Source organism: Myotis brandtii, unplaced genomic scaffold (genome assembly GCF_000412655.1).
Source record: "Myotis brandtii unplaced genomic scaffold, ASM41265v1 scaffold1635, whole genome shotgun sequence".
Taxonomy (NCBI): domain Eukaryota; kingdom Metazoa; phylum Chordata; class Mammalia; order Chiroptera; family Vespertilionidae; genus Myotis; species Myotis brandtii.
The window spans coordinates 107841-174566 of NW_005355981.1; the positions used below are offsets into that span (position 1 = coordinate 107841).

General features: G+C 41.0%; 2 protein-coding genes across 4 annotated transcripts in view; both read left to right on the forward strand.

Annotated features, from left to right (window-relative positions):
• The first annotated feature begins 20600 nt into the window (after window positions 1-20600).
• Window positions 20601-60132, forward strand: ADGRF2 (adhesion G protein-coupled receptor F2). Its single transcript, XM_005862325.2, has 9 exons — window positions 20601-20729; window positions 35614-35714; window positions 40232-40274; window positions 41493-41644; window positions 43947-44180; window positions 45860-47221; window positions 51086-51127; window positions 55011-55070; window positions 59253-60132. The coding sequence occupies exons 2-9, from the start codon at window positions 35643-35645 to the stop codon at window positions 59406-59408; spliced, it is 2121 nt and encodes a 706-aa protein (XP_005862387.1). The 5' UTR covers window positions 20601-20729; window positions 35614-35642; the 3' UTR covers window positions 59409-60132.
• A 2542-nt stretch (window positions 60133-62674) lies between these two features.
• Window positions 62675-66726, forward strand: part of ADGRF4 (adhesion G protein-coupled receptor F4) — a 27386-nt gene continuing 23334 nt past the window's right edge. For all 3 annotated transcript variants that reach the window (XM_014536498.1, XM_005862326.2, XM_014536497.1), the window contains exon 1: window positions 62675-62873. The gene's annotated coding sequence lies outside the window, so the exon portion shown is untranslated. The remainder of the gene's footprint in view (window positions 62874-66726) is intronic.

The window sequence follows — 66726 nt, forward strand, 5'->3', positions numbered from 1 at the left end:
TAAAGGTTGTAGCTTATTTCAGTATATTCTTGTGGATGTTTTTAAATAGAAGGGGTGGAATAAAGAGCAAAGACCCAGCTGTCCTTGCCCAGTGCCATGCCCTGGGGAAGACTGTCCAGGCAGGGTGGGATTCTATTTCCATCCTCGGGCTCTGCCCTCCAGTAAATGTATTTAGTTTGTTTTGTTCCCGTTATAACCATCACTTTCTCCAGCAAAGAAACCTATGCGGAGCCTGGCATCCTGGGCAGAAAGAAGGCAGAGGAGGGCCCCGTGCCAGGGCTGTGGATGGAATGGAGCCCAGTGCCCATGGCCAGGCCAGGCCTGCTCAGTGACCTGAAGGACAGGGAGACAGGAGTGTGTCTGATCAGTTAGTCCATCTAGGAAGTAGAGGTCCCAGTTAGGGAAGGCAGGGCTAGAACCAAGAACAAAGGCCCGGAGACTGGAGAGAGCTGGCATGTTCCAGGACTGCGGGACTTGTGTGTGTGTGTTTGGGGTAGGGCTGGGGTGGGGAGGAGGTTGCGGGGGGTGACAGGACAGGAGGTCATAGGGGCCCAGGAGTTTGGGCTCCATCCTATGGGCAAAAAGAAGCCTTCGGGGCTACAGCAGAGCCATGAGGGCAGGCAAGGGTCTGTAGGGCCAGGAATCCAGCTGCCCTCCATGGACAGGAACACAGAGGTCCACAGGAAAGGGACTCCAGGGGGGAAACCAGCGAATCCCTCTTGGGAAGACTCAGGACACAACACTCTGCACAGGATGGGAGTCCCCTGGATGTAAGAGGACAGCGCTGACTGGACCAAACCCCTCACAGGCCACCTCCACCTCCCCTGGCCCTCGGGATCCGTCATTCCCCATCATGAGGGACAGGAGGACAGGAGTGACTTTTATCCACTATTTAGGAACGAAGGACTTCTGCTCCTGGCGTCCTTGGCCTTCTGCGCCTGCCCCATCTCCAGGCACTGATGAAGGCTGCCATCCTAGGGTGTGGGGACCAGGAGGAGACTTAGCCCCCAGCTTCGGGGCCATCAGGGGCCCCAGATCTCCACGGACTTGAACACAGCACAGGCCATTCAGGGCGGCCACATCCCAAAGTTGACCCAGCTCCTCCTCATTGAGCTGCCTCTGTGACCAGGACACAGTGCTGTCTTGCTCTTTCCAGAGTAGCGAGCCCCCTTCCAGAAGCTGGCGTTGTCATCTATCTGAAGTGACCACTCCAGCAGCCTCTCGTCATTGAGCTGCCTCTGTGACAAGGACACAGTGCTGTCTTCCTCTTTCCAGAGTAGTGTAGCCCCCTTCCAGAAGCGGGCGTTGTCATCTATCTGAAGTGACCACTCCAGCAGCCCCAGGCGCCACAGCCCCGGGCCCCACACAATGGACCTGAACTGACTGCAATCACTGTCCCTTGTCCAGTTGGGGGCTGGAAGGACATCAGCAAGAGCAGGGACAGCAGCCCCGTCACACACACACACACACACACACACACACACACACTCACTCACCAGCCTGCCACTACCATTTTGGCCCTTGGTAAGTATAAATTTTTATTCTTACCCATTGTTATTCTTACTGTTAAACTTCAACTGACTTAGTTCAATGAACTGATATGAATTTTTCCCCATTCCTCACCCTGACTCTGAAATGTTTCTGGAACTGTTGTGATTTACTCAAGAATTTAAATTTTCACATTATAAGGAGCATTGAGAATCTTTTACCCCCAAAAATGAACGGAAGAAATGCCCACACACTCCTTTCCTGGGGCTGCTCATGGACTCATTGAGGCCTCTGAATAGGGATCTTCATTACTGAGCAAGAATGTAGAAACAACTTTCTTACCCAAATAACGTTAAACTTCTATGAATTTTTCCCCATTTCTCACCCTGACTCTGAAATGTTTCTGGAATTGTTGTGATTTACTCAAGAATTTAAATTTTCAGATTATAAGGAGCATTGAGAATCTTTTACCCCCAAAAATGAACTGAAGAAATGCCCACATACTTTTTCCCGGGTCTGCTCATGGACTCATTGAGGCCTCTGAATAAGGACCTTTGTTACTGAGCAAGAAGGTAGAAACAACTTTCTTACCCAAATAACGTTAAACTTCACTTTTTTTCTACCATTATAAAGTAAAATTTCATGTTCTGCTTCAAATTTAGACTTAAGTTACTTCATCTGTGAGTTAAAATGACAAGTCTTGAACTGTTGACTTTGTGAAATAAAAATTTGCTACTATTAACCATTTTTGTATTTGGAAATTCAGCCTAACTTTGATCAGATTGAATCAGACAACTTTTTAAAATGATTAACTTTATCTCTTTAATGCTTCAGTCTCACACTTCTTATTATCTTTGTCCTAAGCTGTAAATCAGACATGTTGTAAGGATCTTGTATAATTTCTTGGGTTTCTTAATTAGCATTTACTAATTAAAAATACCTAAATTGTTATTGTTTTACACAACTTCCAGAAAAACATCAGCATAAAATGCATCTTACTCTTTTGGATATGTTAGTGCTACTCATTTGTTATTTTTATTTGACATTTTTTATTGGCATAGAATGTAAACACTATGGAAGGGGAGTATCAAACTTTTCATGTCTTTCTTCAAAACAAACTATTCTTTCAGAAACTGTTTGGACTGGGCCCACCTTGTCTTTCTCCTCTCAGGGGAATGGGAATTAAATTGTACCCAAATCGGTGACACAGCTAAAGGAAATTCGAAGGATTGGATTTGGAGATATTTTTAAAGAAGGTTCTGTGACACTTAGGACAAGAGCACCCAGTAGTGAAACAGAAGAGAAAAAATTGGAAAAGGTAATACCAATAAACTTTACGTAAATTAACTCCACCATCTCTCTCATTAAGCATTTTTTAAAATGTAAAAGTCACTTTGCAGCTTCTGCCACTCATTCCATAGCACTGTGCGTCTTCCTTTCAGAAGGCTGATGTCTAAACCTTTGTGTTGTAAGCAGCAGAAGTGTGAGGATTGATGTCATCACCAGTGAAGGCGATGCAGAGGTGATGGTACAACCAGCTCCAGAATTTCCTGACTAAGGGCCCAGTAGTGAAACAGAAGAGAAAAAATTGGAAAAGGTAATACCAATAAACTTTACGTAAATTAACTCCACCATCTCTCTCATTAAGCATTTTTTAAAATGTAAAAGTCCCTTTGCAGCTTCTGCCACTCATTCCGTAGCACTGTGCGTCTTCCTTTCAGAAGGTTGATGCCTAAACCTTTCTGTTGTAAGCAGCAGAAGTGTGAGGGTTGATGTCATCACCAGTGAAGGCGATGCAGGGATTGATGGTACAACCAGCTCCAGAATTTCCTGACTAAGGGCTGACTGCAGCTTCTGCACCTTGTTGCTTAGCTCTGTCTTCCTCTCAGAAGTTTGACTTCCAAGTCTTTCTGTTGTAGTTGATGTCAGCAAGGAGCAGTTTGCTGCTGCATTTGAAGCTCTGACGCTTCATTCTTCTGTTCTAGGTCACCACAGAGAGTTTCGGGTCTCATTCTCTGCTCTTAACATTGTCCGAGTGGCTCCCACCTCCTTCCTCTCAGGGTCAGGTGTCTCTTCCTCTTTTTCTGATCCTCCAGCAGCCCCTCTTCTGTGAAGTTAGAGCTGTGGTGTCTGTGAAAGCCACACAGCCGCCCACTTGCCCCAGGGAATGGCCATCACTGGGGATCATAGAACTGACCTGGTCGCTCTGCCCAAAGCATCCAGCGCTACCAGACAACCTGGCCAACTGTCCAGGAATCACTATGTGGGCAGAGCTAAAGATCAGCTCTCAATGAGCTGTTGCTAAGCATTGCCTGGGGGCTGGGGGCGGGGGTGCTTTCAGGTGGAGGCACCTGGGGAGGAGGAGGCTTGGCCTGGGCCTGAGTGTGGGGAAGCATGGGACTCGGTTGGAAAGTCTATAAGGAGGAATTTCTGAAAGGTCGGAGGCCTCTAGGGGGACCTTGCCAAAGACAGCAGACCCTGCCTTGACTTTTCCAAACTGAGCCCCCGGGTGTTTACTGGAAGCTTTATGTTTAGTCTTTAGACATCCTTTCTTAAAGGACACTGCAAACACATGTGTCTTCTCAAAGATACTTACCTTGCTGATAGTATCTAATAGGTAATTTTAGTTCAAGCTGTTGCTACAATAAAAGCCTGAGGAGGCAGGTGAACGGGACTGTTTGGTTTCTCTAGCCAGGCAATCCCTTAGCTCTCTCTTTCACAGAAATGTGTGTCAGAGTAATCATTCATCTATTGTTCAGGGTCTGCTGGTCTGAGGAACGCAACGAGATGCAGCGGAAACCTCAAAAACAAAGTGTAACTGGGCAGTAAGTCATTGGAGCCCAGTGGGGATTTCAAGTTCAAGAGGATTGTTTCTCAGCTAAGGTTTCACAATGGGACAACAATTGTCCACAGAACAACAATATATCACAGGGCTTAAGCAGTTATTAAAAGCAGATGGTGCCTTTGTTATAGAGGAACTACTAAAAAGCCTGTTACAGACTGTTATAATTTATAACCCTTGGTTTCCTGATGCTGGAATGCTAGACCTTAATCTCTGGGAAAAGTGGCCAGGAATTTAAAGAGAAATCAGGCCCAGGGAAAACGAGTGCCCTTGTCATCATTAACTATGTGGGCTCTTGTTCGAGCTGCACTATATCCACTTCATATTGAGGATCAAAAGCCTACAGAATGCCAGGGGGACTTACCACCGCCCTCCTCCTGAAGTAGAGCCTGTAATACCTAAAGCCCTGCCACTGGAGGAAATAGTTCCCAGTCCTCCTCCACCTGTGTGGGAGAGTCCATCAACTAGATCCTTGATTATGGAATTCTGTGTCAAGCAAGCCATGTTAGAAGGAGAGCTTTTGTTTTTATTCATTTTTAAAAATCTCCTTCTGATAACTTTTTTCATTGTAAATAAAAAGTTTAAGTTATTTGAAGATATTAAACCAAATTTTATAACTACTGCTAAAGGAATATTTTCTTTCTAAAATTTTTGATTTATGGATTTTAGAGAGAGAAAGGAAGATAAAGAAAGAGAGAGAGAGAGAGGGAGAGAGATTTGTTGTTCCACCTTTTCTTTGTAAATAAAAATTTTAAGTTATTTAAAGATATTAAACCAAATTTTATAACTACTGCTAGAGGAATATTTTCTTTTCAAAATTTTTTACTTATTGATTTTAGAGAGAAAGGAAGATAAAGAGAGAGAGATTTGTTGTTCCACTTATTTATGCATAATTGGTTGCTTCTTGTATGTGCCCTGACCAGAGATCCAACCTGCAACCTTGGTATATCGGGACGATGCTCTGATCAACTGAGCTACCCATCCATGGCTATAAGGAATATTTTTTATTAGGGGGACATAATTATCTGTTTAGATCTTTTTAAAAATTTTTTTCTTGTAAAAATAATGGAATCCAGTTGTTTCTTATTTTGTATTTTTTATATAAAAATAACATTTTCATCATTCTTCATGTTGCATTTTAGGAGACTGGAGAAGCTGGATGGTGGAAGGGTGAAGTTAATGGTAAAGAAGGAGTATTTCCAGATAATTTTGCTGTTCAGGTAAATGAACTGAATAAGGACTTTTCTAGTAAGCTTTAATTTTTCAATGATGATAAAGTTTAAAGAACCCTTTGCCAATATTTATTTTAAAACAGGGTTTTTAGCCCGACTGGTATGCTCAGTGGTTGAGCATCAACATAGGAACCAGAAGGTCACGGTCCCATTCTTGGTCCGGGCACATGCCCAGGCTGCAGGCCAGTAGGGGGCGTGTGGGAGGCAGAAGATTCTCTCCCATCATTGATGTTTCTATGTCCCTCTCCCTTTCTCTATGAAATCAATAAAAATGTATTTTAAAAACAAACAAAAACAAAGGGTTTTACATTGTTACTGAACAATTTTAGATTCATATCTTCAGGTAATTTACTTGAATTATAGTAAAACAAAACACTATTTCAGTACTGTGTTTTATTCCCGGTTTACATTGGAAAGTGACCTTTGATTCATTACTTTATTACAATTAAAAGGAAAAAAAAAAAGCTGGTCATACTACTTAGACAAATTAGACTTGCTTGGAATAAATTATATTTTATTTAATTTTGCTGAAAATATCTTACCGTTATCCTGTCAGCGTAAGAAGCGGTTTTTGCCTCCTTATTGGATTTGATATACCTATTTCACTACTTACAGTTTATAAAGTGAGGCATGGAACTAATTGATTTTTTTAAATATACAGAAGGAATGAGAGTTAGAGAGCAGACACACAGCAAGGCAGTCTACCACATTTGATTTAGGCAATGCCGAACTCTCTAATCCTCTCAGTCTCTCATTTAGTTAAGTCAGTTACCAGAGGTTACTCTGTGGAGGCTCACACTGTTTGAGGCCCTTCCTTAGCTGGATTTGATTCACTATTGATTCAGCCTCCCGTGTGCTTTATTTTTATACTGTTTTTGATTGAACACATTCTTTTTTTCTTTTATTAGGTGTTTATACAATATTGATTATCAATTATTTTTAATGTAGAAAATCCAAATGCACATACTTAGAAATGTCTCAAGCTTTTAACACATTAATAAGGTCTTAAAAATAAGGGAATGCTTATATAAATCTAAGAGAATTTGAACAAATTGAGGAAACACAGATGTTCACCTTTAATCTTTTCTTTGAGAGTTCTGAAATGTCAAGAATGAAAGCTACATATATTTACTAGCTGCTCGTTTTAAAAAACAAAAAGTATCTTTTTTTTTCCTGCTTCCCCTCCCCACCCTCCACCCAACTCAACTGTTAAACACAGTGAAATGATGCAAATGAATCTTAAACTATGGGATGTAAGACAATACATTTTTGTTCATCATTAAGATATGTAGATTTATATAACTCTGATCATTTTTGAGATATTTCAATTTTGATCAAGGATGTATTTTTTCAGATAGAATAAATTTTTTCAAATAGAATAAATTTTGACCTTTTGTGTAGTTGTTAGGATTTTATTTTATAATTTCAGCAGGTAGGGGCTGAGGAGATATGTTAATATAATTTTGATTTTTAATCATCAGTTTATTTTAACCGTATTTAATATAGGTGTTGAACTGTTTTCACCATTATTATTTTACTAGAAACCAAAGAAACCACACACCCCCTGCTAAGGGTCCAGGTATGTAAGAACACCATTATTCAGTTTGCTGTTTTCATATCTGTAAGTTCTAAAATGGTAAAACTGGGTATTAGCTAAACCATGTATTTTATTACCCCAGAAACAAATATATGTGCTACATAAAAAAATTTAGATATATATAAAAATTGTGTTTACATGCATTAATATCTGTCATTACTTTTTACATATAAACTGTATAAAGTAGGGATCTTAAAAATAATATGTATACTTTAATTCTATATAATTTTGAGTTAAGAAAATTGACTAAGTTTAAATCTGCTGACAAAACTTAATATATTGACCTGACAAGTTATTCTAATTTTTCAGATGAAACCCATTTGTTAATATGTCAAACAAAAACTGATTAGTTTATGTACTCCTTTTTGAGAGAGTGTGCTACGATTAAACATATCAGAAGATTTTATTTTATTAAACAGTTGAATTAAACAAATCCATAAGAGTTTTCCTGGGTAATTGTTTTATAATCTATAAATTCCAATCTCCAATTCTGTTTTTTTTTACAAATGCAGTACAATCTTTTTTTCTTGAAAGTTTTGCTTTTAGGAGACATATGCAATACTTTCAATAATAAAGATTTAATGTAAAAAAAAAAAGAATGTTTTGCTTTGCTCTTTTTAGGATAATGGATATCTTCCTTTATTAAGCTTTGTATTTGCACCCAATCCCAGAGCCAGGAGAGCACAATATAAAAGTAATGGTTATAGAGGATGGTGTTGAATGCTTGTTAGCTACTTGTTAAATGGGGCTTTTAAAATCAAATAAAAGAGCATTTTAAGCATTGAAAGATGCCCTATGCTGAGCTGAATTTGTGCTACTTCCTTCACCAAATTTTTGACTCTAGAAAGTTCCTTTTCATTTTGTTTAATATGTTCCTTTAGCTCAAAGTTCTCTTTTTGGATATTTAAATTATATTTTTGTGACAGGTTTAGATGATCTACTAAATCTTGTGTTTTATCCTCAAGCTTCTGCTTGGTTAAATACAAATCATTAACAGCCAATTCACTGTGAATTCACTTTTCTTTCTGCATGCCTGACTCTTTAGTGTTTTATATTTTATCATCTTAAAGTTGATGAACTGTCTTTTTTTCATCATCAGAGCTTGTTTTAGTTCAGTGATGATGCTGTCTCCTGCCTTGTGTTGTGCTGTTAACTGACCTTTTATCAAAACGGGGTGAGTTGTAGGTTCTTGTTTCTGTTGGGTCAACTCTACTAACTCAGTTACTATCTGATTGAGTTTGTAGTTCTTGGCCTCCAAGTCACATCTTAAATGACTTAATTCTGATCTGAATTCATGTCTCTTGCTGTTGTACTTTTACTTCCTTCAATTTTAAAAGAGATAGTTGAAATTCTCCCTCTTCTCAACTTAATAATACATTTTCATTTTGTAAATCTTGAACTCATTCTTTAAGTTTCAGGTTGTCTCGTCATCAGAGCTTGTTTTAGTTCAGAAATGATCCTGTCTCCTGCCTTGTGCTGTGCTGTTAGCTGACCTTTTATCAAAATGGGGTGAGTTACAGGTTCTTGTTTCTGTTGAGTCAACTCTACTAACTCAGTTACTGTCTGATTGAGTTTGTGGTTCTTGGCCTCCAAGTCACATCTTAAATGACTTAATTCTGATCTGCATTCATGTCTCTTGCTGTTGTACTTTCAATTCCTTCATGCTCATTATTCAATTTTAAAAGAGATAGTTGAAGTTCTCCCTCTTCTCAACTTAATAATACATTTTCATTTTGTAAATCTTGAACTCATTCTTTAAGTTTCAGGTTGTCATCAGTAAGATTGTTACCCGTTTAAGCCACTTCATTTTATCATTTCATTTTCAGCATCAGACAGCGCTTGCTGCACTCTGAGCACTTCCTCCATGAGAAAACAGGCTCAGAAAGGTAAGCAATTGGCCAAGGCTACTAAGCTAGTAAGGGATAGAGCTAAACCCAGACAAAGGACTTCTGAAGCCTGTTCATTCATGTCTCTTGCTGTTGTACTTTCAATTCCTTCATGCTCATTATTCAATTTTAAAAGAGATAGTTGAAGTTCTCCCTTTTCTCAACTTAATAATATATTTTCATTCTGTAAATCTTGAACTCATTCTTTAAGTTTCAGGTTGTCATCAATAAGATTGTTACCCTGGTTTAAGCCACTTCATTTTATTATTTCATTTTCAGCATCAGACAGCGCTTGCTGCACTCTGAGCACTTCCTCCATGAGAAAACAGGCTCAGAAAGGTAAGCAATTGGCCAAGGCTACTAAGCTAGTAAGGGATAGAGCTAAACCCAGACAAAGGACTTCTGAAGCCTGTTCTTTGATCATATTCTATTCCTACACAGATAATGTATAGGAAAGAAGAAATATGAATTGGGGTATTTTTCTGGTCTTAGTCTTTCATTCTTTGTAATACTTTATAATATCTCTATCAATTTTTTTTTCCATTGGTAAGGAAGTTAGACTAAATAATTTACAAAATCATTATTTTTGGAATTATTTAAATAATGGTCTGTTTAGATTTCTCTGTGTGACATGGTTATACATAATTGAAGATTTCAGAGAATATTCTTTGTTTCTTAGTGTACATCTATTTGCAAACAAATTATTTTCCTAGACTTTCAGCAAAGATGCGATAAACTAAAACCCTACTTGGCTTCCATAAATAAAATGACCACTAGATGGCAGTCAAATACAGCTCAGCTTCCATTGATAAGGAAGTTAGACTAATTTACAAAATCTATTTTCATTATTTTTGGAATTATTTAAATAATGGTCTGTTTAGATTTCTCTGTGTGACATGGTTATACATAAGTGAAGATTTTTAGGGAATATTCTTTCTTTCTTAGTGTACATCTATTTGCAAACAAACGATTTTCCTAGACTTTCAGCCGAGGTGTGATAAACTAAAACCCTACTTGGCTTCCATAAATAAAATGACCACTAGATGGCAGTCAAATACAGCTTAGCTTCCTTTCTGTGTTGGGTAAACCACAAACACAAGAAGCTGCAAATAAAATCACAGAGAGCTCCTATCCATGAAATTGACCCAGAAAAAAGACATAACCACTGCACGCTCCTAACTTCCATGTGATCGAGTGGAAGACCTGAGGCCTTGGAATCGGACTGATTTGGCTTTGAAAACTTCTCTCTAAAAATCAGTAGCTCTGTGAACTTGCAAGTCACTCAATTCTTGTGACCTTATCTATAAGAGGCCCCCCAAAAAGCAGTGCTACAGTTTAAAGCCTTTCCCTTTTATCATATACTCAGAGAAGAGTGAGAAAGAAGGCCCGAGAGCTTTAGGTTTGCTTTTCCCCTGGGAGCACAATCATGTCACAACAGCAGCCACCAAACCAGCTTGCCCTTGTTTGTCATTCCTGTTGGAGGTGGGTACCATGAAGGCTCCTTGAACCCAGGTGGCTGGGTCCTCCCCCTTCCCCACCCATGTGACTTGCCATTGGCTGCCCTTGGCTCTGGGAGCTGCTCCCCATTCTGTTTTTTCCTGCAATATGTTCCTATATCCTCCAGGCCAAAAAGAACGAAGTCCCTCCATGGTCATTTGGTGTGACAAGTCATTATTTTTGGAATTCTTAAAGAGATTGTGGTGGAACATGTCTCATTTTGCCACTTCTGTCTTTCCCCCAAAGGCCTAGTATGATTCATGACAGCCCGAGTGGGTGGCTGGTGGGGAGTCCACAGGGCCATGACTATGCCTGAAAAAGCAAATCCATTTTCAGCTGATATCCTAAGCAGAAAAGGACTTTTCTCTCTGAAATGGGTGAACATGTCCATCTCATGGTGATGACATGACTACAGGGTCACAGAAGTAGAGAACAGTACTACCCCAGAAAGGTTAGGGTCATCTGAATGACTTCACACATGGGACAGGCAATGTGGGATGACAGAGTGAGACAGCATCACACAGCTTTCCACTAACCAATATCACAGCCAGCCATCTGCGGGCACCCTGGGGAGAAGTAAGTCCTCCTGTGGGTAGCAGTTGGTAAAGATCAGGGCTCACACAGTCATTTTGAGCATGTGACAAAACTAATAATTATGATTCTTAATAGTGACAAAGGTCCCAGTGAAGGAGACAAACAACAGGGGACACAGAAAAGTATTCAGCTATAAAAGGGACCATTTTCTTAATCTCATGAAGATTATTACCTGGCCGGTGGGGGAGAGAAGGAAATGAGAATGAAATTAAATAATGTATATTCACTTTAATCCAGTCCATATGTTAATGTATGTGTAGTGCACAATGTTTTGTGCCTATTGATTTTATCTTGATCTTAAGCCTTTGTTCCCACTGGTGGCAGGAAAAAAGACAAAATTAGTCATCAAAGGCAATAATATCACCTGGTGTAAATTGTTGTATATATTAACTATTAAAACCAAGTTCTTCTAAGGCTGTTTCTCCCCACCTGGGGGCCTTTGTTCTTAGTGTGCGGCTGCGGAAGGGAATCAGAGGCATTGTCCTGGCAGCAGGAAAAGGTGAGACCTCGGGTCTGTATGTGCCCCTGAAGCCTTCGTTGGCCCCCAGGGCAGTATCCTCACTGATCAGCTCCGGACCTCCTGTCCTGTGTCCACTGAGGTGTCCCTGGTCCTGACTTGTTGTTTATGGTATCACACTCAGAATGCATTTAGTTCCCCAAAAACCTCTCCTAAAGGGTCTCTGAAGGCAGTGCTCCCTTACCCAACCCCAATTCTTCCAACAGCTCCTGAAGTTTCCCCTAACTAAGGCATCCAGAGATGTGTGGGCCAGGTTATACCCAGCCAGGAGAAGAGAGATCTTTATCAATCACCAATTTCATTTCATTCTTTCCTTTGCATAAGCAACATGCTAGCTCCTCTTGAGTTCATTCCAGAAATGCTCCATTTCTCTGCACGACATGTCCTGGGAAGTGGAGCATTAGCCCCTGGTTCTTGGCTCGCCTCAAGCATCGCTGTGTATCTGTGAGCCCCTTGTTTCCCTCCGCGCTTTTCCTCCCCCATTGAGTATTCACCTGAGAAGATACTTCCCTCTCATCTCTTGTCCTGACCTTGCTCTTGCTCTCTCTTTCAGGCCCCTCCTGTCCCAGAGCCAGAAGGGCTCTGCATTTGTTTGCTTTTGCTGCTGTGATCACCACAACATGTGGCATGAAACATCAGAAAAGTCTTATCTTACCTGCTGGACATCAGAATCCGACTTGGGTCTCACTGAGCTAAGTCCAGGAATTGGCAAGGGTGAGTTCCATTCTGGAAGTGCCGGCAAAGAATTTGTGTCTTGCATTTTCTGGTTTCTAGAGGCTCCCTTTCTCTGTCTTCAAAGCAGCATTTGTGGGTTGAGTCCTTGTCACATTGCATCCCTTCACCTTTTTGTGCAGCCACTTCATCTCTGACTCTGACTCTTCCCTCCTTCTTTCTTTCAAGAATCCTTTGTAATCTTCATAATCCCCGGAAGTGAAAAGAAAAGAGAACAGAACAGAACAAAGACCCTTTACCTCTTGTCTCCTATGCAGTGGATACCTGGACTGGCTGCACACAGCATTTCTGTAGATCTGTAGTAGCCCCCAGGAGAACCCCAAGACTCTGGTACCCCACATGGTAAGTTCTAGGCCAGTAGAGACTTTCACAGTATTACCACTTTTGAAATTGTATTGCCTACATGGCATTACCACCACTGCAGTTGTGAGTAAAGGGTTGGCAAACTGCAGACAGAGAGGTGGCAGGGCCGGCCAGGGACCCGGGGGGGGGTCTCCCCCACACCTGAGCAGTGGGGCTGCTGTGCTGAGGCGGCTTCTAGAGAAACACTGGCTTCACCGTGGTCCTTTGTCTCCCTCAGGTGCAGCTGTGTCTTCCTAAGCACGTGGTTTTCCTCCTGCCCCTTTCCTCCCTGCGGAGTCCTGAGAGTTGGCAGGGCTTCCTGTCGGCTCTGTGGTTCCTAGTGAGCTCTTGGCAGCCCCCTGGGTGGAGCTGCAGGCTGCAGTTTTTGGTGGCACCTTCCTACTGTTGCTCCCCTGCCCTCCCAGCAAACGTGTGAGCCTCTACTTCCCTGGATTAAAAACCCTTCGAATGCGGAATGCAAAGAGCTGCCTCTCCTTTCTGAACTGCATCCTGACTGATGAAGAAGGTTTTTGTTCTGTTTTGTACTTTTTCATTGTGAAAACTTGGAAAATATCAGCGTGTAAAATTTTCCAACAAGCCCAGGAACCAGAGAAGAGATTACTACTATAGACATTTTCATTTGCTTTTTAAACTTTTGTCTATGTTGTGCGTATATATTAGATATTTCATGACTTGACATTTTATTGCCCCTCCCCCCTACACACACAAAGTTAAATAATCCTGAAAACATGAATTTACATGCTGTATGATATTCCATTGCATGGTTATACTGTATTTAACAAATTTCATTATTGTTTGATTGATGGCTGGACATTTATATGGATTTCAGTTTTTTACTTATTATAGACAACACTGCAATAAACATTCTTTTACGTGAATATTTGGATACATCTCATTCCCTTAAGATAAATACCTAGAAGTGGCTGAGTTAACGGTATGAACATACTTAATGCTTTTGATGCATGTGGCCAAGGTCATTTACAGTAGTAAATGACCAATTTATAACCCCCCAAAACTCTTAACAAGGCTTGTATCAGTCTGCATGGACTGGAGTACACAGACCCTACATCCCAGGTTACTCTGAACATCTGGTTTACCCTGAATGAAAAATTCTATGGTAACTCTAACTCTACATGACATCAATACAAAGCCATGGTTAGACAGGGAGAAGGTGAGATAAAAGGCCACTTTAATAAGCTAATTCCCTGCTCTACTCAAAACTCCTTCTGACCCTGATGCATTGTCTCTGATTAAGCTTTTCTATCTCACCTTGACTTTTTCTCCCAGTAGTATTCATTCTTTATCATGAAACATTGAACTCCTACCTCACTGGTCTTCTTGACCCATCTTAGGACCGATTGCATTCACGAGCTGCTACATAGCACTTTGATGCCTGATGTTTAAAGCGCATCCCAGTGTGATCTGTACCTCCTTTTCCATTTTCTTTCTTCTGTTACACTCATCCCTCCAAGGCACACACACTCTGAGCATGTCTACCTATGAGCCCACCAACTCCTGTGAAGGCAGCAGAGCAGGAGAACTTAGAGGCTTTTGCCTGCAACTAAGACAGAAAAGCAGCATCCACACTGAATACATGTAGTGGGAGGTGCCTCTGGAAATGAAATATAATTGTAGAGATCAGTGAATATTAAATATCACACAAAATAAGCAGAAAGGACCAGTCCCTTAAAAAAGACCTCCTTCCTCTGAAACTTGCCAAGACTGTCAAGGTGTAGGTCTAATATACTTGGCTTTGCTTCATCAATAGATTTTTCTAGTGTGTTTTGGGCAGTTGATGTGTCAAAAGTGAAGTGTTGATCTTATGTATAAAACAAAAATGTTATTTTATTTTGTCAGAAATGATTCCACTGTATCCTATCAAAATGCCCTTACATTTTGAATATTGGATTAAATTTCAAGATTTCCTAGATAGAAAAAAGAGGGTAAACCAAGGCCCAGAGGTGGGAAAGAGCTTAGTATGTTTCTGGAGGTGGGAAAGAGCTAAGTATGTTTCTGGAGCTGAAGGAGGCACTTACATCTGCAAGTGGACAGAGGATAAGAGGCCCAAGGCGAGGCTGGAGCGGCAGGCAGGTCCCCAGTCAGCTGGGCCTTATAGGCCATATGAGGCACACAGACCTTATTCTAAGTGCAAAGACAATAGGTTTTATTCTGGGGAATTATATGATTAAATACATGTTTGAGTTTTCTGAAAAACAGATTGGAAGAGGGGACAAGTGGAAATACAGGGAAACAATAAGAAAGTGTTTGTGTTAGTGCAGGCAAGAGAAGATGACGACCCAGATGGGATGGAAGTAGAAATAAATGGGCTGATTTGAGATATATTTGGGTAAGAATCCTAGGACTTGCTGACATGTGAATGTGGAGCTGAAAAGAGAAATGTGGCCTGGAGACCTAAGCCTTGGATGTGGATGAGCTGCTCTAGGGAAAGACAGAGGAGGAATCAGAAGAGAGGAGTGTGAAGTGGAGAGATGAGGAGGGGGCTTGGGAAACTCCATACTCCAAGGTCTAGTAGAGAAGATAGCATAGAGGAAATCTGATGTGAGAAACACATGCATTTACAAAGACACCCAATTGTCCACTGACAAATGAATGGGCATATGTGATATATACACCCAATGGAATATTATTCAGCCTTGAAAAGGAAGAACATTTCACCACATGGGTAAAGAATAAGGAAATTTTGCTGACTGAAATAAGTCAGTCACAAAAAGACATATGAATCCAATTATATGAGTTAGCTAAAGAAATTGAACTCCTGGAAACAGAAAGTGAAATGGTTGTTAGAAGGAGTTAGGGGGAGGTTTAATGGAGGATCATTGTTGAATGAAGAAGAAAAATTGTAAAGCTCTTATGCGCAAACATGTGAATATATTTAACACTGCTGAATGCTAAAAACGGTTAAGACAGTAAAAGTGACTTACCACAACTTTAAAAAAATAAAAATAATCAAAAAGAGAAAGCTGATTCAAAAAAGGGAGAAGTGGCCAACTAAGTTGAGTGCTGCCGAGAGACCAAGCAAGAAGAGAACAGAGTTAACGTACAGATTTTTAAAGATGGCGATCATTGGTGACCTCTACACACCTGGTTGCAACAGTATGGCAGGGAAAACCAGACTGAGACAGAACTACAAGGTTAGAAAGTGGAGACAGCCCAAGTGGACATTTCTCAGGAGAAGGTTAGCAAGGAGTAAGACTTGGGGCAGAGTCAGTAGGAACTAAGGTATTCGTTTTGTTTTGTTTGAAGAGGAAGCTATTTGAACATATTTGAATGCATGATGCCTTGTACAGGGAAAGATTGATGAGGCAGGGAATAAAAAGTCTTAAGGAATGCTGCCCTTGGGAAGTGTGAGGAGAAGGGGACAGCTTCTGGGAAGGGACAAGTTTTGACAGGAAGACAGACAGTTCCTCTAAGAGGACAGGAGGAATGCATGCAGGTGGGTATGTGGGTTTGAAGGTGAGAGTGGATAGAGTTTACATCAGATGGTTTCTATTTTCTCTTCAAAATGTCAGGTGACCTTGATAATGTGAGGGGTGGGGAGAAGTTCTATCAGCACTTTGAAGAGATCAAATGTATGTCATTAGTCATCCAGGATTGTGGAAAAACGAGCCTGACAGTGAATCAGAATCACAGGAGGATTGCCCAACTGCATGGCGGGCTTTGGAATTCTGTATTCATTATTTTAAAGACAAACAACCATGTTTCATGTTGGTCTAATCTAAGAGGAACCTCTGAAACTGGGACACATTGTACTGTTGTCCCATAGTTTTCTGGCATTGTTTCAGTTTAATTGTCAGCATTGTTTTTTCTTAGTGGTCCATAAAACAATGGGCATTTTATACTCTGTGGCATCTCAGAGTCAGTGAAATATGGTCATTTTATTTTTGCCAAGTTCAGCCACTCGTGTGAAGACATGGAGAAGGCATTTTCTTCAGGGTTAGCTTTAAAAAACAAGATGACTAGATAGCAGCTCCACGATAGCTGTCTATCACAAAAGCCTATTTGAGCCCACTCACATTTAATGTAATTCCAACCTCATTATAAGCACTGTCTCCTGAGGTGATCAGCTCTATATTACTGGAAGTGTTTCATCTGGAAGTTTAGTCTACAAGGCCAACTTCTATCTTTTGCCAGTTTAAGACTCTATCATAAAATTGTCTTAGAAGCTCAACTCTCATGAAACAACAGTTCAGAATTCCTTGGCCTAGATGTCCAGTATTAGATGCTCAGAAGTTATATTTTAAGTAGAAAGGTGGTTATAAAGAAGGGATCCAGAGAGCATGTGTATCCATTTACCTACTATATGCCCACCCAAATGTTAGGTTTGGGGGAAATAAAATAATAAAAGCTGGGTCTCTGACATATAAAAGCTCACAGTCTATTGTGAGACGGACAAGAAACAGAGAGTTGTCACCAGAGGTATTCATTCTTCTAAGTCCTTGTGTAGCACATGTTTATTGAGCTCCTACAAAGTGTCAGCCACTGTTCCAGGTCCTGGAAATACAGCAGTAATGAAATTGACTAGGTTCCTGCCCCCATAATCCTTGCCGAATAAAATTAATAACATTGCCAAGCATGATTATTTTGACTAGTTACATAGATAAAAAGTAAGAGAAAACTATTGGGGTGCTGCTATTGACAAGGTGGTGTTAGGAGTATCAATTAAGGTACTTTGGTCACAAGTAATAGAAGACCTCACCATGGCCGAAGTCTTAAGAGCATTATTTTTTTTAAAGGCCAGAGGTTCTTGATCCCAGAGTGGGTTTACCAATGTAGTGGTGTCAATGGAATAAAATTAATAACATTGCCAAGCACGATTATTTTGACCAGTTACATAGATAAAAAGTAAGAGAGAACTACTGGGATGCTTCTATTGACAAGATGGTGTTAGGAGTATCAGTTAAGGTACTTTGGTCACAAGTAATAGAAGACCTCACCATGGCCGAAGTCTTAAGTGCACTATTGTTTTTAAAGCCCAGAGGTTCTTGATCCCAGAGTTTGTTTACCAATGTAGTGGTGTCATTAAGGACCAAGGCTTTTGCATCCTCCTATTCCCCTACCCCAGCCGTGGGTAAACTACGGCCCGCGGGCCGGATCCGGCCCATTTGAAATGAATAAAACTAAAAAAAAAAAAAAAATAGTGGTGTCATTAAGGACCAAGGCTTTTGCATCCTCCTATTCCCCTACCCTCAACATTTTGTCATTTTCCTCAGGCTTGTTGCTTCATGGTTGCAAGATGGTTGCCATAGCTGCAGACACTACATTCTCATAGGTTTGAAAGCCAGAAGGGAGAAAGAGGTAGGGGAAGAGAGGCAAGATCATCTTTTTTCTAGTGTCACTCTCTCATTTCATCAGGAAAAAGTCCTTCCTAGAAGCTCAGTCCTCTCCCAACTTATTAAACACAGATGGTCGCCTGTCTACATCTAATTCAGAAAAGAAAAGTGGCCAGAATTGGTGCAAAATCATAATGAGTCATCAAATATAGATATTTGGCAACAAAGACAGACTGACCTTGAGTAGGTAAATGGTGGTTGCCAAATCAGGGAATGCTTCTCTGAGGAGGTGACATTTGAACTCAAACTTAAACAATGAGGTAGTGCCAGTCTTGTGTGCCATGTTCCATGATGGTACAATGGAGTAACTGGGTCAAGGTGGTTGGTTATGGAAGGTGAGACAATGGAGGAGACACTTGAAGACAAGGATGAGTCAGCCAGGTGAAGCTCTGGGTAGAGCTGGGTGGAGTCCATTCAGGCTGTAGTTGAGGCCAATGGAAAAGAAAAGGGATATGAACCAATTTGACATCAGGCTAGAGCAAGGTGGACAAGACAGGGCAGATTTTCGAAAATGACTTCAGAGGGGAAGATTCAGCTTCCAACATTACAACATGAGCACAAGGGGAATGTGTGCAAAAGGAGGTGTCCTCAGTTTCAACCTCAGGCTTTGGAGGAGACTTTCCCAAGAGACAGTTGGGTTGAATCATGACTGAGGACAAGGAGTTTGCCAGCACACGAGGAGGGAAGGTTGTCCTAGGACAGTGATGGTGAACCTATGACATGTGTGTCAGTGGTGACATGCGAACTCATTTTTTTGGTTAATTTTTCTTTGTTAAATGGCATTTAAATATATAAAATAAATATCAAAAATATAAGTCTTTTTCTATATGTGACATGGCACCAGAGTTAAGTTAGGGTTTTCCAAAACGCTGACACGCTGAGCTCAAAAGGTTCACCATCACTGTCCTAGGAAGAGGGCACAGCATGCGCAGAGGCCTGGAGACTTGAAACAACATGATGAAAACAGATGTTATCAATGTATATATCACATGTGAGTCAGGGAGTGACTGCTGACCAGACTGGAGCTATGCTCGGGAGCTCTGCTTTATTTAGATGACGCCAGCACTCTCCTTTCAAAAAGCTGAGAGTCCCAGTTAATAAAAGCCACGCTGCTTCTCTGGTTTATGCAGTGTGAGGTTGGGCTTGGGTGAGCTCCAAAAACACTTCCATCTTTTATATTTCCCATCTCTAGTAGATGCTCAATACAAGTTTATTGAGCAAATAAAGTATGAAGGAGCCTCAGCCTTTCCTGTTGCCAAACTTTGCTCATTAATAGGAATTGGGTGTGTCCTTCCAAGCCTGGGCCACCGGCCTCCAGCAGCCTTTCCCTGCTTCAGACTGTCTGCTTCAGCTTTCAGTGGGAAAGACCTTGCAGATTTTTCACATTTATGTTTCTTCTCTTCCCAATAAGATTGTGACCTCTTAGTGGATCACATTTTATGTAAAATAATATTCCCACAAATATACAGCCCCTTAAGTACATGACATTTAATGAAAATACTGTAATGTCCCACCTGATAGACACCCTCGACTGGACCTAGGCCAATAGGTGATTCTCAAATCTCTGGTCACTCCCTAGAAGATCCAGAGCAAGGCATTATGCAAAATGAAGATGAGGGAGCACTGCGAGTAACAACAGGGTGCCTCTCCATGTGTTGCAAGAACTTCTTAGTGAAGGCTTTGAAAAATGCCACACCCTAGATAAAGCTGAGTGCGGTTGGTTTTTGAAATATGGGCTTTGGAAATCCAGAAAGTCTATGAATGCTAAAAAAAAAGAAAAGAATTTGAGTGTTCAAAATTAGAAAGCTATATTACTGTCCATGTTGCCTTCCAAGAGCTTCCTCCTTGTGTCAATAGAGGGTAGGTTATGTTGAGTTAAATAATAGCTCCCAAATTTCAGCAACTAAGAACAATAGTCATTTTTGCTCAGGCCCAACACAGGTCCGCAGGGCCTTCGGTTTATCACAGTGACTGAGGGACCCAGGCTGATGGAGTAGCTACCATGTTGAGTTGCTGGTTACCATGGCAGCACAACCCACCTGACCCCATCTAATCACAAGGAAATTAGGAAACGCAGCACTGCCTTGTGCCTGGAACTGGGGACAGCCAGAAGCAATTAGAGAACCATACTCCCAGATCCTAATGACCAGGACACCAGACAAAGGCAGAGCTCCAGGCATAGGCTCCGGTGTTTTCTGTGTTCCATTTTCAGGTCCGGGCAGATTCCTAGGGATGTTAACAGCCACTGCCAAGTACCGCCACCATAGGCCTGGATCCCTTGCCAAAAAGGGAAGCCTTTGCTGTGTGTGAGAGCTGGTGTGTCACCCAGTGTGTGACTCATTCGTTTTTGGGCCCTGTGCCCCTCCCAGGGCAGAGCTTCTCCCAGGCAGGACTGGTCTGTCAGGCTGCACGGTCCCTGCATACAGGGCTGGCTGCCTGTGCCAGGGCAGTGCCCAGCCTGACTGCCTCAGCCTGGGGATCTGCCATTTGGCGCAGGATTGACTGCTTGGAGATATAGGAACCCAGCCTGCTGATTTGTGACAAGATATGATAAAGGAAAGGCACTGACCCCCCGTCTTCAGCTGCCAGGGATCAGGGCAAATTGGTTGGTGACTTGTTGGCTGGCCACAGTGAGTAGTCCCATGCCTTTCTTTTCCTTCTGATGACGTTCTTCGGAGAAGAATTTCAGAAATGAGAAGCCAATTACGATTTTACAGTTGCAAGGCTTTGTAGTTTGGGGTTTAATAACATACTAAGTGAGTAAATGTTAAAAAAGAATTTGGTAACTTGGAGGCACTTTATAGAATGCAATCAGTACACTAGTCTGGTATGAAAATATTTTTGTTTTCATTGATTACTCTCTGCTCCTCTGACCCTAGCCAAATATGGGAGTCCAGGAGATTGGAATCCTTGAAGGAATTTTCTTTTTCTGATCATCTAAAAATGATGTGCCAATACACAGGTTAATTGACTGTTTATACAATAATTTTTCTCTCTTCTCAAACTTTGTAATGTTTTGTCTACAATTTCGAGTTATTATCAAAGACAGAACCAGACTTACAGTCTCCATGAATACAGAGGAATATTTTTATACCTTCACACATACACACACACACACACACACACACACACACACACAAAACACCTTGCATTTTTCTGTGACTATCCTATGGCATTAAGAATTCATGATCCTATACATTATTTTTCTCAGATCGGTCTTTCTTTAAAGAAATGTAAAGTTTGGGGACATTATTCTTGGTTCATAAGCTTGTCTGTATTGTGTCATTCTTTGTACGGGGGAAGAGAATGCCCAAATATCTATATTTTCATAGTATTCCTTAAAATATTGTTGTAATTGATACTTAACTCTATTCCTTCCTTTCCTGAAGGATTCTTTGTCATTATTTGTTGTGTGTGAATTTCAAAAGTCTGGCTTTGCTTTAAAAACTTTCATCCTTTGAATTTTGACACAATATGTTTTCCTCCCTGAAGTAAACTTACAGATAAAAGAGTGAGACTTTGATTAATCTCACATTATTTTTGGTTTACTGAATTTCCCCTTTCCAAGTTCATTCTTATAGTTTTGGAAAGCTGACTTATTTGTAGCTAAGAGGAATGATTTCAAGTATATTCCTGGGCAAATGATTAGCCTTAAAAGACTGTAAAACTTGTATTTTATATCTTTGGGGATTGTATTCTAAGATCACACAGCCCCAAATCCCTTTTCGACAATATTTGCATAATATAGAGTTACTGCATCATTGTGTTTTTGCAAAATGAATGAAAATTTGTAAACAGAAACCAAGACTCTTCTGCAAAGATAGTGAGAATAGTGAACAGCTGCAAGCCTGGTCTCCCCAAAACTGGACTTGGGGTTGAGGGTAGAATTATTTTGCCCTGGGCCCAGGGGATAATGGGGGGCAGGGTCTACAGAGAATATGTCTAAATATAGCTAAATAAATAGGACCAACTAAAACTCGATCTGCCTTTTATTATCAGCATGCTAATTCTCAACCACATCATTTGTGACACTTCTTGCCATTGGGACAGAGCACGCCCATGGCCCCACTCCTTCCCTTTTTGGTACAGCGCCTGTGTTGCGTGGGATTTGTAGCTTAGCATGTTGTCTCATTATCTTTAATCCCATTATCTTGGGACCTAACGTATTTGTTTCTTTGTGTGTGTTTGTTTTAATGTATTTCTCTTAACATAATCTCCATCTTTCTAGCCAATAAACCCCCCCGGCTTTCTTTTTGTTTAAGGGTTAGGCTATAGAATCTTCTTGCTTCTGTATATCATTCCTGAATCTTTTGATTTCCATGAACAAGCTCATAAGTCACACTACTTTAAGCCCCAAAGGTGATTTTATTATCATGATTTCAGGGTATGCAATACAGGATCCTGCGTGTCACCAGGATCTCTTTTTATGTTTGTCCTGGGTGTATCTGCTTCATTTTGCACTGTCTGTCCTGTCTGTATTTGGGCTGTTCCCCATTACATATTGGGGCTGTTTTCAATTCAGTATGTTAATATCACCTGGGGAGTTTTTTAAAAAGCCAATTCATCCGTAGATATTTACAATTAGTGCAATGTAGGTGAAGGGGTATATAGGCGTCACTGCACTCTTCTTTCAACTTCTCAGTAGTAATGAAATTATTCAAAATACAAAGATTTAGGGAAAAATCTTAGTGTCTGGGCCTTACCCCCAGAAAATCAGATTCAGTGGGCCTGGAGTAAAGTCCAGACTGGTCATTTTTTAAAAAGCTCTTCTGGGAATCCTCATGTGCAAGGTTGGAAATTGCTGCTATGGGATGCTGTCTTTGTCAGCTTCTCTAGAAGAGAGTGGGTCCTTTTTCTTCTTCTTGTCAAAATTTAAAAATTCCTGGAGTGAGGACTGGGGGGCCCAGCTTGGGCCAGCTTCCATCTCCTAACCAGTCAGCAATGGCTGTGTGCACACAACACAAGGTAGATTAGCATTTTCCAGATAAGTGTGGGTGGGGTACGGGGACAGCTAGGCAATAATAATGATATGTTCAGTGAATTCCTCCAACAGAAATGCAAATTGAGTCCTGAACTGCTAAATCTGAGGACATCTGGCCAAATAAGCCAAAGCCATTATTTCTTACTATAGCAATGTTTCAAATTACGTCATAGTTTGAAAAGAATGGAATGGTGGAGAATTATTCTTTGTCAGTTTGAAAGTTGTGTATAGCAAAATACAAATTAAATATATTTGATAACAAAAATGATAACTTTGTCCATATTCATGTGGGCCTTACAAAGTTTATGTAATATATATTAATAAATACCATTAAGGAAGGTCACTCCTAGGCCTAATGTTCCAATTGTAGCAGGTATACACTTAATTCCATAACACATCTGGTCTTTAAAATTTCTCATATCTATAAAGCAATTCTCTGGATCAGTTAGGCTCTGAGTTATTCTACTCCCCACCCCACAGTCTTGCAGGAGATTCTACTGTAGTCTTGTCCTTGAAGGGGCTGCCTCATGCCAAACGTCTGGCAAAAATTCTGAGAGTCCTACGCAGTCTAAAATTGTCTTGTAGTTCGAAGAGAGTGGCACTCTTCTGTACAAGCTTGGGCATAGAGCCTTTTGTGATGGTCCTAATGCCAGGGATCTCAAATTTCCAGTCCTCCTTGCACCCTGAGTCACCCACAGGAGGCCCTGTCACCTCTAGGGGCATTGGGTTGCCAATGACCAGCGCGTCTCTGTGCTTTAGTTGGATAGTTTTGGTGGGGAAAAGAGGAGATGCATAACACTGATGCACAAGGGCTGAATGATGACAAGTTTCCAGCTGGTTCTGAAAAGAGAACTGGGCTTCCAGAAGCAAGAACTGGACTTTGGGAGAGAGAAAGGCTCTGTGATTTCTGAAGGAATCAGAGTAGGAAAAGAGAGGGGAAAGAATGCATGAAGATGGATGAGGAGTTTTCCAAGCCCCTGGGAAGTGGCAGAGACTGAGCCTGGTCCAGACAGTCTCTGCTTATTGAGATATTAAAGAATTGGGGTGATCTCTGTGGACCTGATTAGTAGAGAGGAGAGTGGGGCACAATGGTTTCAGTGTGGGCCAAGTGGGACCAAGCCGTGAGGCCCAAAGGCTAGCACTGATTGTCCATCTCAGCAGAAACTAGTGTAAAGGGAGGCTTAACTTTGCACGCCTCTCTCCCGGTGTTGATGTCAGAATATCATCATTCCCGAGGAGAATGGAAGAGGAGAAGAAAGAGGAAATGCTGAATTGATCAAAAGAGACCTAGTTTAAACTGACGGTCAATGAGTTACCTTGCATGGGAAAAATTACTATCATTGGATCAAATAAGGGCTCCAGTGCCAATTTAATTTAGTTAGAGTGCTAAAAACAGTTACATCTGTGTCACGATTGTTAAATGTGTACTGCTACACATAGGGTCTTTGTGTACTTGTCCCAAGTATAGACTAAGTACCGATTCTTCCTGCACAGATTGATCCAGAGGCCAGCTTCATCCGGCCAGCGTGGCTCAATGGTTGAGCACCGACCTATGAACCAGGAGGTCATGGTTGATTCCCAGTCAGGGCACATGCCCGGGTTGTGGGCACGATCTCCAGTGGGGGATGTGTAAGAGGCATACAATCAATGGCTCTCTCTCATCATTGGTGTTTCTACCTCTTTCTTTCTCCCTTCCTCTCTGAAATAAATAATTTTTTTTTAAAAAAAGGCCAGTTTGCATCCAAAATGCTGGCTGTGCCTGAGAACCTCCATCCCTCTCACCCCAGCCCTGTGTGTCTTCGTCTTCATGACTGCAGTCCTCCTCCTGGAATCTCATGTGGTGAAAACCATTTCAAAACTTACGTGGTGCATAAGTCTCTTCCTGCTCAAGAACCAAATTGCAAACGAAGTGCCCTTTGCATAGACACATTGACACCTTGGCCATTCACTTATTAATTTAACATTGAGAATGAGAGTAAATTAACAATGTTTCACACATTCAAATACTAAGAAAATTTTCCACCAAGAAGTTTTCACTAAAAGAAGTTTGAAAGGATACAGTCCAGCAAGAAGTAAAGTGCATATAGAGAAAAGGTATGAACTACAAGAAAGAATGTGAAGTGTAAGGAACCAAAGGACAAATGATGTCCTTTTCCAATTGATCTGGATGGAACATTTCTTTCAGGTTTAAGAATTAGATAGTTCCTTGTGTTTATATTGTTTTTATTTTTTGTTTTTTGAATATCAACTTGGGGGGCATTTTTCTTTTTCTATTTACATCGGAAAATAATTATTAATGGCTCTTCCATATATATGAGTGATGAATAATTATTTCCACATATATAACATAAGTGAGAGAATACCAAATGTCAAATGAGATAAAGTTCACAAAAATATCATAAAACTATTTCAAAAGTAATCTGAAACTCCAATTTGCGGTCTAATGAAAAGTATGTCTGGTTGAATACATATGCATACTTTAGTTTGGTTATTAAGGCGTTGAGTCAAGAGGTCCACATTATTCATCCCTTTCCTGCCGTGCTCATCAGAGGGAGGCCATTTAAGCTTTCTCACTTTAATATTCTCATTTTGTGAAATGGAATAGAGTTATTACTCATCAATGAACATAATGATGAGGACTTATGCTACATAAATATTCAAATGTAATGATTTCATGGACATACACAGGTCAGAAATTATTCTTATGCAAAGAGCTGTCATATATTTTCATCTAATAACAGTTACCTTATAACCATTATGTATATATTTTTATGCTGGGCTCTTTCACTCCTGAGTCTTCACTCATGGGAATGATGTAGTTCTGGGATGCTTTTGCAGAGTATTAAGCATTGCAGCCAGATGTGCTCTGCGGTTATCAGTTATGGATAATGAGAAGGTTTTAATAGTAAAAAAAAATATGCTGGAGTCCATTGAAATGTGAACAATGATAGAAGTGCTCTGGGAGAAAAATTTTCATTAATGGGAATACGTAAATCTTGAAATAAATTTTTCCGGCTAAATGCAATCTAAATATCAGCTTGACTGTCTCACTTATTTTTCTTCATTTTGAGACTTACTTCTCCAGTATTTCCTTTCTCCAAATTCACCCAGATACTTAGTCTAGAGACATCAACATCATCCTTTTCTCTGCTTCCTTTTCACATATGCTTCATTCCCTAAACTTCTGCTTATTCTTATAAACCCAACTTTAATATATATGTATATATTGATTTCAGAGAGGAAGGGAGAAGGAGAGATAGACACATCAATGATGAGAGAGATCACTGATTGGCTGCCTTCTGCATGCCCCACACTGGGGATCAAGCCCAAAGCCTGGGCGTGTGCCCTGACCCATAATTAAACCCTGACCTCCTGGTTCATAGGTCGACGCTCAACCACGGAGCCACACCAGCCGGGCTAAACCCAACTTTTAATAGTATCCTGCTTTTCACTCCTTTCTCTTACTAGTTTGGTCATGAGATCTTCTGAATCTATCCCTACCATTGCTGTGGTTCCAGACCTCATTGTTGTTCACCTGGACTAAGAAATGGCGTCTTCCCTGGCTTTCTGGCTCTTGTTTCTGCCTTCTGACCTCTGTTGGCACTGTTGGCAGAATAATCTTTCTAAAATTAAATGCTGTCATTTGATGGGTCCTTATTTTCCATGGAAGAATCCTATTGCTTTACCGTGACACAGAACCTGCCTCACTTTGGCATCAGCGTACTTTAGCTGATGTGCTCTCTATGTCATTCTCCTATCACACACTTGATGCTCCAACTTAGTGACCTTCTCAGGCATCCCTGAACACACCTGGCTGTTTCACATTCCCTGCTTTGGACCTATTGATTCTCTACCTGGAATACTGTTTTTCCTTCTGCCTTGGCAATGTCCTCACCAAATGCCACCTTATTTGTGACATTTCCCAAAACCCCTTTAGAGAGTTTGTCACTTCTTGCCATACATTTCTAAAGTATCTTTTGTATACCTCAAGGAAGATACTTAAGACATTATACCATTTATGTTATCTGTTTTCCTCTATTAGATTGTATATTTCTAAAGGGCCAGACCATGTTTTATTTGTCTTCATAACCATTTCTAGAGCCTAAATTTTAATTGCATGAAATAGGCCCAAGGTATATCAATGATTTTTTGAGTGAATGAATGAATAAAGAAATAAAGCCCAGAGAAGTTACGTATCTTGCCAAAGGTCATAAAAAGGATCATGACAGAACTGGGGAAAGAACACAGATCTTATTACATGCAAGAGGAGGGAATCACTGGATCCTGGTTCACACTAGAGCCTGAAAGAGAGAATGCCCAACAGGAATCATTCCCAGAAGAGAGCAATCACTGTGGATGGTGACCACAGATGGAGGGAAAAGAGGGGATACATACCCCCATGTCCCTATTCTCCCCACCTTCCCTTAATCTGCTGATGACTTCCATTAGCAAAACCCAGCTGAAAACCAGAGGCACGTGCAGAAGTTGGCTGCCGAGGTGGCCGTAGCTCTGTTCCTGAGATTTGGTTAAATGCCTTGTACTAGAATTTTCTCCTTGTACTCCATTTTTCTGGCTCGTCTATTAATAGCAGATGTCCTTGGGCTCTGGTTTGTTTCTCTGACTCAGGATCATTCTGGAGTTTTTATTTCCATCAGAGAGAGAAAGTCTCCATTCCTTTCCCCATTTATGGCGTGTCTCCATCACCTAGTTGAAAAAATTCTCTAGTTAGAAGAGGGAAAAAGCCAAAGGATTCTCACATTTTGCTTCTCTTTAGATTTCCTGGCATAAATGAGATTTCTGAGAAAAAATTCTTCTTTATTGTTTTACTAAAAGGAGGAAGAGGGAAGGAGAATGAAGTTTAGGAGGAGATGTGTTCTCCTTCTACAGCTACTCCACTTCAACATTTTCAGTTTCTTTTCTTCAACAGTTTTGAAGTTATTCCCTTGAGTCCTGCCCACTTTCTCATGCGATTAGTGAAATTTTTGCTGGTTTTCAATATTTTGTTAGTGTTGAGCAAAATATTCTATGATTCATTTCCAGCCAAGCATCTTACCTAAGAACTCCCACCAATGTTTTTCTATGGATGTGTATATTTTACAGAATATCTTAATGACTGTTTTTCCCACTAATATTATCAAGTTATAATACACTATACTGCTACCTCATACAGATATGTTATCAAAGCTCTTCATAAATGTTGTTTTAATGTTTGCACAATTTTTTAAATGTTCACTCAAGGATATGTTTTTATTGATTTTAGAGAGAGAGGAAGGGCAAGGGAGAGAGAGAGAAACATCAATGTGAGAGAGAAATATCAATTGGTTGCCTGCTGTACACAAGCCAACTGGGGATCGAACCCATAACCTGCATATGGGCCCTGATCAGGAATCGAACTCACAACCATTTGGTGCACTGGACAATGCTCCAATCAACTGAGCCAGGGCTGTGCACTTTTTAATATAGATTTATCATTCTTTTCTATCCATTTTAATTGTTTGGCATCTATTTTGTTTTCATATTCATATCTTTGCTACTTTATATGCAACTGCCATCGGCAAGCTTATATGCCATGCTTTTCTGTACTTTAAGATTTTCTAGAAGATAGAGTCCCCAAAGTGCTGCAGTGCTGCAATAGTTTGGACTTACCTGCTTCCTTCAAGTTCATTTGCAAATACTGTAAGCTATTACAGTCTTTTACATTTATCCTGGCTGCCACTGACTATCAGATTAGATTGATTCTCTCTTGGTTTTGTGGTGACTCATGAGGTGGGTGATTCTCAGGGGCAACTTTGCCAAGTGCCTGACATAGTTGCCATCTGCACATGCTCATTCCTGTTTGCCTCTGAGATGTGAAGAATCGCCATTTCTCAGCACGGCCTGAAACCTGCATGCAAAGGAGGAAAGTATCCAATTCAAAAGAGGTTTTAGAGGAACTGGCCAAGGCTCAGGGGAACAAATGAAAATGCTTTAAAGTTTTAAAAAACCTGGGCTTTCAGAGAAAAGTGAGGGTTTACTTAAACACATGGGAAGGTAGCTCTGTGGGTGTGGTTTGGAACATGGAGAATCATCTTTGCTCCCAAGAATTTGGCCTGTTGACATAAGTCAGTGTCTAACTTTCTACTGTTGGAGAGGTTACCTCTAGAAAATCTCTGTTAAACTGTACACTCACCTGGGATTACTAAAATTAAATATGTATATATATATATGTATGTATATATATATGTATGTATATATATATACAGCTCATAGCTCAATTTTGAAAATGAAATCTATTTTAATAAATACTGCCTTTATAATTATTCAAAGTGTGTGTATACATTTTTTGGGATTACTAAAATTAAATATGTATATATATATATGTATGTATATATATATGTATGTATATATATATACAGCTCATAGCTCAATTTTGAAAATGAAATCTACTATTTTAATTACTGCCTTTATAATTATTCAAAGTGTGTGTATACATTTCTGGGACACTATAATGCTCCCAAAAATACACTATGTATTTTTTTCCTAGACGTGGTGATCTGCAATTTTACTTTTCCAGTGAGTACAGAAATGAAGACTGAAGACGGGACAGAAGGATGTAGTTAAAAGAGCTCTAGATAGGAGTCAAAAAAGAGTAGGTTTTCCAATAACTGGGGGTGTGACCTTGGGGAAGTCACTTGCTAGTTGGATAATTTCCTCTTTGGTAAAAAAAAATGGAAAAGGATAACTTCCTTGTCTACCTCATAAAACTTTGTGATGTCAGGGTAAAAGTTATATGTGAAAGTGTTCTGAAAATATGAACCCCATATAAAAATCAGCTCTTTCTTATTTTAGAAAAGCCATATGACATAATGAAAAAGTCACAAACCTGGGTTCAAAGCACAAATATGCCACTTAGTACCTGTGAGGTTGGGCAGGGTCAACTTTTATTTCAGAAAATTATAGAAGTGACTTCTGTTGTAGAGAATTACTTGATGGCATTAGAAGAGCGAATGTAGACATAGTGCCAGACACACAGTAAACAAACAATAGCTGTTTGTTTTATTCTCTTCCCTTCCATAATGTCTGCATTCAGGCAGGAGGAACGGGACTGGTCATTGACTAGAGGTGAAGCAGTGGGATGGTTAAATGATAGACGTTACGGGATCTTTCACCCCTGAGATCATCTGATGTGTATTCCCACAGTCTGGCTGGGAACCTTGATAGCATTTTGTGGAACTCGCTGGGAGCCTCAGGAATTCATTACAAAACCTAATTATGCAAGTGGTAGCCACAGACTGTCAGCTGACAAAGCTGGCGGTTGAAATGCTCCTGGGTGGCTGATGAAGTTCTGACTGGAGTTTTGTTGACCTTTGTTTGTGAATGCTGTGATTGCTATTCCAATAATTTCTTTCTAATCAAGATTGAAGAGATCAAGTTGTAGAGTTGTTGTTTTTCTCTTTCTTTTTCCAAAACCACCCTATACAATTGCTCTGGTCTCTACCACTTGTGTGGGTTAATGTGTGTTTAAAAAAAGCAAATGTTTGCTCTGATGGGGCCATCCACAACACATTCCAGCATGCTGCTCACATTTACCATTGTGATTAACTAGTTATTAAGCATAGGAATGGAGCAAAGGGGGAAGCCATACATTATTAGCATATTATTTGGTCAGCTTCACCAAGAAGCTGCAGCTTTGCACTCCCCAGGGAACCACCAGCTTATTTCCTGCAAAATGCTGGGGGAAGGGACTAGACAAAGGAAAGATAGACACATGCCCAGTGAAGTTGGGGTGACATAGGGAAGGTACTTGCCTGTCAATCAAACCTGGAGACAGAGATGGTTGGCCAGAATAGGCATGGCTACTGCAAGCCCACGGAAAATTTGGGAATATATAATCTCCTAGACCAGCGGTTCTCAACCTGTGGGTCGCGACCCCTTTGGCGGTCTAACGACCCTTTCACCGGGGTCGCCTAAAACCATCCTGCATATCAGATATTTACATTACGATTTATAACAGTAGCAACATTACAGTTATGAAGTAGCAACGAAAATAATTTTATGGTTGGGTCACAACATGAGGAACTGTATTTAAAGGGCCAGAAGGTTGAGAACCACTGTCTAGTAGAATCTAGACAAAGGAATTCTCTTTCTTGTTGCTCATGAATTCTCTTTCCTTCTTTTTTAAAAAATAATGATCTTTTTTAATATATACACAAATATATTTATTAATTTCAAAGAGGAATGTAGGAGAGAGAGATAGAAACATCAATGATGAGAGAGAATCATTGATCGGCTGCCTCCTGCACACCCCCTACTGGGGATTGAGCCAGCAACCCAGGCATGTGCCCTTGGCTGGAATCAAACCTGGAACCCTTCAGTCCACAGGCCGATGCTCTATCCATTGAGCAAAACTGGCTAGGGAGAATTCTCTTTTGTGTTGCTTTGGTTGCTCTATACCCCTGGCTCATGGGTTTCTTTTGCTCCTGCTTCCTTGCATTTGCCTGTGCTCCCTCCATAGCAGGTGGTCCTGTGGACCCCACATGCAATGGACTAATGAACTGTACAGCTGGAAACACAAGCTAAACTAGCCTGATGCTGGAATGGACCCCTGCTCCAACATGGAAAAGAAACTCCGGACACTGGCTCTGATTTTAGCTTTACTGAAACCACAGCGACACTTCCTCTATGATTGGGCGAAGGGAAATGGGACTTGGGAAACTCAGGGATTTAATTCCACGCAAATAAAAAATCACTCGTTCTCCAGTGCAAGTCTTAGAAAATTCCTTTTCTCAGGATATTGCAAGAATTCTAGTCCCAGCAGCAACCGGGGGAGATGAGGCCCTCCCCGTCCATTAACAACATATTATCTTTCTCTCCATTTTGTCTTTCGCTAATGAGCTGTGCCAGTGGCCAGTCAACCATATGGCTTTGGGGTGAAGGAATTTGACAAAGAGTACGAAGAAATACTTCCAATTAAATTGTGTCCGAAGATGAGAATTGTTTGTTTTTAATCTGAAACTTGGGGATACTTCTTGTCATGTCTATTCCACTAGCTTTGACTCCTAGGGTCTGCAGGTCACTAGGGAGCAAGCCCCATCCAAGTTCCCAATCCCCTGGGGGTGCTTCAGCAGCCCCATCACATTGTGACTTCCCAAGGGGGTAAGAAGACCGAGAAGTCATCCTTATTTAATCCCTAGCTGTTAGGACATTGCTTGGAAATGAGGGGCTCATGTTCTCTTTGCTGAAGAAACATCTAAATGAACACCTTGAGCACCTTTTTCAGATTTGGAAAGCAGACAACAGAGAATGGGAGAATGTGTTCTAGGTTGGATGGTTGGAGAGAGCTGTTTGCAATCTGGCCATTGTACGCTTTGCTGTTCCTTTTTACTTTTATAAGGGAGGAAGGAAGTGTAACTCAATTAAAAAAAAATCCCAACACTTTGTATTTGGCACATTTTACTTGTTAAACTTTCAGTGCTGATATAATTACTACTTCTTTTTTTTTTTTTTTTTTGGTGTGAATCACCTGAGGTGACCATTTATTCAAGTTGTATGTTTTTTAGAAATTAGCCTTTTTTAAAGTGAATATCTGTAATGAATGTTTTAGTTTGGGCTACGTGAAACCAACATATTCAAACATTTGTTTGAGAGGGAAGTTAATTCCAGCTACCCCTGCATTTTGGAAAGGTGTGGGCTGACTGGGGAAGAAGGTCTGAACCATTAAAGGCCTATGGCTTTTCACATCAAAATGGGGATGAAGGCATTGGGGGCCTGTGGGGGAGGGAGTGGTCACAATATTTGATTTGTGCTACTATTTTGCCACCATAGGCTTTTGTTTCATATAAACTTTCTGCTTTCACAGAATTGGCTTTTGTTTCATATAAACTTTCTGCTTTCACAGAATTGGAAAAAGAGCGAATGTGAGAAAGGCTTAATGTGAACAAATCTGGAAGAAAAATGGTTCTATTTAAGTTCAGATTAAACCATGCCATTTTATTTAAAGAGCAATCAGTTTTATAAGCAAGGTATAAAGAGTCAGTTTTAGAAATAGTTCTTTTTAGTTAAAAGAATTGAAAAAAATGTTAAAATTACTCTAACAATTAGAGTCACACTATTGCTGAACCTTGGAGAAATATAGCATTCTAAGTTGTGGTCCCAGTTCTTCTACGAGAAGGTAGACCTGGATTGTAAAAAAGATGTTAGAAAATTCTGAGCCCTAGGTAGCAGCATAACTATCACAACAGGCCATTCTACACAGCCTAGTGAAGGTCATTACCACATCAAACACAAAGTGCTTATTTTGTCATACACAAACACATAACTTTAGTAATAATCAAAAAGCATTTTACTAAAAATTAAAACTTCAACTATAGTTACAATTTAAAACAAAATGACAATAAAATAAGCACATAATTTTTGTTCAATACAACATTTTTAGCAAACAGAATGGTTTTCATCTTGATTTGTCAACCTTAAAAATAATTCAATGCCTCCTCCTTAAAAAAATCTATTGAGTTTGGGCTGAGTAGTGCTAACTCTGAGTTTGTTGTCTTGAATCATTCCTTAAGTAATTTTTAAACATTTGTTTTAGCTAAGAGGAAGGACATTCTGTATGATGAGAATTTTAATATAAAGTTCATGCAATTCAGAAAAACATGGACTCATGCTCAGATTTTATGTGAAATGTGTCAACAAATTCATCATCAGGCTTTGTTTTTTGTTGTTGTTGTTGTTGTTTTCATCTTTGATTATTTTATCCAAATCAGTAACTGCTTTGGTGATGATCCTGCTAAGTCACATTTGATGATTGATTTGTATCCTGGAAAGTCCATTCATTGAATGACAGGTTGGAATAAAGGATGCAAACATGGCTGCAATTTACTTAAAATTGTATGGCCATTTTGGTTGCTACTAAATTCTTTAAAAGTGATGATCAACAAAGTAATCCTTTTGCTTAAAGAGCTATAGGCCTTCAGAAACCCAAACTGACAATGATCTGAAACAGATAATACAAAATATTTCAAATAATCATTAGATTTCTGTGGAATTTCAGGTAGGCAAGTATTTCAATGTAAGAAACATGCTTTAAAAATACATTTTGCCTAAATCTTTAAAATAATGGCATTGTTTGCTATAGTATTATGCATGGTTGGGATAAAGACTATTCTCTTTTGGCTAAAAATGGTCAAATAGCAAATATGAACCATTGCTAAGCCCCTGACCTTTATTGACATCCAAGTCTTCTGAATCCTTACATTTAAAAGCAAAGAAACAGAGCCCTGGCCAGCATTGCTCAGTGGTTGAAGCCTCCGCCTGCACACTGAAGGGTCTTGGGTTTGATACCTGGGTTGCAGGTTTGCCCCGCCCCCCCCCGTCCCCGCCCCCAGCCTGGGTGCGTGTGAGACAATCAATGTGTCTCTCTTGCATTGATGTTTCTCTCTCCTCTGTTTCTCTCCCCAACCTCTCCCTTCCACTCTCTCTACAAATCAATGAAAAAAATCCTCACTCCTCTGGTGAAGGTTAAAAATAATAATAATAAAAGCAAAGAAGCAGCAAATGCCTTTCAAAGAGGAGCTCACTCAGGATGAAAAATATTAAAATAATTAAAGTTTAGAATTGAAATTTTCAGCTTATGTGAGTCCTCTATAGAGAATAGACCTGATGCAAATTGTCAGCTCTTCCCAACCACCTTCCCCCTTGCTCTCCTTTCCTCTTCCTTTATTGAATATATTGTGTGCCCACCATGTGTACACTACTCTTCTAGGTGCCAAGGAATCATTTAGACCAGCCGTGGGCAAACTACGGCCCGCGGGCCGGATCCGGCCCGTTTGAAATGAATAAAACTAAAAAAAAAAAAAGACCGTACCCTTTTATGTAATGATGTTTACTTTGAATTTATATTAGTTCACACAAACACTCCATCCATGCTTTTGTTCCGGCCCTCCGGTCCAGTTTAAGAACCCATTGTGGCCCTCGAGTCAAAAAGTTTGCCCACCCCTGATTTAGACATTAGTTTTAGCAGAAAGAAGTTGTGACCCACCTATGAAACACAGCTCCAGGGTTAGGTGGGAATGAGGATAATAGGCCAAGGCTGGTGCTTACTCTCCTTCAAAATATATTCCTAGGCTGAGTCCACACATAGGAATTCCAAATCACGTTCCACCGTAGCCACCCACATGTTTCTCAGCCCTGCCTAACCCAGAGAGTGAGCCATCTTTCCCGTTCCCCGAACCTGGGCTGTTGTTCATTGCACCTGGGCAGGTTGCTTCCTTTGGAGAAATTCCCTAATGAGGCATCACATGCAAGCTGACAGCAGATGCTGAAAGTTATCTCAGCAATTGCTTACACCTCCCAGTGCCAGCTGGCACTCGCACACGCAGCCTCCTGGTGAAGTCAATGGATGGGAAACCACGGGGAGGCCACCTCTGGGGCAGGGGCTTCTGAGTAGACAGCACTAAGGACAGAGTCCCGTCTGATAGGCTGACTGGATCTGCAGTGGCATGGGATTTTGAAAGCTTCAGATTGGAAACCTTTTGCCTTTGCATTTATGTTTATAGAAGCGGGAAAGGCAGCTGCGTTGAAGACAATGACTCACACGTTTTTGCTGTACTGCTTAGTGTTTCTTTTGCCCACAGAGTCCTGCAGGACATTATGCCAGGTAAGAGAATGGAGGTGGGGGGGATGGAATGGTGGGGAGAAGCAAACGGGAATCTAAAACCCGGCTCTAGGTTATCTGAGCTGAAGTGTAGGGAGAAGATGGTGGTAGAATGGTTCAGCCAGATGAAATTGCAGTTGCAACTATATGTGTGCAACACCCATTTTAGTCAAGAGCTGTAAATTATTATTTTTCCATCAACTTTTCCTATAAGTTCCTGAGATACAATGAGGCTCAAATGATTTAAGGGTGACAATCTCTTCTTTCTATAGCCTTTGATGATGAAGTTTTCAGTTGCTTGTAACTAGGGCCACTTCCTCAGGGACACTTGAGAATGTAGGTGCGGTGAGGGTCACACTAACTGAGAGAGATAATTAATGGCATTTAGTGTGGGCAGAACCTAGGAATGGTCTGGCACAATGAAGCATTGTCCCACCCCAAATGGCATCTTCTTTGAGAAACCTGATAGTGACCACCATGGATGGGCTGCAAGGAGTAAAGAGCAACTCAGGTAGCCAATGGCTAATCAAAATCTAACTGGGATGGAGTTTGTAGCAATGCACTATCTTCACATTTAGTGGGACAGTGAGCCTGATGGCTCTCTCTGGAATATTTTTCCTCATACTACAAGTCATTTTAATTTCCTATTAGTTATTTGTTTAAAATAAGGTATGGAGGATCAGAGAGAGAGAGAGAGAGAGAGAGAGAGAAATATTTTGAGCTTCTTGAGAAGGGAATATTATTATTGGGCCACAAGATCTGAAAGAGAGCTTTGAGATCAACCAGTGAAGCTCCACTCCCTTATTTTATCAATGGGGAAACGGAGGCCCACGGTGTGGAATGTGACTTGCTTGAGGGTACATACCTACTAAGCTAAAGAGCCAAGCCCAGGACCCTTGTCTTCAGATTCTTAGTTTCTTTATCTTTCCATTTTAATATATACTTTCTCTTTTTTAAAAAAGCAAAAGTGTGGAAATTTATTATATGTTATTACAAACTCCACAGATGGGGAGGTGGCCCAAGAATGGGTTGACCTTCATACGTACTTTCTTGAGAAGAGCCTCCTTAGGAAAGAATAACTAAAAATTCTTTCTAAGAGTTTCCAAATGATATTCACTTTACTCTCTCAGTAATTTGTCCTTGGATGGGAATTTTCTCCATGACTCCTCTTCCCCCAACCCTGAGCTGGTGCCTAGTTTCTGGGAGAGATTAGAGACTCCTTCAGAAAGACCTTTCCCAGGAGGCATCCCAACCCCCACATGAGGTACTATTTCCTCCCTTCATTTTCTCTTCCACGTTTTCTTACAGGACAGACTTAAAGAATAGTCAGAGTTTCAGAGGTTAGCTTTGTTTTCTTTATTATTGGGGATCACCTTATCAGGACTTATCCTGTCCTTTTATTCTTACTAAACAAGTTGCTGGATGCTACTCCTCTCCTGACCTGACTACTAACTCAGGCAGCTCCACAGGTTGAGCAGGTGGCAGGTTTTGAAGTGTGGTTTGTTTTTTTCCAATATCAGGTTGACAATGGTTGGTATCTGAAGCTAACATAGCTCCTAGTCAATGCCACCCAAGAAATGAAATGACCAGGAGCTGTGCATGGCTGTGCTTTGACAAATTAACTAGAAGGAAGTGAATCAGGTCCTTCTCTTAAGAAGGCAGAGTTTCTAGAATTCCTTGCAAATAGCACAGTACAGCCTTGTGCCCACACATCTGATTACTATAATGTGACTTCACTGTAGTCTGTTCAATGGGTCAAGTATCATCCAGAGTTGTCCACTTTTATGTGCCTTATTATGGCGTATTGGAGATCATGACCATCTCAAGATGGGCTTATGGCATCTTGAGATGCTTGTACTTCCATACGCCCTCCTCTGCCTTCTCCATTGGACATGGGTTGACTTGATGGGAAGAGCAGTATTGTAGGAGTAGGAGAACCAAGTTCTAGTCCCACTTCTAAGAGGATTGCCCTAGATAGCCTTGTGCAAGTCACATCATCTATCAAAGACTCACTTTCCTTACCTGTACAATAAAGGGGTTGGGCTGGTTGATCGATAAGATCTTTCAAAACTCCAAAAATATTATTTTAGTGTTCTTGTTTAGTGGAAGGCCTTTAGCTCCTCCATGTATATACTAAAGCTTTCTGTGAGGGTCACACTGACTGAGAGAGATATTTAATGGCATTTGGTGCGGGCAGAACCTAGGAATGGTCTGGCACAGTGAAGCATTGTCCCACCCCAAATGGCATCTTCTTTGAGATTATTTTAGTGTTCTTGTTTAGTGGAAGGCCTTTAGCTCCTCCATGTATATACTAAAGCTTTCTCTTGATTGTGAAATGAGAATTCATCTTACATCAGTATTTTGAAGGATTTGTATTCCATGAATCAGAGATACCTTCCTCACTTTGGACAGACCTGAAATGCTCAATTCAGATTCTCCATAAATTCTCATTTGGTAGAGAAAACATAAGATTCAGCTTTGTTTTTTGATATCATAGAGAGAAATAATGTTGTGAAGAAGAAAGGGATATGAACTCCAAGTGTTAGTCACACAGCTAAGTCATTGTATTTCCAGTTCCTTCCCAATGGTTGAGATCTAGGAATGCAGGTTGGAGTAATTGTACCAGGGCTCTTTCCAGGCCCTAGAGGGAAAACTTCTGGTCAAGAAACAGGAATATTTAGACTTATTCTCCAAACACACAGACATACATGTACATATATGCCAGTATATTCAGACATACTAATATGTATGTATATTTATATGTACTGATCTAGCTACAAAGGGGGATGTGAAGCACAATTAACAACCCATGCTATGTTCTTAAGGAACTTATAATTTAATTTAGAAAATAATAAGCGTATATAAAAATGATTAGATAGTATTACAACAGGTCAGGTGAGTAGGTGCCAAGTATTGAATGAGTGGTATGCTTGTATGGATAATAAATTTTATAGGAGCAAGAGAGGAAGAGATGTACTATCTAGAACTAGATCGAGAAAGACTTCTTAGAGGAGGCAAACTTGAGCTTCATATGTAATAGCCATTCCCTAAGTCCATTTTCAGAGAATAATAATGATAGCTATATCTTAATTACTACTTACAACATTGAAGGCCCAGTTCTAAGTGCCTTTCTTACATGATCTCATTTATTCTTCATAAAAATCATCTGAGGCAAGAGTATGAAATTGTCATACTATAATTCCTACCCTGCTTTATGGATGAGGAAAGTGAGGCTCAGAGAGATGAACTTTCTCAGGATGTCAAGTGGCAGTGTTGGGATGTGAACCCAATGTTCTGTTCCCAGAGTCACCCATTGACCACAAAATGACACTGCTGCTCAGTGAAGGGTACAATATCTACAAATGGATGAGAAAGGAAGGGCTTCTAATCATGAGAGGTGGGAATGCTCATGGTAAGAGGAAGCCAGGTTTTGTGGGAACCACTCCCTAGAACATAAAATGACAAATACAAAATTTAGGGAAAAGTGAATATTTAATTAGAATGAGAAAAAGAATCATAACAAACTTCAAATTTAGAATAATTACTCAGCATTATTCAGGAATAAATTCAATAAAATAACAATATTTTTTATTAAGGTACCACCCATATTTTTGTTCCAAATTTTTGGCTGCATACTTGCATATCAATAATTTTATATATTTTTTTCTATAGAGAGGATAGATTATTCAGTCTAGCATTGCTGATTAACTTTGTTATTCTAGTTTAGAAAAATAGCTTTTAGTTTCTGGATTCATTATGAGTAATGCCATGTAAATATGTAGAACTATTGTGAACTTTGGGGAAACCTCTAGCAAGTGTCTTTCATATATGACCTACAGGGTTTCAGGGCTCTTAGAACTTGCTTATTCTGTGACTAATTGTAAGTACTTCTACCTAGAATTAAAGCCACTTCTGTGTTGATGTTCTCATTGTAATGCAGAAATGACTGCAAACTATAGAAGTACTATTAAGTCCAGGCTAAATGTATCCCCAACTCACTTCTACTTGTCCAGATTCCATAAATAGGTACGACCTCTCTAGTGCTGTCCAAAATGGGGGAATATAAATGGGGAATTTGGAGTGGCAAAAAGTAATGGTCTGAGCAGATGCTGGTTAAACAGTGTTGCTTTTGACAATGTAATAAAAACGTAAGAGCATGTGAGCCCATTGCTAGATCCTCTCTCAGTGCTTCAAAGGGGCCCATACAGGCAATGAATTCTGAAGCTTAACCGTCATTAACTTCCCAGTAAATCCACCTCTGCTCATGATGCTCCTGGGTAGAATGTAGCTCATCCTTACCGGAGCGGAACAAAGGATTCTACTGAAGAGCCATGGGAGAGATAGCGATCCAGGCTAAAGGGCAGATGGGGTCATGGGCCACATGTCATGGTCTCAGCTTTTGGTGGCGTCCTGGTGTCACAGCTGATGAAGATGTGGTCGTTGGCCTGTGACTAAAGTGAATCATTGGGTTGGCTTCTCACCAATTGATTTTGATGTGAATTTTTATTTTCCCTCCCTAGGCTGCCAGCAAAAGCAAGGAGAAAGTGTCTGCCAAGCCACACGGTATGTTGGTAGCAATTACTAATGAAATGAAAGTTTTACTGTCCATCTGTTATAATAGAGGGCCATCCTTGGCCCTGTCTTATGGCCTAGCAGATGGGACTCCCTGATATTTGCACTGGGACTTCCTTTTTATATTTCTCACATTAAAATGTAACTTTGACCTCTACTTCCCTCTCTTGCCAGTACCCTCTGCTCCATCCTGGTCTTAGAGTTATTTACTATAAATCCTTTGGATTGAGCCAACTCAGACTGGGGCAGTGGCTAGCAGAGGTCTGTGAGAACCCATTGATGACGTAACTGATTATAAAGTTCCAGACTTGGGAGGTTTCTTAGAGAACATCTGTTAAAGAGGCTTCCAAACTGTCTCCTCCTGGAGGGGCCTGAGGAGGTGCTCAGGGTGTTCCTGGGAGGTGTGAGAGGGACCTGGGACTGACCCTCTCACTGGGCCAGTTACGCTTTTAACTATTTGTTTTGAAACATGTTTTTATTGATTTCAGAGAGAGGAAAGGAGGGGGAGAGAGAGAGAGAAACATCGATGAGAGAGAAATATTGATCAGCTGCCTTTTGCACACCCCCTACAGGGGACCGAGCCTGCAACCTGGGTATGTGCTCTGACAGAGAATGGAACCAGCAACCTCCTGGTGCATGGGATGACGCTCAACCAACCGAGCCACACCAGCCAGGCTATTTTCTGCATTTGAGTTCAGGATAAGATTTTGTTGGAAATAATAGTAGTTTGTCACTGAAATATAGTGTGTCCCAATGAAAGTATACACATACTTGGAATAATTATAAAGGCAGTGTGTTTATTAAAATACATTTCACTTTCAAATTTGAGGCATCAGCTATTACAGTGTGTATGCATTTTTGGGGGACACCCTGTATATGATGGTCACTGATATACTTCAATCTTCCTCCACTTTACCAAGTCCACAGGATTTATGCGCCTTCATGTGGCGACACCTTGTCCCTGAGTCCATATCTCTCCATCTGATGCTGATGCCTTTTATCTTCTCAGGTGCATGTGATGGGGTCTGTGTGACAGCTATCACAGTGTGTATACATTTTGGGGGGACACCCTGTATATGATGGTCACTGATATACTTCAATCTTCCTCCACTTTACCAAGTCCACAGGATTTATGCGCCTTCATGTGGCGACACCTTGTCCCTGAGTCCATATCTCTCCATCTGATGCTGATGCCTTTTATCTTCTCAGGTGCATGTGATGGGGTCTGTGTGGACAATTCTCATTGCAGTCAACCTTGCCCTCCAGATACTCCGGGAAATATGGGTTTTTTATGTAGGCGAAATAAATGGCACAAGATCACTGATACCTGCCAGACTCTTACCGCCATCAACATCTTTGAGGTAATAATATATTTTCTCTCACATGCAAAGTGGAGCCTCAAATTAGCAATGCATGTTGCACTCAGTAAGAGAGAGGGACAGGGTGGTAAGTAGAGGTGCTTGTAGCTGAATACGTAAACATCTACCTGTTCTCTCTCTATATATACTGGAATGGCATTCCTAACTTTGGGCACCTAAAAGTCTATTCTCATGTCTCCCACACCTTCCATGACACAAAGGCACCAGATCGCTAAGGCCAGAGCTAGAAGAGCTGTCTAGAATCATCACAGTTTACTTCTCCACTTTCACTCAGCTCTTTAATACCCCAAAGCCCAGCTACTCAATGTGTCCTTCACTGACCGGCAGCACAGGGCATCTCTGAGAACTTTCAGACACCGGGCAATTGGGCCCCATCCAGACCTGCTGAATCTGAACCTGCATTTTACCAAGATCTCAATGTGACTCCAGTGCTCATTAAAGCACAAGAAGAGAGCTGAACCTGGAGGAAAGGACTTTGTTGTCAAACAAAGGAACATATTTCCACATATACTTAAGTTGTTACATATTTTAAAAAGTCAAATTCTAGTAAATAAAATCAGGTCAAATGGCATTTCTTCTTCCTTTGTTTCCTTTTCTCCTCTTCTATCAGGAGCATTACCTTTCTGAAGGTCAGCTCCTGATTCGCTCAGGGGAGTCAATGCTTTGGCCTCTCTTGTGTTCTGGCAACATTCCCATGCCCTGTTTGGGGCATCGCTGGGGGAGGCAGTGGATGCTATACCTGAAGTTCCCCTACCAGACTTCAAAACGCTGCCCATCCCTGATTTGAAGGATCTGAACAAAGTACACATGGAGACCCACATTCCATATGTCTTAATATTTAAATGCTTTCAATAAACTCTACAAACCACTAAATAAAACAGATTCTGTCAGCCTCCCATTCTAGATTCCATCCTGCACCTCATGGGTGGTAGAAGGCCAAGGCCACACATCCATAAGCCTGAACACAGGTGTCCCTTTGACACATCTCCGGCCTACAGGTGGCCTGGTCCATCCGTGGCAGCACAGACTTAAGGAAGGCCCTGCAAATGGGCTTGCTGTTGTCATGTAGAATAATCAGGTGCCTGGAAGCAGGGACATGGGTTCTGTGTAGGCCCATCCTCTAGGCCAGTGATGGCGAACCTAAGACACGCGTGTCAGAGGTAACACACGAACTCATTTTTTTTTATTGATTTTTCTTTGTTAAATGGCACTTAAATATATAAAATAAACATCAAAAATATAAGTCTTTGTTTTACTATGGTTGCAAATGTCAAAAAAATTCTATATGTGACACGGCACCAGAGTTAACTTAGGGTTTTTCAAAATGCTGACACGCCGAGCTCAAAAGGTTCGCCATCACTGCTCTAAGCCATGGATTTCTTGTCCTCCTGTAGGGGAAGGCTGGAGAAAGGGTTCTGCTAAAGCAAGGTTTGGCAATTTGGCAATTTTGTTCTGTAAAGAGCCAGATAGTAAATATTTTTATTTCAATTGTTGTACTGTTGATATTTGGCTCTGTTGACTAATGAGTTTGCCAACCACTGCTCTAGGCCATGGATTCCTTGTCCTTCTGAAGGGGAAGCCTGGAGAAAGGTTTCTGTTAAAGCAAGGTTTGGCAATTTGGCAATTCTGTTCTGTAAAGAGCCAGATAGTAAATACTTTCGGCATTGTAGATATTATTGTCTCTGTTGCAACTACTCAACTCTGCTACGGTAGCAAGAAAGCAGCCTAGTGAATGAGCAAGCCGAGTCCCAACAAAACTTCATTGACAAAAAAACAGACGGCAAACATGCGGCTATAGTTTGCGACCCCTGCTTTAAAGTGTGGGACCCAGAGCCCGATCTGTGGGGAAATGCTGTCTATCACTATTTTTAGTCATTCTTCTCTCTTGGTGTTCCAGTTGATTCATTCAAATCTAGTTGGAAAGTTCTATTTTTTTAAAAAAAAATGTGTTTATGTCTTATGCTTTGCCCTTGGGAAGAATGAAAAGTAAGTTTAAATGGCATGAGAAATGTACCCATGTGCACAGTATATGTACACAGAAGGGGTGTGGAGGGGTGTGCTAAGGATAACAATTGCTGTTTGGATATAGGGGGTTCAGGATTAGGCAGCTGTTCATACACCTTGGTGTTGGGCAGGTGGTTCCACAGCAGATGTGACCTTGACAATGTAAAATAGAAAAGCATTATGCAATATACAATTGTGTAATAAGGCTGTCCTACATTGTAGTAAAGGTACTTTTACATTGAAAACAAAAGTAACAAACTCTCCTTTTGCCATTTCTTAGGAGGATTTAAATACAGTTCCATCATTTGGAAGTAGTATACACATAAATGAATATTCTGGAAAGACTGAGACCATTGCAGATAAGTTGATGCGGAAGTGTCCGCAGGATTTGTCCTGTGTTGTTAAGAACATTCAGCGTTCTCCCCGGATACCAGGAAACATCGCTGTCATCGTGCAGCTACTACACAACATATCGACAATGCTGTCGACAGATGTGGATGAAGCAAAGATGCAGGTGAGTGGCCTTGAACATTTGTGGTTTTTTTGGGGGGAGGTGGGGGGAATGGGAAAGGAATGCAGGTTTAGTTGGAGCTTTTGAGGGACTGAGGAGACCATGTCTTTCACTTCCATTATTTCCATTACCTGGTAAATGATTAAAATAAATCCTCATTGAAGAAAAAAATGAATGAAAAAAGTGAATACATTCAATTAACAAGCATTTAAAGAGAGCACTTACCTGGTGCTGGATTGGACATTGAAGCAAGCTTTTTCCATGTATATTTTGGCTACTGTGAATCTCCAAGAACCGTTCTAGGTCCTGCAGAGAGGAAGACATTTATTTGTGAATCAGAACAGGTTGCTAAAATGGAAAAAAAAACAAAAACCACACAACTGGGTGTCCAAAAAACATCCAAATAGGTCTGCTGTAGAAATGTGAAATGGAATTGGACATGCTTCCTTTGTGTCTGACCTTCAAAGTAGAGGATAAGAAAAAGGAGGTCCAGCCTCTGGGGTCAGCTTCCAATGTGTCATGTTCCTATACAATGCCCTGCACACAGTTGGGGTTTAATAGATATTAATTACATAGTGGGTGCTCTGGGCAGGGCAGGCAAATTGCTAGTGTCACCCAGGTGTGAAGTGGAACAGATGATGGAAATGAACATGGTGAAGGCTGCCCATTTGCCTGCCTCACAGGAAGGCATCACATGAGCAGGGGGAGGGCAGCTCCCTGGTAGCTCTTTCCTCCAACACAAACCTGAGCGGCATGTGAATCACCTGGGGATCTCATTAAGGTGCACATTCTGATTCACAGGGTTTGGAGTAGGGCCTGAGATTCTGTATCTTTAAGAGGTTCCCAGGGCATGCCTATGTTACTGGTTGAAGGACCACGCTTTATAAAAGTGAAAATTAAATATGGGACTGCATTTTACCCAGTGAATATATGCACCCTTATGTTCATAACAATGCAATTTACAATAGCTAAGATCCGGAAACAGCCCAGTGCCTCAAGGAAGATACTTAAGACATTATAGCATTTATGTTATCTGTGCCCATCAGTAGATGAGTGGATAAAAAAGCTATGCTACATTTACGCCATAGAATACTATGAAGCAGTAAAAAGAACGATCTCTTATCCTTTGAGACAGCATGGAGGAACCTGGAGAGCATTATGCTAAGTGAAATAAGCCAGTCAGAGAAAGACAAATACCACATGATCTCACTCATATGTGGAATATAATAACCTGATGAACAAAATAGATCCAGAGACATAGAAGCATAGAACAGACTATGGAATCTCAGAGGAAAGGCAGGGGAGGGTGGGTGGGCAGATGGGCAGAAATCAACCAAAGAACTTGTATGCATATATGCATAACCCATGGACACAGACAGTAGTGTGGTGAAGGCCTAGGGTGGGGGTGGATTTGGGCTAAAAGGGGTCAATGGGGAAAGGAGGGGGACATATGTAATACTTTCAACAGTAAAGTGTTTTTTTTTAAGTGAAGCTTGAATGTCCTGGCAGATTCAGACAGTAGCTCAATACTAATGCCCGTAGGTGGGCTAAAAGGGGTCAATGGGGGAAGGAGGGGAACATATGTAATACTTTCAACAGTAAAGTTTTTTTTTTAAATGAAGCTTGAATGTCTGGCAGATTCAGACAGTAGCTCAATACTAATGCCCGTTCTTCATTGACAGAGTTACAGCATCATGGCCAACCACATTCTTGATAGCAAAAGCATCTCCAACTGGACCTTCATCCCTGAGAAAAACAGCAGCTGCGTGCTGCTGCACTCAGTCAATAGCTTTGCAAGAAAACTACTCATAAATAAATATCCCATTGACATATCGGATGTGTTTATTCATACTATGTGCACCTTCATATCTGGAGATAACAATGGAAAGAATTTAACTTTCTCCATGAGAGTTAACGACACCCGCAATAGTGTCACTGGGAGGGTGTTGATCAGCAGAGAGGAAGCCCAGAAGGTGCGCTCTCCTTCTCAGGTCATCAGCATTGCATTTCCAACCCTTGGAGCCATCTTAGAGGCCAGTCTTCTGGAAAAGGTCACCGTGAATGGACTTGTCCTGTCTGTCATTCTGCCCAAGGAACTTAAAAGGATCTCACTGGTTTTTGAAAAGATCAGGAATGCAGAGGACAGCAGGACACAGTGTGTTGGCTGGCACTCGTTAGAGAGCAGATGGGACCAGCACGCCTGCCAAATGATTCAGGAAACCTCCCAGCAAGCTGTTTGCAAATGTAGGCCAAGCAAGTTGTTTACCTCCTTCTCCATTCTTATGTCACCACACACCTTGCAGAGTCCCATCCTGACTTACATCACGTACATAGGCCTGGGCGTTTCCATTTGCAGCTTGATCCTTTGCTTGTCCATCGAGGCCTTGGTCTGGAGCCGAGTGACGAAGACAGAGATCTCCTATTTACGCCACCTGTGTATTGCCAACGTCGCGGCTACCTTGCTGATGGCTGATGTGTGGTTCATCGTGGCTTCCTTTCTTAGTGGTCCAAGGACACACCACAATGGATGTGTGGCAGCGACGTTTTTTGTTCATTTCTTTTACCTTTCTGTGTTTTTCTGGATGCTCGCTAAGGCACTTCTTATCCTCTATGGAATCCTGATTGTTTTCCATACACTGCCCAAGTCAGTCCTGGTGGCATCTCTCTTTTCCGTGGGATACGGTTGCCCTTTGGTCATTGCTGTTGTTACGGTTGCTGCCACTGAGCCTGGCAAAGGCTACCTACGGCCTGAGGCCTGCTGGCTCAACTGGGACATGACCAAGGCCCTCCTGGCCTTTGTGGTCCCAGCGCTGGCCATTGTGGTAGTAAACCTGATCACGGTGACACTGGTGATTGTCAAAACCCGGCGAGCTACCATTGGCAGTTCCATGTTCCAGGAGGTGAGAGCTATCGTGAGAATCAGTAAGAACATCGCCATCCTCACACCACTGCTGGGCCTGACCTGGGGATTCGGAATAGCTACAGTCATCGACGATAGCTCCCTGTTCTTCCACATTCTCTTCTCCTTGCTTAATGCTTTCCAGGTAAGTTCAGATGCTTCTGACCAAGTCCAAAGGGAGAGAATTTGGAAAGAAGTTTTGTGATCTGGAGGGTGTGCCATCATATTTATTTATAAAAGACAGTGGATTTGGAATAGCCTACTGAGTCAGGAAATACACTTTTGTTTCAGAAAGGCCTGGATTCAAATCTTGACTCTCTCATTTGCTAATGTGTAACATTCTCCTGGGATATTTGCTTAACTTTCCAAGCCATATTTTCCCACTTATTAAATGAGCACAATCTGCTCACTTTATAGTAGTTTTTGGAAAATGAAATAAAATAGTGAATGGGACAAGACCAAGTAACCTAACAGTAGACTGAGTTTTAACTAGTTTAGAAATGAAATAATACCACTTCCCCCCAAATCTAGGTATGTAACTGGGAGTATTTACATATGCACATTCATATTTTATTCCATTTAGAATGTTTAGTTACCACTGGAAACCATCTTAATGGTATTAAAGATAATTTCCCTTGTCCTTTCCTCTCTTACCTCACCTCTTTGAATTAAAAAATGTTCACAGTTTCATGTACATCCTTACCAAACTTTCTATACTCACATATAAGCATATTTTCACATAATATGAGTTAAAAAACAATGCATAGTATTTTGAAACTTACTCTACCACTTAAAAATACATCCTAGCATTTTCCAGGTTATGTCTCTTTAATGGCTGGATATTATTCAACAGTCAATAATTCCCTTCTTGAATGAAATTTCTTTTTCATTTTTTTCTGTCACAGTGCACTAATGAGTCAAAGTTTATTATATTGAATGCCAAATATGTAAATAACAACTAATTAAAAAGGAAGCTTTTATTTTTATAGACTTCTAAAATATTTATTTTCCTGAATGTTTCTTTATTTAAAAATAATAGAGATTTTATGTCAAATATTTTTTCCATATTTCTCTTTCAAAATTTAAATATACATGATTTTATCTACAATAGATATTTTAATGTCTTAGAGAACAATGCTAACATTGTTGCTTTTGTGCGTTTCTATAGAATATATTAATTGTGCCCTACACTTTTTGTATAGCTCTTAATAATTATCAATTCCCTTACCCATGTTTATGCAGCTCATCACTGATAGAACTCATTTTAATGTCTTAGAGAAGAATGCTAACATTGTTGCTTTGTGCGTTTCTATAGAATATATTAATTGTACCCTACACTTTTTGTATAGCTCTTGATAATTATCAATTCCTTACCCATGTTTATGCAGCTCATCACTGATAGAACTGGGATAAAAACCTAGTGTTCCTAAATTTCTGTTCAGCATATCCAGTGGCTATTTGTCATGGACTTAATGAGTTCATGTCTTAGTCCTCACATTTTCATTCTCTTGTCTCCCTTGGGCCATCTTGACTGTGGTTTTCATTTTGTAATAGCCTGTGAGCACTTGTATTTTTCCCTGTCATAACAGGATCAACTCAGTTTGTAATATAAACTCAGTTTCTGCCTTGATACCTGGCAAGGAGAAGGGTGGGGCCCATCTAAGTACCAATACCGATGGGCCAGTGAGAAGCTGAGAACAGGATTTGGGTCAAGGCTAGACTCCAGGGCAGGCATGAGGCAGTGGTGTTCTGGAGCTGGCTTGTACTGACTCAGGAGAGATAACTACTGTATTTTCAACAAATTTTCAAGGTGGTGTAAGCACAGACATCATTAAATTCTATAGAATTACAATTAAATAAATTAGATTTAAATGGAAGGCCAAACATCCTCAAAATGCATCCCTTCCTAATTGTTTTTCCTATATTCTACTATGCTTGTGAGGTTATTTGAATCTGCTGTATCTGTCTGGTGGAAACACGAGAGAATGGATGTGCCCATCTCTTCCTGACTCCATGGTCAGCGATGTCATGTTGCTAAATTTAAATTAATCATGGTGGGAGCCATGTGGATCAAGATAATCTTGGGAGGAGAGAAGGAGAGCCACAGGTCCAGAGAGGTGGGAGACAGAAACTACTGAGAGGAAGAAGTGGGGCAAGCAGAGTGTTAGGATGAACCGAGATGAGGGGCAATTGAGGCTGATGGAGCAAGCATAGAAGAAAGATCATAAATATCCCAGGAGATCCAGAGGTGTAGGAGAAAGCTTCCTGGTCCTAGGCTTGTGGGAGCACACCCATTAGTTTTTAAGCTCAACCACCCCCTTTACTAGGGAAGGATGATTATACATGGTGGGGGCAAATGCCAGTTTACAGCTGAGTACTTGAAACAAAGAATTTGTCCTTATATTATCACTTATTAATTATTGTATTGTGTTCCATATGAACAACTGTAAACCCACTTTTGCCCCACCCTGTACAGTCAGTTGCTGCATTGAATGCTACTTGGTCAAGGTACCATTTCTAGTTGGTATCTTCTCTTGTATTTACTGAGAGTAATTGTGGGCTGGGTAAGATTTGCAGACCCATATAACACTGGGTGGCTTATGAACAACAGAAATTTATTTCTCAAAGTTCTGGAAGCTGGGGGGTCCAAGATCAAGGCATAAGCAGATTCGGTGTCTGGTGAGAACCTACTTCCTGGTTTATAGATGGACAGCTAAGAGTGTCAGACAAAAGAGCAATCTAAGAGAAGCACTCCAAGCTTGGAGCACTTGCTGGACTGGCTGAATGGAGACGTATAGTTAGTATGTTTGGAGGAATGGATTAGCTGCATGGCCATCCAGGCACTGGTCCCTGTGAAAGTCCCCACCTCTCAGCTAAGCTTTTGCAAATCATGGCAGCAGTGGGTTTGGTATCGTCCCTGCTGATGACCACCTGGTTATAACATCTTAATTATTTTGTATGTCACCCATGTGCCTCGACAGGCCTCTGCCTGGGTAAGGGTTCACATTTGATTATGCAATCAGAGCAACTTAATAAGGATGCCTAAATCAAAGGTCATTATCTTATTTCTCTTCTCAGATGAGCAAAGAGCTGAGTATTCACACTTTTAAGAGAAATTTTGTCTAATCAATATTGCTGTCTATCACATTTTCAAAGTTGAGTCTCTGAGCTTCCCTTTCCTTATCTGCAAAATAGGGTGAATACTTTTCCTTCTTCCCAGGTGGTTTTGTACCGCTACATATGAAAAAAGATTGAAACTCAAATGGACTATAACGGTGGAGGACCAGCCTCCATCATTATATTTTTTATGGAAAATGAGAGATATGAGAGCTAATTAATTCCCTCTATATTATATTTGGATCACTTATTTATGAGCACCCATTATGTGCTTAGAACTCAATCTGTTTGGGGTCTTGGTTTTTCTGATGATCCATGTACCTAATTTTTCTTTGCAAATTTTATAACAGTTTTTTGGTTGTGGGTGGGGGAGGGAGGTTGAGGGTGTTAAATAAAGCTGAGCATGGATGCTTTTTATTTATTTATTTCTGTGGAAATTTCTTTCATTATTAATTACTCAGGGATTGTAAGGCTGCCATCCATTGCCTAACATCTCCTGGCTATTGCTTGAACCATTGTATTTTGATGAGATGCACAGCTCCTGATAAATGCAAAACACTTTATTTTGCCCAAATTAAAAATAAATTCTTATAATATGCTTATATGAATTAGGGACCTTGGTCTGTTAGGTTTTCTGAGGTACCCCAAGTATCTAGAACATGGCTGGCACGTGGAAGACACTCTATTAATATTTGTTGAGTGGAAGAATCTAGGTATTGTGACCTTAAAATGAGTCACACATTAAATCATATGGTGTGCATTTTTGTTTTATTTTGTTTTTTAATTAGTTTTATCAGTTTCAGAATAGGAATTAATAATGAATGCTGGTATTTCTTGTTATTATCAACATTACTTTGTAAATTGCTCTTCTTCACTCTTCTCTCTTTCTCAGGGCTTCTTCATCTTGGTGTTTGGAACAATCCTGGATCCAAAGGTACCATTAATTCTTCTTGTTTTGTTTTGTTTTGGTTTGGTTTTCTGCATTAACAATACTTGGCCCTGAACTGCTCATTTGTAAAGCCCACCTATTCAGGGTCTTTCATCTCAATTATTTGTACAGACACTTGAATAGGACATCACTGCTCTTTATGATGCAAGTAATATCAGCCATCTTTCAAGCTCTTATGGGGCTAAGTATATTATGTACATTAGCTCTAATCCTTAAAACAATCTTGAGTATTCCTATTTTCAGTTTTATGGATGAGGAAACAGACTCAGAGTGATTAAGTAGCATGCTTCAGAAACTCACTCTAACTCGTTGAAGCAGAAAGGAATGTATTAAATCTCACAATATCATCTTTGGGAAGATATCTCTTTGGCTTGGAGACATGGGGGCTATACACCAGGAATAGTCCCCAATTCATAGCACAGAACTGCTCCACATGCAACCCTTTCCATACTTTGCTGGACACAGAAGCACAGCTACCGAGACAATGTCAGACTTGGATGCTGAGCTAGAGTTGATGCTACTGCTGTTTCAGGGATCACCTCCTTCCTGCCTACTGAGGGCCACTGGCACCTGCTTTTTGAGTTTTCAGGTCTGATTGGCTGAGCCCAGGTCACATGGCTGCATCTTAGCTGCAAGGGAGGCTGAGAAAGTGAGTTCATGTCTTCTACCTTGGAGAGCAATGGATTCAAGGAAGGGAATTCTCCTAGTACAGAGAATGTATATGTAGTGGGTGGTGAAAACAAATAAAACCTAAACAAATGAGCAAAACATCAAATATTTGCTTAGGCTTCTAAAAGCACCCTTTTTCCATTGTACTATACTATTTCTTGAAATGAGAAAAGCAAATAAACCTTTCAGATGTAGATGCAAACACCTTTACTGCAGGGTTTATTATTTACTGTTTAATTAATTAATTGATTAATTATATTATCAATGCTATTCTACTAAAGTTAATATGCAAGGTTTGTAAAAAAGAAAAAAAAAGGCATTTCACAATGGTCCTTTCATTTTCTCATGAGAGTACCATAACCTGATATTCAGAGGTGAAAGTTTGACTATTTGTCTATTAATCTTGATATTTGTTTGTATTAGTTGCTTGTCATTGAGAAGTTTTTTTTTTTAACTCTCCTGCACCTCAGAATCCTGAAAGGGAATGCAGAAATAATGATGCTTTCCCTGCCTTTCCTGCTAAATTATGATAAAGAACAAAAGCAATTTTGCAGGGGAAAACACATAGAAAGCACTGAAGTTATGTAGCTGTATATCATATTATTATGTTTTTTAATTAGTCTAAAGCCACAACTAGTATTTGTAGCCAGAACATCAGTAACATTATTATTAGTGGGTCTGTATTAGGTGTTATGAGGTGTGCAAACACCTCTAAGACATGGAAGCATCCATCAAGAGCAAAACCTCATATCTTTAAAATTATAATGTAAAAGGTAAATATTGAAAGGTGTTATAATTAATTGACAAAAAGTTATACAGTAGTCCCCCCCTATTAATGGGGAATACTTTTCAAGATCCCCAGTGGATTTGTGAAACCATGGATAATATCTACTAGTATTCCTATTTATAGTCTGTTTTTCTCCTACATGTACACATTTATTTTGATTTATGATAAAGTTTAATTTATAAATTAGGCACAGTAAGAGATTAACAATAATAACTAATAATAAAATAGAACAATTATAACAGTACTAGAGGCCCGGTGCATGGATTCATGCACCAGTGGGGTCCCTCAGCCATGCCTGCAGGGATCGGGCTGAAACTGGCTCTCTGGCATCCCCCAAGGGGCCCTGGATTTTGAGAGGGCACAGACTAGGCCAAGGGACCCCACTGGTGCACGATCTGGGCGGGGGAGGGATTGCAGGAGGGCTCCAGGGCATGTCCAGCCCATCTTACCCAGTCCAGATTGGCTGGACCCCAGCATCAAGCCAACCTACCAATCGGAGCGTCTGCCCCCTGGTGGTCAGTGCGCATCATTGTGACTGGTTGAACGGTTGAAAGGTCGGACACTTAGTATATCAGGCTTTTATTATATAGGATACTATAATAAAAGTTATGTAATTTCTTTCCTTCTCTCTCTCTCTCTCTCTCTCTCTCTCTCTCTCTCTCTCTTTCTTTCTTTTTTAAAATATGGGTCTGTTTGGCCCCAAAGTGCATACTTTTAATCTCAGTATATTCTACTTATTGAACACAAATTATTTTATTTTTTCTTATAACTATGAAAGGGAGACAGGAAGCTGCCTTCTTGCTGTGTCTGCACATGGTCTTTCCTCTGGCACACATCCCTGGTGTGTCTTCTTCTTATAAGGACACTGTCCTACTGGATTAGGTCCCTTCCCTTATGAACTCATTTAATCTTTTTATTTTTTTTAACCTACCTTATTATAGTATACTCACCTTTTCACTTAAAGGAAACACTTTATGGCTCTCGTTGACATATCTGAATCACCAGCATCGCTGCTCCTGCCTCTTGGGGCTATTATTAAGTAAAATACATCTTACTTAAACACAAGCACTGTGATACTGTGACAGTCAATCTGATGACCGACATGATTAAGTAACTAACGGGTGGATAGTGTATACAGCACAGAGACACTGGACAAAGGGATGATTCGCATCCCAGGCGGATGGAGCAGAGTGGCAGGAGACTTCATTACACTACTCAGAACAGCACACAATTTAAAAGGAATATTTTTTTCTGGAATTTTTCATTTAATATTTTTGGACCTTGGTTAACTGTGGGTGACTGAAACTATGGAAAGCAAAACCACAGGTAAGAGGGCACTACTGTACATACTGTACATACTGTAGTCTTTACACTTTTAGAATCTGTAAAAACCAGTGAGCACATATCCCCAGACATGCTTATTATTAATTTACAATGTATGTATTATACACATTATGAAACATAGAATCGAAAACAGACAAGAGAAAAGAAATACTAGAGGCTCCAGTATGTCTTTACATACTGCAATGGACTTTGAATACATGGACTCCCAGCCCGGGCAATGCTCTTACATCTTTGGAGCCCGTATGTGACAAAAACGCTACATTTTCAGGGCAGGATGAGGTCAGTCTGAGCTAGAGGGCTTTGGTATATATAAACTGTGAGGACAAAACTTCTACAAGGCCTTGGAAGGTGAGTAACACTTTATATAGCAAAAGGAGAGAGGGAGTAAAAATAACAAGAGACTGCCTTGTGCAGTAGGAGAGAGTTAGGGAAGAGGACAGGATGATCTGAAGTCAGGGGACTCAACTCCCACTGGCTCTGTCTCTTAATAGTTGACTGACTGCATGCTACATGATCTCGGAGTATTCATTTCCCCAGTTGTACCTATCTTACAGGATTATTTCTTAGATAAAATGAGATGGCAGGTGTGAAAAGCACTTTAAAGTTATAAAGCAAAATATAATTGTTATTTATTATTCTTATTTTCTTGGTTCCACAGGTCTTTGCTGTGTTGTATAGAATTCCTTCCTTTTCCCCCTTTAAACCATGGTTAGGGCCTCTAAAAAAGGAAGTTTAAATAGTTGAAAAAATGTGGGAAATGTTCAACCCTTCAAGTACTCCCCCCAAAATACTCCCAAAGCTAAGAATCCTCAAACTGGTGGCCAACTGTATTTCTTAGCCATTGGGTTCATGTTCAAGGCCCTGATTATTAACCCCCTATATTAGCTCCACTTTGCTTATGTCTCCTACCTCCCCACCTTCTCCCAGACCACTTCACCAAGTTACTAATCCCTCCATATTCCTCCAGCAGGACCTGGTAACACACTCCCCTGCTACAATATTAGCCAGGCCCCAAAACATTGACTTCTTATCATCTTTTAATTCTTAATTTTTTAATCAACTATCCAGATAAGAGAAGCCTTAAAGAATCGAGTAACCTCTGCAAAATGGATCTCCAGAATATCAGAGGTAAAGCCTTCATGTTCATTTTCTCACCTAAAGGTTTGACAAGTTAACAATGCTAGAGTTTCTGGCATATGGGGTGTTGCTAAAACTATCCTTTAATGCTCTGTGGTATGGAGTTTTCCCAAGTGCCCAGTGAACCTAGTGAAATTCTTTCTGGAGTCCTGGGACCACATCCAAAGAAATAAAACTCGACTTAAATGCATTCAGAGGAGCGTGACAAAGCATCAGGGCCAGGAGGGGTGAGCTGTACACCACACAGCAGGAGAGCAAGGGCTGAAACAGACAAACGAGAGAAGATTAAAGTCTCAGGTTCCCATGACAGCCCACTTGTTCTCTATGACTCTAACTGGTTGAACCACATCCAAAGTGTGAAAATTCAGGGAAACAAATTCTGATCCTCCACAAAGAACTATCTAGTAGCTTGGTTATCAAGAGGGGTCACGAGCCATAGTTATTGGACTTGTAAAGGAAGGTTAGGGGCCTGTTCAGTCATTGGATGGTATATATGCCCTTTCACTTATCATCACTTCCTATAATTTAATAACCATGTAGTATTGGTATGCAAGGTGCGACCTGGGAAAAACTGAAAAAAATTTAAATGGCAGCAAAAGAGGGGCTTCAGGGTCGGCCCAGGGAATATCCCCAGAAACAAGAGAAGAGGCCATCTGGAGTTCCCCACGCCAACATCTGGTGGGATCCACGCGGGTGGGATCCACGCGGGTCAGCATGGGCTGGTGTTGAAGGAGAGTTTCAGGCAGAGGGGTGACGGGCCATTCGAGGGGTTGGGCAACCTGGGATCCTGGGTAACAGCATTGCCCACTCCCTATAATCCTTGCCTTTCCATTCCCTCTCCTTTGCTTTCCTTAGCCCTCTTTTTGTTTTCTTCCCTTTATTTTTCTATCCTTTTTTACCTTACTCTCACCAAAGCTTTGACCTTATTTCCAGTCCTTGGTCTTTATACCCAGGAGATTGCTGACCCCTCTACATTCCTTTCTTCTAAAAAATAAACAACAACAACAACAAATAAAATAATGACACCTACCCCTCCAACCTCCCACCAACCTCACCATGTTTTTTTGAGAATAAAACAGTGGTTCTAAAGCAACAGTCTTCTAAAATAATAAATAAATAAATAAATAAATAAATAAATAAATAAATACCCAGGCCAGGTGGCTAATTTTGTTGGAGTGTCATCCCATGCATCTAAAGGTTGCAGGTTCAATTCCCAGTTGGGGCACATACCCTGTCAGGGCATGGGAGACAACTGATTGATGTTTCTTGAATCAATGTTTCTCTGTTTCTCTCTCTCTCTCTTCCTCCCCTCCTTTCTCTAAACATATCCTCTGGTGAGGAATAAAATAATAATAATAATAATAATAATAACAACAACAACAAAAATAATAAAGCAAAGGTACTCAACCTTAGCCAAACATCAGAATCAATCAGGATGCTTCAAATAATGTTGCCTGGGTCCCAATCCTGGAGGTTCTCATTAACTTAGTCTGCAGTGTGGCTTGGGTTTTGGGTGATGTTCATGTAGCCAAGGTTGAGAGTCATTCATCCAAGCCTTCCTGAAGTGTCTTAGCATCGTAAAGATTTTCACACCAGTACACCTCCTATCAGCATTCCCTACTACCTCACTCTGGTCTGCTACCATGCTCTCAGGAGAGAGGCATGACTCTTCCAATCCCTTCCCATTTAGCACAGCTCCTATCCTTATGTATTCTTAGTATTGATCCATTCAGGGAAATTCTGTTCTTCAATGGTTTGGAAAAATAGTATTAAATAGTATATTATATATATATTGCTTTCAGAGAGGAAAGGAGAAGGAGGGAGAATCATTGATCAGCTGCCTCCTGCACGCCCCACACAGGGGATCCAGCCGGCAACCCAGGAATGTTCCCTGACCGTGAATGGAACCATGACCTCCTGGTTCATAGGTCAATGCTCAACCACTGAACCACTCCAGCTGAGCAAAATAGTTGTGTTGTTTTTTGTTTTTTTTCCCTAAATATATACCAGGATTGTCAGGATCATATCAGAACCTTATTATCAGTTTTTTTATTGTCTGAGCTAGTGGTTTTCAATGCTGGTTGCACCTGAGAAATACCTAGAGAGTTTTTTTGAAATACCACTGTCCTGACCCCACCCACAGAGAATTAACCAGAAAGTCTCAGGGGTAGGGCCTAGTCTTTTTTTTTTTTTTAAGTTCTCTAGTGATTCTAAGTGCTGCCAGGGTTAAGAACCACCGGTCTACATACTAAGTAAATTTATCCTAACCTCTCGCAGCCCTTCCCTCTCTCTTCCCACTAATTTTCTGTTATTGGAAGTCAGTTTCATCAGCCTTGCTCAGAGCAAGCAGGCTTGCCATCTGTTTTCTCCTCCCCTGCTTTGCAGGCCTCTGACCCCTAGGTGGCAGTCCTCTACAGTCCAGGTTGAACTTGTGAGACCTGCCTGGAGTGTCAGCCCAGGTTCCCAACCCAGGCTAATCAATGTGCTTGTCTGGGTTCATTTAATATTTGATGTGATGAATTAGTCTATGCTCATGTGGTAATAATTCTACCAGTCAATTAATGCATTGCCTATCCTAGGCAACATATGCCTAAAACACAGGGTATTTTAGACTCAGGCCCATCACAAGGGGATGACTGTAACTTAGAAGATTTCAGCAGGTCAGCTAAGAAGAAAAGATTTAGTGGCTAGGAAATACGTTCTTGTTGATCTCTCCCTCTAGTCCACTCAACTGCCTTCTCTCCTTTCCCTCCCAAACTAGAGGCTCCTTCCAGAGAAGGAGCCAGGCAGGCCAAGGAGGGGCGATCTCTCCCGCCAGCCTGTTCCTGGGTTGTCAGCAGTTCGAATACAAAGAGAGGGAGAAAGTGAAATGTTAAAATAAATTGTTGTAGTTTTTAGTTCTCCATGTGCTTTGGATAATTGTGATCATTGAAAACAGAGCAATAATAACTGAAATTATACTTCTGTCTTCAACAGAACCTTTCTTCTGATTTCTCTTGTCGTCACACCAAAGGGCCGAGCTAACAAACCAGGCCACACTCCTAATTTGGGAGGTGAGTGCAAAGCAAGTGGGGTCCTATATACATGCTACACATAAGACATTTCTTTGGGGGGAAAACAATCACAATTTGATTCGGATTAGAAATGATTTTTGTCTTGATTGAAAGGATTCTCCTTATGCAATCTATCCTCATCTAGCTAATGTCAGAGGTACATTCACACTTCTGGTTCTCCCACTACCGAAATTTTGGTTGTTCCTATGAAACCACTGGGCCTGTCAGAGAATGTTCTTGAATCAGCATGGGTGTGTTTAAGAGGAGAGTGAGCAGAGGTGCTGGCTCCTCACAACTGCTCTCCCCTCACCCCCCTTTTCTAGTTCCCTAGCCCCAGGACATCCTCTGTGACATCAATAATATCCCCATGTTTCTCACTGTGGCAAATCTTTTCCCTCGTGCTAAACAATCAAGGAATTATGATACACGCTGTCTATGTGAGGTCTCAAGGATAACGTAGAAGTGCATTTACATTTGAGGACAGTGTCTGAGAGATATACAGAGACACAGAGAGAAACACAGTAAGAAAGGGAACCACGGGGGTGGGGGGTGGGGGAAGAGAAATAGAGATACTTACCAAGCGGCATGACAACTCACTGTTGGAAGAGAGCCATCTAGATACACAGAAATGTGCAAAGGGTCTTCCAATCGCTGTGTCCATGGCCCTGTAGATCTAGAGTGAGAAGACCAGACAGGGAGACAGAGACACCCACACCGGGACACCCACATTCACAATCAGGGAGAGAGAGGCACTCAGATGTATCTAGATGAGAGCCCACCACTCCCACCCCAACACATCCGGGTTCCAGCAGCCTCTGTGGCTGAGACCTTCTTCAACAGCCCAGGGCCTTTTACAATGAAAGGGATATTTCCCAGGAGGAAAGGAAGTGGTCCAGCTTAAAGAAAGACAAGGTTTTTAACTCAGCACTTGTAGGAAGTAGAACAAGCCTGTTCCCTGGATTCCAGAGGGACTTAAAGGGAAGAGCCTCTCCATCCACCAAGAAGACTCTACCCAAAGGGGGCTTATCATTCCAGAAAGAGTGAACCCACAGGACAGTTGGTGTGGGGCTTTAGGGTCTTGCTGCTTGTACATTAAAGCTGTGACTCTGTTCTTGACAAGGTCACACATTCCAGGAATGGCAGAACCCCCAGGAGAAGTGTGTTTATTCCTGTCGTCTGGCCTCTGGGGAGTATGAAGACAGCCTGTGGTGCTGATGGAGGAGAGCGTGACTACGGAAAGGATGGAAGGCCCCTCTGTCTACTTCTGTGCTGCTAATCGCTTCTCTCTCATCAACTGTCAACATATATATGCCATTCTGGGCATCTACAGGGAACAGAAAGACAAAGTGGGCCACAGCAGGGCCTTAGTCTTGTCGGGGCCTCTGGAAAAGCACTCTGGCTCATCTTGACGAAGGTGTCCTGGGATGTCACCTGGCTGGATTCTGTGGGTTGCTGAGGGAGGGGCCCTCACCAACAGTTGGGCTGACTCTAAGTAGGTCATTGCTGGCTCTCTGTACAAAAGGAATCCTATTGCCAGCATATTCCACTCCTCCAAATTGAAATGGTTGCATGGTCAACCTGGCTTGGGCTTCAATGCAACTTTTTTTTTGGCTGTGAACCAAGTGAAATAGGTAGAGCTTTTGAACCAGAAAGATGCTCATTTTAAGTTAATGAAGCCTAGAACAATGGGTCACAGCTAATCAAGGCTTGAGCCAAAGGCAAAAACCCAAGTCTGCAGGCTTCTAGTCCTGGGCTTTCTTCAAAGGCAAGGTACTGCTGAAGGGCACTGTCTACTCTGACAATATAATTTACCCTCTCCAACAGCATGTTTTTTTTATTTTGTTTATTTAAACCTGGGATGAGAAAGGGGAAATATCATGTTTCAAGTAGAGAGCTGCTCATTTTCTTATCTTTGTATGTAAACAAATTCATCATTCAAAGCAGGTCCCGCCTAATAGGAGATCAGTATTACAGATAGAAGCCCTTTAAAAAAAAAAAAAGAAAGAAAAGAAAAAGAAATGCTCCTTTATAAAATGAGTACACAGGTTGATGGATCAGAAGAAAATTAGTGGATAAAGAAAAGGGGTCATAATTATCCTACCAGAAGCCTGCACTAATGATGTTACATTACAAATGGAAACACAAGACTCACTTTGTGAATGAGTGAGATCTCTCTCTTTCTCTCTCTTACAAAAAATTTCCTCTAAGTAGGAAAGTTTGAGAAAGTTAAATTGTAATAAAGAAGTCCATCAGAAGGTAGAAAAAAATACACCAACCTGGAGAAGGAGTCATCTTCCAAGTGGCATTGCTCATGTCGGGACGACAATTGTCCCTGTCTCCAATGAGGGCAGAAACGACATTCCCAGTATTTCTGTGGGGTCTCTTCAAGGAAAGGGCGTGGGACAGGCACAGTGCCGGTTCTCAATGCACAGATTTCAGTGCAAAGAAATGTCCTTTACCCAGAGTGGATACATGGAAGTGAGGAGGGAACTCTCATGAAGCCAAATAGCTATAAGAATCTGAATCTGGAACTTTAGAAAGGACTGGGTCGTGCTGTCCCATTTTACAGATGAGAACTCTAAGCATGAGAGGGTGGGGGAAAGGGAGAAAGAGAGAGAGGACATTCACCCGCATTGTGCATTGAGCAGTCACATCTAGCATAAAAGCACACTCTACTCCAATGTACTCACACCCTGCAATAGGATGGCAGGGAAAACATTCTACCTAGGGATTATCATTAACCAAGAAAGGCCCATGGATGCTAAGAGAGAAACTCCGGAATTATTTGGGAATCCCTTGAGCAAGCTGTGCACTCTCCCCTGCAGCCTACCACCCAGTCTGTGGAATTATTTGGGAATTCCTTGAGCTGTGCACTCTCCCCTGCAGCCTACCACCCAGTCTGCTCCATCCTGAAAGATGTCAATAAACTTGCACGGACCAGCTTGGCTGTGGATGACCCTGGGTGGAAACACATTCAATGTCCTGTTCACACCTCACCAAGGAAGTGACTGGTCAGGTGGCTCAAGGAAAAATTGGTGCTAACAGTGTCTAAGACAGAGGCATGGTGAGAACGCATTGGCAGGTATTTAAATTTCTTGGACTTTAATTTTCTTACCTATACATTGAGGAAACTAGAGCCTACCTCATAGGGTTGTTGCAAAGATTAGATGAACATTTGGAGGTAAAGAGTAGAATAGCACTTGGCAAATAACAGTTGGCCATTAAAATGTTAGCAGTTTTCATGAGAGTACCTGTGAAGTCATGCACACACACAAGCACACACAAGCAAGCACACAGCTATAACCATGAGTTTGACTGGAGACACTCCCATGGCAGTTAGTCCAGTGACATCTAAATAAAAGAGTTAAGTATTTGATTCAGCCAATAAAGTCCGCTGAGCTTGCCATTGACTGAGCCTTTCATCCAATGTTACCAGGAACGAGTATACATAATGGTTCTACTCAGGGCACCCTGCGTCTGAGTTCTGCTTTACTCTTTGCCTTCTCTGTGAAGCCTCTCTTGACTCGTTCAACCAGAGTGCTGACTCCCCCCTCCTGGTTTCCTGTAATATTTATAATCTGTGCCATTCACTTCATGTTTAGTATTTATTGTGCTACATTGTTTACTCTCAGTATTTTTTGTGTGCATATATTTTCTAGATACCCCTGTAGACCTTTGGGGACACGATTACTGACCTTTGTGATTTACCATGTTACTCGCTTTTATATGTCCAAATGCAGACCAAGGCACCGTGCCCATAGAATATGTTCAATAAAGTCCTTTGATTACACAACCAAAGGTTTGATGATACTGATTTTTCCAATTCCCACATGGCCTGGTACTTGACTGGCAACCTCAATGAAACTGACCTATTTCCACAAGCGTCACCTCCCTGATCTTCCTGACTATAAAAGATAGAACCACAATGCCTTTCACTTCCCCTGGCAATATTTAAATGGAGATTTGCATTGAATTTTGGAGTCAAGAAGATATGTAAGTAGAAGACGCTAGAATAGAGATGTATGGGACTATTGGGTGATATGAAGGACAATACAAACTGGCTACCTGTCTGAAGTCAGGTTATGTGACATTTCCCGACTTTTCCTTCTGGTCTGAAGTCCCCATGGCCATGACCCCAGGGAGAGGCTCAGTAAGAACTACTTGGCCCAGTCACTAAAAAATAAAACAAAAATCTATTTGATGCTAAGGTAGGGATTATTACTGATCAATTGCCTAGGCTTTTTTCCCCCAAGTTCAACATCAGTACAGGCAAAAACATGATAGCCTTTAAACATTATCAACAACAGTGGCAGAACCTTGCATTGTATCCCCCAGTTCTAATTACACCCGTGCCATGGATGCAAACAGAGTCTGATCATCTGAGATAAAGGTGAGAAATTAAAGGACAAACAAGTGACTCATTCTAATGGCTCTGCTTCAGACAAGAGAAACCTGTAATTTCTCTTAGGCGTGCTTGACGGACCCAGGTGGAGTGAATCACAGACTTACACAAGACTTGAAACCACGGCCAGTTCTACAGTTCTCATGTTGGCCTCTCACAGCAGACAGCAGGTTTGCATGGGGTCTCCTGGATTTCCCCTTCAAAACATGGAGAAGAAGGACCGCAGCCCCTGAAGGGGGAACGGGGGAGGGGCCGAGGCAGGTGCACGTGATGGTGGGGCGCGGAGGTGGGAAGCTCAGCGCCGACCTTCCTGCTGGGCCGCTGGATCTCCTGGATGCCGTGAGTACACCTGCCGTGCCAGCACCTTTCTCCTGGAGACGGGATTGTCTTTGCTGGTATTCCAGAATGGGGAGGAGGTGTGATTCGGGATGGTATTTTCTGAAATGCTTGATTATGTAGGGATCTTTCCTAACATTATATAGAAATTGACTAGCTCAAGTTTAGAGTATTTTCTGTCTCCTTTACATTTGTTTTCCTTTAAAAAGCCATTTGTAGCTCAGTACGGGCAGCTCAGTTGGTGTTCGGGCATCATCCCGATTGGATCCCCAGTCAGGGCACATACAAGAATCAGCCAACGAAAGCATAAATAAATGGAGCAATAAGAAGATCTCTCTCTCTCTCTCAAATCAATGAATACAAAAATTAAATAAATTAAAAAAATAAAAAGTAATTTGTTAGGCTCTAATTGCTCAGTCCTAGGAGTGAAAGTGCAAAACACCTTGTCAGGCAATTAAACTGTCTGTTCTCCGATGGTCCCCTTGCTTGACGAATTGGATGAGCAAACTAGCTTGCAATTCCCTTCCTTTAGGCTGAATGTAAAGCTAGATTTTTCATTTTTAAATTTTTATTTTTTAATAAATCTTTATTGTTGAAAGTATTACTTATATCCTAGATTTTTTTTAAAATAAAGCATTCTCTAGTAGCTTGTTCTTTTAGTGGGGCAGACAAAGCTGTCTTTATATCAACTTACAAGGAAACATTTCCTACAGTTAAAAGTTGCTAAAAGGCATCCTCCCCATTTTGAGTGGCCACTAGTGTGGCACTTGATGATTTATGTCTCTTATACTCTGAGGTCAACTGTGGGAATGCAAATACGTTGCATCACAGGGTGCGATTTTTTAGTGTCAGCACTCCAGTGAGCTTTGTTCATGGAGCAGAGCAATTGCTCAGTATATCAATTTCTTTAAAATCATCTCAGCAGCAACATAGTTGCTGAAACGCTGAATGCCTTCGAACTCTGAAATCATGTGATTCTTCAAACTTGTCAGAATTTAAATCTGCAGTGCAATTCTCAGGAAAGATACTGAGCTATAAAAAGATTGGCTGGAAGCCATCTAAAATCGCCCAGGATGCGAAGTTTCTGGTTCTAATAGATCAGCGGTTCTCAACCTGTGGGTCGAGACCCCTTTGGGGGTCGAACAACCCTTTCACAGGGGTCGCCTAAGACCATGGGAAAACACATATATAATTGCATATTGTTTTTGTGATTAATCACTATGCTTTAATTATGTTCAACTTGTAACAATGAAAATACATCCTGCATATCAGATATTTACATTACGATTCATAACAGTAGCAAAATTACAGTTATGAAGTAGCAACGAAAATAATTTTATGGTTGGGGGTCACCACAACATGAGGAACTGTATTAAAGGGTCGAGGCCTTAGGAAGGTTGAGAACCACTGATCTAGAATAATGAGGTGTGCTCATGACTAGGCGGCTGAAGTGGCTAGAACAGCAAGCAGGGCTCCTAGAGGGCATCGAAGGCACAAAGGTCCACTCATCACTTTATTCTTATCCAAACTGGCCAAGCGGCCAATGCTCTGTACACCTAAAACCCGGTGCCCATTCTTGGAGAGCAGGAAGTGCGAGTTTTTGCAGACAGCCAGTGAACACGTGAAAATATGCAAACCGATGGCAGGATTAGGAGAAAGCACACAAATGTGAGCATTTGGCACCACCCTAAGAAATTAAATGGGAGGCTGAGAGCTAAACAGGTGAAAAAGTGCATGTAGTCCATGTTTATAAATTTCATGTATCATTGAAGTGAAAAACCTGACAGAATTTGATGGTATTAAAAAGATTTCAACCACCATTAGAGTATCTTGAAGAAGTATGCAATATTCATGGATTAGATGGATAGAAATGAACACAATGTGTAAAGGATAAACAAAAAAATTTATTTTCATTTTTTTAAAAATATTGATTAGCATATCATTAAGAAAGGTAAATGATAAAGATTTTTTTTAAAATTACACATTAATCTGTTATTTTATAGGAAGTATATTTTATACAATCTGCCAAATTCAAAGGTAATTATTATACTTATTTTGAACATCCTATATAATAAAAAGCTAATATGCAAATTGTGCCCTCCCCCAGGAGTTCAACCAGTGGGTGGGGCCAGCTGGCCAACCACCCAAGGCCCCTCCCCTGGCTTGCCGCACCCCTGATCAGCCCCCTCACCCCGATTGAGGCAGGCCAGCTGGACCCCACCCATGCATGAATTCGTGCACTGGGCCTCTAGTAATTAATAATAAGCATATTTCCTTTACAACTCTAAATAATGGCTATTTTTATACTTGAAACTAAGATCTAAACCTAGTAATCCTTGTCTGGTGTCTTTAAGGAGGTCATAGTAGGCTGGGGGCATTTCAACTTAAATTACCACATTCCAAAATTATTTAGAGTTGCAAATATGTTTGCCTGCCCCTCTGAGATAGAACAGCTGCCCTATGATTTTAAAACAAACGCTTTAGCTCAGGCTGCTTTGGCTCAGCGGGTAGAGCGCTGGACTGTGGACTGAAGGGTCCCTGGTTCGATTCCTGTCAAGGGCACATGCCTGGGTTGTAGGATCGATCCCCAGCAGGGGCGTGCAGGAAGCAGTTGATTGATGATTCTCTCTCATCATTGGTGTTTCTATCTCCCTTTCCCTCTCCCTTCCTCTCTGAAATCAACAAAAATATATTTAAAAAAATAAAAAGGAAAAGAAGATTTAGAAGCTGCCATCACTCCCTGTGAGAGACAGTCATTCATTCTTTCGCTTGTCCACAAATGTGTCTCTCATGTACCTTATGCTCTTCAAGGTGCTGGGGACAGAAAAACTGCCCACTGTATTCACGTCTTGACAAATGGTATCATGATTTATTTTTGCGTTTTATTTTTTGCCTATTCCACTAGATGCAGCCCAATTCCTCTTAGGCTCTGGGGCTAAAGTAGTAAAGTCTTGCGCTCTGTGGACCTCTTGTCATTACGGCTTAGCGTCACAGCAGTGGTGTGGGAGGCGCCCGTTGCTGGGAATTCCCTGGGAGGAAGATCCTGAGACACATGTCTTCTGGGACTATTGTATGTAGTTCTATTTTTCTTTAAGTCTCTGAGGCCAGCAAACGCTATTTTCTCTCTGTTAGATCAGGCAGCCTGGCTTCCATTCAGTAGCTTAGAATGCTGTTTATTATCAAGTAAGAGACAGAAGTGGGTGGTCATGGATAATCATGCCTGGATAAGGACACGCAGAGAGAGACGGGTGGTGGAAGCAGGGAGGAGGAATTCGGGACATTCTTTTCATAGGTCCCGAGAAGCTGTCAGCCCAGGTTGCTTGTTGCTTTTATGGCTGAAATGTCATCTTTCAGATACTTTTGGAACAGGATGTGGAGTTGCCTTTGTCGGGTGACTAGCCTAGAAGCCGGAGGGAACTTCTTTGTGAAGGTCAGATACCTCATTATATAGGAAACTACCACAGGGAGTCTCAGGCAGGAGTTCTTTGGCAACATGTTTTCTCTCCCTCATTTTTATTCTCTTTTCTGAGTCTGTCTTCCCTTCCCTGGTGATCATTCCAAACTTCCGATTGCCAAGCCACTTTGTGCCTGCCTTCCCTCACCTCTCCACTCTGAGCATCACGTTTCAGAATAATTCTGACTCCTTTCACAGATTAAAGATGATCTGTCCGTCTGTCCACAGCCTCCTTCTTTCAGGATTGACTAAAGCCCAGACCAGGGGTGGGCAAACTTTTTGACTTGAGGGCCACAATGGGTTCTTAAACTGGACTGGAGGGCCGGAACAAAAGCATGGATGGAGTGTTTGTGTGAACTAATATAAATTCAAAGTAAACATCATTACATAAAAGGGTACGGT

Coding starts and splice junctions, on each gene's coding strand:
- ADGRF2 (XM_005862325.2), top strand. CDS start 35,643: ATGACTCACACGTTTTTGCTGTACTGCTTAGTGTTTCTTTTGCCCACA. Junction 40,275..41,492: donor AGTGTCTGCCAAGCCACACG/GTATGTTGGTAG, acceptor TTATCTTCTCAG/GTGCATGTGATGGGGTCTGT. Junction 47,222..51,085: donor CCTTGCTTAATGCTTTCCAG/GTAAGTTCAGAT, acceptor TCTCTTTCTCAG/GGCTTCTTCATCTTGGTGTT.